Source organism: Musca domestica, unplaced genomic scaffold (assembly GCF_030504385.1).
Source record: "Musca domestica strain aabys unplaced genomic scaffold, Musca_domestica.polishedcontigs.V.1.1 1, whole genome shotgun sequence".
In the NCBI taxonomy this organism is placed as follows: domain Eukaryota; kingdom Metazoa; phylum Arthropoda; class Insecta; order Diptera; family Muscidae; genus Musca; species Musca domestica.
Window position 1 is genome coordinate 37,949,816 of NW_026712114.1, and position 72,089 is coordinate 38,021,904.

General features: G+C 35.9%; 1 long non-coding RNA gene and 1 other non-coding gene across 2 annotated transcripts; both read right to left on the reverse strand.

Annotated features, from left to right (window-relative positions):
* Positions 1-3,609: 3,609 nt before the first annotated feature.
* LOC109611744 (uncharacterized) lies at positions 3,610-4,045 on the reverse strand. Its single transcript, XR_002194081.1, has 2 exons — positions 3,958-4,045; positions 3,610-3,890 (listed from the first exon to the last, which is right to left on the reverse strand). It is a non-coding gene; the product is annotated as an uncharacterized LOC109611744 (long non-coding RNA).
* Positions 4,046-30,833: 26,788 nt separating this feature from the next.
* Positions 30,834-30,905, reverse strand: TRNAP-UGG (transfer RNA proline (anticodon UGG)). The gene has a single exon. It is a non-coding gene; the product is annotated as a tRNA-Pro (tRNA).
* Between the last annotated feature and the right edge of the window lie 41,184 nt (positions 30,906-72,089).

Below are 72,089 nucleotides of genomic sequence, written 5' to 3' on the forward strand. Positions count from 1 at the left end.
TCTTTGGGAAATATTGGTTCCAGATCTAGGAAGACCATTTAAGTGCAACATCTACCAATAAATTGGAAATGAGCAATTTAGTTTAAGTTGTTATTTTTCGAAAATTAGAGAACGAAATCTGATGGTTTTCTTTAATTATTTGTCACAATATCTTGTGGAATTCTGTCGAGTACTTCGCCTATATAAACTGTATGGTTTATTATAGTGTTGTAGGGTATTCAACGGTCGGCCCCGCTCGACTGTAGCCTTTGCATACTTGTTTAATAGTCATTTTGATCTAATTCCACTGAATTTTATATACTTATATAGGTGCCGGTTTCGGTGTGGAATTCCTTAATAATTGCCTCAAATCGGCTATGCTCACTTTGGTTTCTTTGGGGTTAGAAAAACTCATAACCTCACAGAAAACCTTAAGTATACGTATGTTAAAATTGTTCTGATATTGATGTGAAGGGAGCTTGTTCGATGAATTCCACGGTTCGATGTTCGATGAATTTCTCGCTAGTCCTCGAAATTTTGACACCGTCCTGTCTGTAGGTAACGTGTGTAACTGATTGATTAAAAGAAATACACAGTTTGCTTCATGATCCTATCCGCTCAGAATGAAAAATGCTTTGAGGGTGATATTGAAACATTTGGGAAAATGCATGTGTCCAGTATCCTTACTTATTTTAGAGATTTTCACATTACTTTGCTGCTGTGTCCTCCACCCAGGATAGTTGGGCTGATTTGTTACCATTGAAAGAAGTGGATACCTTCGAAACATATTCATGGCCTTAAAGTACTAGGAATGTTTCAATTCCGAAAATATATTTGGAATAACGCTTTTATTGAATCTCGAGCTATTGAAAGTAGTCTCATACTGAGTGGGGATTTGCAGCTTGAAATAAAGTCTAGTTACAGATCACCCTGTATCGATATTCCCTCCGTTAATAACTTCAACGCCAATGAAATAACAACGACGAATGGATGATATTGCCCAGGCGTTTCAATATTTGCTCTGCTTCATCTTCTTTTTTTTCTGAAGTAGTGTGTAACAGAATGAAAACAAAATTCAAACAATAACAGCAACACCAATAAAGACAGGCAATAAAACCGGGTGAAAAAATGGACTACGTTATAAAAAGGAACCGAAAAAATGCTTTCGTATATTTTTAAACATTTTTGGAAGAAAAAGAAAACAAAAAAGTGAAAAAAATAAGGGCACGTGTAGAGGTCTGTTTCGTTATTCGCATTTAACTGTGCGTATGTACAAAAGAATAACTGCCTCTGCTGCTGCCACGATATACTACAAGTTGTATACATAACTACCAAAGGATGTATTTATTATCTGTGTATATATTTGTGTAGCAGTATACATACATGGGTATTTATACAATGTATGAGTATATAATGTGGTTATGTGTTGAATTTATTGTATTTGTGTAGCATAACAAAGTAAATGGTTGGCATTGAATGTCAGGAACGTAATTATGGTGTCGTTCCAAAAGGAGAAACAAAAAACGAACCAGCAGAGAAACGAAAAGACTTTGCCATAATTTTTATGTTCTGCTTCGGCAGCCACTGCCGGAGTAGTTGTGTTTATTGTTGTTTTATATTTTTGCAAAATTTGCGAAAAAAAAAGAAAACGAAAACATCTCACAAAAAAGGCGATGACGGCGACGACGACTACGATGGTCGTCCCCCTTAGGGCCATGTTGGCGGTGTCGGCGGCATTCATGGTGTTATTGATGGTGGCTGTTGTACGGTTTTTATATTGTTCCCATCAGCTACTCGTTATGTATGTGACCGCTCTACAGCCAGACTTTCCATGTTGCGGTTTTTTTCTCGCTGTCAATTTTGTCGTTGCAACTTTAACATTAATTTGCTTAAATTATGTTGAGACATAAGTACGTATGTTGCACAAATTCCATGTTTCCCCATATGGGTCGATTTGCGCATTGACAACTTTAAACGACAGTTGGAATGGCACTGTAGTTCTGGAGGAGATCTAAGCCAATGCGGAAATGAAGGAAGTATCACATCTGAATAATCACATGTGAATAATGTTAATGTATTTTGTACAGGTCAATTATATTCAGATTCTGGGTTCCCGATCCAGTGTCGCAAAATTTCGCTGAAATCAAGATTATCAAATTTAAAATTTTTTTACAGAAAATAACCGTATGTCACAACGTTACAGGGTAAGATGAAAAAAACTGCGACCAATTTCAGACTGCTGTCATTTCTAAGCCACTCGTCCGACAGCTATTAAATTATTCCAGTGACATCTGATTATATTATTATTGTAAACAAGCCTACAAAAGCATTTTGGTGAGAATTTCCCAGAAAAAAAGTTATTCGTGATGGAATTCGAGCGCGATAGTGTGATTTCTTTATATTTGGCTGGAAAACCACACGTGGCTATCGTTAGAGCACTCTAGCATTAAAATTTGAATAAATCTTTTGTGTCTCGTACCATCACTCGTTACTGTGATACTGGTAGCGTAGCCTGACGTCAGGGAAGGGCACGGAAGAAAACACCAACATCAGCAGAAATGGTTCGAAAAGTAAAGACTTTATCTAACCTCGCGTCGCAGTGGCCAAAAAATGGCTCGTGAGCTGAAAATATCGCAACATTCCATTCGGCAAATATTGAAAAATGAGCTCGGGGTAAAGCCATTGAAAAGTGCAAGAACTTACACCGCAACAGAAAGAAAATAGACTCAAAAGAGCAAGAGAGTTGCTTCGCTTGGCCGAAAGTGGTAAATTGCCAATTTTGGTTTTCTCCGATGAGAAAACATTCGTTGTCCAGCAGTTTTTAAACAAACAAAATGATCGTGTTTACTTGAAAATGTGCACCTTGGTTGGCCACCATAACTCAAGAGCCGGCTATGATGATGGTGTTGGCAGCCATAACAGTCGATGGTAGCTCTCCACTCGTATTAATCGACCGTGTCTTCAGAATAAATGCTAAATATTATGGCGAAAATATTCTGGACCCTACGGCACGCAAACCTTCTGGTCGCAGACCTTGGACATTCCAATAGGACTCAGCACCAACGCATTCAGCTCGCGGCACCCAAGTATGGTTACAAAATGAGGCTCTTCGCTTCATTTCCAGCGCACAATGGCCACCAAAATCTCCGGATAGCAAACCGTTTGACTATTGTGTCTGCAGTATTTTGGAAAGCAAGGTTGACACAAAAAATACAAAAATGTCGATCACCTTAAGCTAGCGCTTCGACGGGAATTGGACAAAATACCGCAGAGCAACATTCGGGCAGCGTGTGACGATTTTATTGGCCGTTTGAAGGTTATAATTCGTGCCAAAGTTGGCCAATTCGAACAAGTCTAAACTTTTTCTATAATTTTATGCTAATTCCGACGTTGTTTGTTTTCATTCAATAAAATTAAAAAATGTAAAAATTAAGGCGTTTGACTTTTTTGTATTTTTTATCTCACCCTTATTTTTATAGAAAAGTCGATGTTTGGGAAAATTTTTAAGGTTTCCTGAAAAAAATCGTCTGTTTGATTTTATTCAAGAATTGTCTGGCCCAAAAATCGAGTTATTTACTCTATGCTGTAAAGCATTTTTCCACTAATCCGAAAGTAACAAGTTCCACGGTGCACTGTTGTTCGAATTTATTTATGTAAATGAAATGAAAGTAAATGTTTACCACCATATACATATACGAAACGAACTTCTCGCCAGGCAAACACAAACACACAACAATATTCCATTACAAATGAGCGAAATGTCGAAAAAAATCGAAAAATAAAACCAAACGAGAAATGTTCAGAAAAAGTGTTATAATGTCACTTTTACAATGTTTGTTAAAAATGTTACCAGCGGCGGCGCTGCTTTAATGATTGTCCGACAGTCGGAGGATCACAGGATGAGTTGGGACCTTGAAACAAACGATAAGCATTTATTTAAATTAAAATACATTTTGTTACATATTAACATTTTGCCACCTTTTTTGTTATTCGCTGAAACACAATGATCCATCGACAGACCGAATTTATGGCGTATAATTTGTATAAAATGTAATGGCACAGAAACAATATCGATTAATTGACATTTTATAGTGCAAACAAAAAAAAAAAAAAAAAAAAAAAAACAAAATTGAACAGGATAAGTGTATACATGGTAAAATTAAGAAGCTAAAGTCATTTCAAATAACGATACCCACCCTTCTAATTTACCATTTCAATATTACTGCATGAAAAGCGATTCACTTCAATTTATAAGTATTAATTTTAAGAATGAGATGTTGAGATTGAGTGCTATATGAACACGTGGACCTGCACAGACAATTTTCTGTCTTATGCTGTAGTATTCATTACGAACTTCAAATACCAAATTTGAAACAATTCCGGGGAATAATATCGTTAAAATCATCAAAATACCGAATATCGGGAGGTACCGCTATATGGGGGCTATACGAAGATGAGGACCTGCACAGACACTTTTCTGTCTTATGCTGTAGTATTTATAACGAACTTCAAATACTAAATTGTGCCAAACAGGAGTGAAAAATTAAAATTTCGATGCCCTCCTTTTCAAAATTATGTCAAAATTTTCAATAAGTACAGGGTTGCCCATATTCGACTTGTCCGGAGTCTTGTCCGCAGGCAACATTCTTTGCGTCAATTGAATTTTGTACGGGAACAAATGCAAATCAATGCGAATAATCCGTTGTAAAGTGGACCGAGCCATGCCCAACTGCTGAGAACGGCGTTTTTGGGATGTTCTTGGAGACCTCTCAACACTGGCTCGTACGGCAGCGATATTCTCGGCCGATCACCTTGGTCGACATTTATATGGCCTCTCCGAATTAGAAAGAGCCTTAGCAGTCGAAAATTTTTCGTATGAACGCTTAATTCTTAGAAGGCGCACTTCTCACATTTTTTAATGTTTTAAAAGCACGTTGAGTTTTCACTATTGATTTCTTGTAAATTTCAACTATTTCAGAGCGCTCGCGTGGCGTGTATTGGTTCATGGTAAAAATCTGCTTGGACTGACGCTTCAAACGCGGTATGTCATTAAGCGGTGTGACATCTCTGTCAAAAGTTATGGCGATGCCAGATGGGTCCGTCAAATATGGGCAACCCTGTATCAACATAAAATCTACATATCGCAATAGTTGTGCCTAGGACAACCGCTACTACGTCGCCGAAAAGCCCACCTTAGATTCCTTCTAACAGTTCGTGTTAGGCCTTTTTAGTACTCAAAATGCACAACTTGTTTTGTTTGACAAAATGTTTTGATCAAAACTTCAAACATCGTTCTAAGTTTTCAAGGTTTTATTTATTATTCAAGTTTTTTCTTTTTCGGAAAGAATAATAGGAAAACGTTTAAACTTTACCCCAAAAAAAGTTTATCGAAGAGGATATTAGTAAAACCATTGCACAATGGACCTACATACAATTTTTCTGTCTAATAAACCAACAGTTACATCAATATCAAATTTCAAATATATCCCTTAATCCAATACCAAATTTAGTAACATTTAGTTCTCAAATCCCAACCAATCTGCATCTCTCAATTCTAGATAAACGTGATTAGTACTAAAAGTGATTCAAAATTAGTACTATGTAGTACTTGTATTTAGTACTCGTCGAAATAGTACGAATTTGCGAAACCACTACAAGATCTCAACACCAGCTACCAACACAGACCTCAATAACAAATTTTAGGATTCCAGATCTATCTCTTCACGCAATACTAAATTTGGTAGCATTTAGTACCTTTCGAACAATTATAGTAAGAAGTTTCTAAACAATATTTATACCCTACAACACTATGTGTTGGGGGTATTATAAGTTTGATTGGGCCAAAAATTATGTAACACCTCGAAATATTGGTTTCCCATATAGGAAAGTATATATGGCTCTTCCTAGCTCGCCGAGCTGAGTCGATCTAGCTATGTATGTCCGTCCGTCCGTCTGTCCGTCTGTCCGTCTGACCATGTTAATTTGTAATCACTCTACAGGTCGCAATTATGGCCCGATCTTCACGAAATTTAGAATGTAGGTGGGGTTAAAGTCAGAATAGAACCCTATTTCTTTTGGAGATGATCGCCAAATGTTTAGGGGTTGAAATGGACCAAATACTGAAAAAATGTCGGATTTTGCAGTAGCTATACAGGTTGCAATTATAGACCAATCGCATGTAGCTAGAGTTTAGGGCGAGGAAGAAGCCTACCAATTTGGGTGGTCATCGGATAATATTTAGCGGGTAAAATAGACCATATCTTTTGTGTTGAAAGAATTCAAAATTTTTCATTAAACCGTGAATATTTTAAATCCCGTCGAAACCACAAAGCCATGACAAGGTTACTTCTGACCTTTACATTGATGTTAACATTCAACAAATCGGATATATAGCAAAATATGTGCGATATATATGTCTATCAAAGAAGATATGCTTGAAAGATCTCTTATATGTCGAGAACGGCTGAACTGATTACGACAGTTCTCATTAATTCAGAATGGCCTCTTGGCAGGAAAGAAAAAACGTCTAAAAAATCGCATAAAAATGTCTCTCTAAAGATGAAAATATTGGATTTGTAATATTTTCTCATATTTTTTCAATTTTGTCATATTTTTGGCATATTTTCATTTTGAATTAAACATTTGGTAATATTTCTACAGCTAACAAAACTAAGTAGTTAGGATATCAGGATATCATATACAGATCGCATTTATGGCCCGATCCTTCCTAAATTTTGCATGGGGATAAGATGAGGGTCAGAATAGATGCCTACTCTTTTTGGAGATGATCGTTATATATTTAGGGGTTGAAATGGAACAAAAAACTGCAAAATTGTCAGCAGGTCATAATTATCGCCCGATCCTCACGCACATTTGAATGGGGGTTACCGCACATTGCAAAAGCCAAGCAGTTTCAGATGGCCATCCAAAAATATTCAATGTGTGAAATAGTTTACCAACGTTTGTAGACTAAATACGAAAATGTCCATTCCTGCGACTTTTTGGAGACGCACTTCTGACTATTTCGTAAACGCTGATTTTGTTGAAGAATATAGTCAAATGTCTGTATCTCATATAGATGCGTTTCAGTCAAAAACCAATAATAAATGTTAATCTTTTGCCACTTCTGAGAAATTATAGGTCTTTGGGAAATATGGGTTCCAGATCTAGGAAGACCATTTACGTGCAACATCTACCAATAAATTGGAAATGAGCAAATTCGTTTAAGTTGCTTTTTTCGAAAATTAGAGAACGAAACGTGATGGTTTCTTTTATTATTTGTCACAATACCTTGTGGAATTCTTTCGAGTATCTCGCCTATATAAACTGTATGGTTTATTATAGTGTTGTAGGGTATTCAACGGTCGGCCCCGCTCGACTGTAGCCTTTGCTTACTTGTCATACCTGAAACAGTCACACGCTGAACGAATGTTGCTCTGCGGTATTTTGGCCCATTCCCGGCCAAGTGGTTGCTTAAGGTAATCGACATTTTGGTAGTTTTAGTGCCAACATTGCTTTCCAAAATACTCCAGACACAATGTTATGAGATCCAGCCGAAGGTGCACATTACTCTATTCTAAAAGTACTCTAACGATAGCCACTTGTGGATTTCCAGCCAAATATAAAGAAATCACACTATCACTATTGAATTCCATCACGAATAACTTTTTTTCTGGAAAATGTTCACCAATGCTCTTTTACGCTTGTAAACAATATATTGAGCTGTAACTGGAATAATTTTAACTGTGGAATAATTTAACTGTTGTCGGAAGAGTGGCTTAGAAAGAAAGACTGCAGTCTGAAATTGGTTGGTTTTGGTTTTTTATCTCACCCTGTATATCTCACAGCTCTTCGATATTCCCCATTACCAATTTTAGTATTATTTAGTACAATTGTAGTACGAATATTCAAAACCAACACCTTCTCTACACCACATGCAACACCAAATTTAGTACTTTTCGTACAATTATAGTACACATTTCCAAGCCCACTTCAATACCAAATTTGAGGATTCCAGCCCTATTCCTTTACTCAATACCAAATTTACTACCATTTAATACTTTTGGAACTATTATAGTACATATGGCTCAATAAGAAAGGATTCTCAACGTGAAGGAAACCAGGAAAATGCAACTCTCCACTGGAGTCTTATTATGTCAAGTACACAAAAACTTGTATGGAATATTGGGGTAAAATTATACATTTAGTTGCTCGTTAACGTCTAAAATGCATTTCTGTTGTCTCTAAATTTTAAATATATCCAAACTGAGTATATGTTTTGACAAAATAGGGGCACTAAAAGAAAACAAGTTAAAAAGCAGTAAGTTCGGCCGGGCCGAACTTTGAATACCCTCAATCATTTGGAACGAATTTGGAAATTTTCAAAAAATAAAGTCCTTAAAAAATTCTGTTAAAGTTTTAAAAATACCGAATATAGCCGTTATATTGGGGTCTATACGACATGGTCCTACATAGTCCTTGTTTGTCATAAGCCATTACCATATTGAAATTCGAAACTTGAAATAAATGGTGAATAATGTGGCTAAAATCATTAAAAATATCGTATATAGGGAGGTTCTGTTATATCGGAGCTGTACGAATACCTGGACCAGCATAGACAATTTTCTTTCGCAGGCTATAGCATCCATTACGAACGTCAAATACGAAATTTCAAAAAATGTCGGTGGGTATTGTACCTACAGAATATAGGGAGGTACTGATATATGGGGCCTATACGAAGACCTGTACCTGCATAGAAAATTTTCTGTCACAGACTGTAGTTTCCATTACGAACTCTAAATACGTAATTTGAAACAATTCCGTTAAATAATGACGCTAAAAACATCAAAATACCGAATATCGGGAGGTACCGTTGTATGGGGGCTATACGAAGACGTGGACCTGCACAAATAATATTCTGTCATAGGCAGTAGTATCCATTTCGAACTTCAAATACCAAATTTGAATCAATTCCGATGAATAATGTCGCTAAAATCATCAACATACCAAATATCGGGAGGTACCGTTGTATGTGAGCTATACGAAGACGTGGACCTGCACCGATAATATTCTGCCATAGGCTGTAGTATTCATTTCGAACTTCAAATACCAAAGTTGAAACAATTCCGGTGAATAATGTCGCTAAAATCATCAAAATACCGAATATCGGGATGTACTTATATATGGGGGCTATATGAAAACGTGGACCTACATGGCCCATTTACGAACTTATCCTGCCTACTGGAAAAATAAACACATATGCAAAATTTTAGCCTTCTATCTCAATTCGTTCGAAAGATAGCGTGATTACAACAGACAGACGGACATGGCTAAATCGACTTAGAATTTTACGCTGATCAAGAATATATATATTGGGGTCTGACATGAGTGTTTCGAGGAGTTACAAACGGAATGACAAAGTAAATATACCCTCCATAGTATGGCGGAGGGTATAAAATTGTATTTAGGGGGTAGAGTCTGTAATTGTGCAATGATAGTACACATTACCAAAACCACCTCCATATCATGACCACAGACACAAATTTCGGGATACAAGCTCCATTCCATCATCAAATACCAAATTTAATACTATTTAGTACTTTTCGTACAATTATAGTATATATTTGTAAGACCACCTCCATATTCTATCTCAAATTTGATACAAAATTTAGTACCAGATAACCAGATCACCGCCGATAACATACATAACCTGAATATCAATTTTAAGAATTTTATCTCTATCCCTCCACTCAATGCCAAATATAGTATCGTTGAGTATTTTGCGTACAATTATAAAACGCATATCCTAAAAAACCACCTTATACCAAATTCCAGCACTTTCTGTTCACCCATTAAAAAAATTTTGCAAAATGCAGTACTATTTAGTACTTTTTGTGCATTTGCAGAACATATTTCCAAAACCACCTCTTTATCAAAAACTTACCACGATAAAAATTTTAGCTTCATCCGTTCAACCTAAACCAAATTTTGTACCATTTATTACAGTTTGCTCACTTAGTATATCTTCAAAACTACTTTCATATATTAAACTTTCTTTCAGTCTTGATTCTGATACGAAATTTCAAGTTTATACCTCTATCCGTTCACAAAATAACAAATGATACCAGTTTAAAAGTTTAGTACTATATTAGAAATTTCCGTAACCTTAATGTCCAAGACTAAAGGAACCCTTGCTGCACTCCATTATTGACTCTTATTCCAAATTTCAAAATTGTTACTACTTTTCTACCCGATTTATCAATTACATTTCATTACAATTTGTATTGTCATTTTTTTATTTCTTTAAATTTTCGATATAAGGAAAATTATAAATTACAACGCAAAATATCACACATTTGAAACGATCACTTAATTGACATTGTTACTTTTTATATTACTCTATTATGATTTGAAGACATGTTTTTAACATTTTTTACGAAACGTAAAACGTCTAAACACGTGTGTAATATTCTGAGTACTAAGCAATTAAACAGTCATGTTAAAATTTTATTGTTCAAATTAAATGATCCTTGTTGGAAGCTAATTACCCAAGCGCCAGGGAACACCCATGACTGATCCTGAAGAAAACAAATTCCTCTCTTACATATTTGACTTTTTCCTTTTTTTATTAACTCACAAGGATCTTTATTTTTATTCAAACAAGTCTTAAGATACTGCGCAATAACAAGAACAATCCCGACACACACACACACACACATTTTAATCATGAATATCATAAACATGGAGTGAGGAATCTCGAATGGATGGCCATCATGAAGAAAGGAGTCCTCAATTGTGTGAGGCAAGGAAACAAAACCTGTTCTCTATAATTCTAAACAAAACGATTATTGGGGTTAGCGTTTTATTGTTTTCTCCTCTTCTCTACAAGAATTAAGTCAGGTAAGAAGGTTACGAAAGATACGATAGCTAGATAGCTGGGTAGCATGTGTAGAAGTAAGAAACGATGAAATGTCAGAGGAATGAAAATTGCGTAATATTTTAATTCTTTTCGACTTCATACGAAACGCAAAAAAAAAAAAAAAAAAAACAACAACTCATTTGCGACGTTGTTTAGTAGAAGATTGTTTTTGTTACGAAGGTCTAGAAAATGGGAGAATTTCTTATAAAATACATGCTATAAGGTAGAGTATCAAAAAGGATTATTAGTTGATGAAACCCAAGCCGAAGGGAGAAAAATGAGAACATTTATTAAAAAAAGAACGAAACTATGTGATCAACATATGTTATGATCAACACGACACAAGGGCGGCAGTTAATAATTTTGTGACAATTTTGCGTCGTTTTGTGATTTGTACACCTTATAACATAGTAAGAAGAGCATAAAAAATTGTTAAGTTTATATAAGATCCTGATCAGCGAAAAATGCAGTGTCGATAGTTTTGTTGAACATTCAAAGGTAACGTTTTTAATAGGTGGTCTGCTAAGTGGTTTTGTTGTCGCCTGAGGAAAGGTGAGATTGCCTAATTATCGTTTGAATTCCTGTCATTTTCAGATTTGGGATATTGACGAAACATTCATTGCGAAAACATTTATTTTTTAAAAATCGCAGGTAAAATCCAGTGGTCTATGTAAGACTTTGTCGAAATAACGTAAATCAGGGAGTATCTTCATATGGAGGCTGTTCCAAAACGTGGACCTGTATTGATAATTTTTGGCTAGTTTCTACTTGAAATCGGCGTTTACCTTTATAAAGGGAATGTATTAAAAAGGATGACAGATGCAATAGATATTTTCAATGGTTTATTTGTAAAGTGTGAGCGTTTCTTCGAAACGAGACTTTACCTTTGCGTGTGATTTCAACGAGAGCGAAAAGACAAGTGTAGTTGCAGATGAGCACAATAGCGGAACAAGGTCGTGACCAGCAACGACAACCGCAGCATTGGAAAGTGTCTCTCTGCATCCGAACTGAACGAATATGACTTTTAGGAGAAAGTGCAGAAGAGAGCGTAAGCTCTCCCCCACAATCCGAACTAGGCGAATGTGACTCCTAAAAGAGAGGCAGAGAAGATTTCCCCATTGATCTCGACTGAGAGGCCAATTAATGTGATTAATTGGAATGCTGGGGAAGGGGGGACAATGTATCGAACATATACCTTAGCGTAACCAAAGTATCAAACTTATACAGTGTGATTTCTTTATATTTTGCTGGAAATCCACAAGTGGCTATCGTTAGAGCACTCCAGCATTTAAATGTGAATAAATCTTTTGTGTCTCGTACGATCGCTCGTTACCGTGATACTGGTAGCGTAGCCCGACGTCAAGGAAGTGGTTCGAAAAGTATGTAAAGAAGCGACTTGATCGAAACTCGCGTTGCAGTGGCCGAAAAAATGGCTTGTGAGCAGAACATATCGCAATATTCCATTCGGCAAATATTGAAAAATGAGTTCGGGTTAAGCCATTGAAATTCCAAAAAGTGCAAGAATTTTCTCCGATGAGAAATTATTCGTTGTGCAGCAGTTTGTAAACAAACAAAATGAACGTGTTTACTTGCCAAGGAGGTCAGCTGGAAATGTGCAACTTCGGTTGGCCACCAGAACTTAAGCGCCAGCCATGGTGATGGTGTGGGCCGCCATAACAGCCGATGGTCGCTCTCTGCTCGTATTAATCGATCGTTGCATCAGAATAAATGCCGAATATTATCGCGAAAATATTCTGGAGGGTGTATTAAAGCCTTGGACACATAAATATTTTGGCCGCAGACCTTGGACATTCCAACAGGACTCAGCACGCGCCACCCAAGAAATGTTACAAAATAAGGTTCCTCGCTTCATTTCCAGCGCACAATGGCCACCAAAATCTCGGGATACCAATCCGTTGGACTATTGTGTCTGGAGTATTTTGGAAAGCAAGGTTGTCACTAAAAGATAACAAAGTGTCGATCCTCTCAAGCAAGCGCTTCGCCGGGAATGGGCCAAAATACCACAGAGCAACTTTCTGGCAGCGTGGTACGGTTTCATTGGCCGTTTGAAGGCCATAATTCATGCCAAAGATGACCAATTCGAACAAATCTAAACTTATTCTAAAATTTGATGCTACTTCCGAATTTTTTTGCTTTCATTCAATAAAATTATAAAAATTATGGCACTTAACTTTTTTGCAGTTTTTATACCTTCACCTTGGAAAGGAGGGTATATTAACTTTGTCATTCCGTTTGTGACATCCCTAAATATTCGTAATAGACCCCATAATGTATATATATATTCAAAATCAGCATAATTGTCCGTCTGTCTGTTCAAATCGCGATATAGCCCATATTATTTGACGTTGAGTGTCAAAATTTAGCAGAATAATTTTTGATATAGTCCCCATATAGCGGTACCTCCCGATATTTGATATTTTGATGATGTTTGCCACATTTTCCCACGAATATGTCTAAAAATTGGTATTTGAGGGTCATATTGGGTTCTAATGTTTCCTGTACCCTAAGGTGGAGGGTATTAAAAGTTCGACCCGGCCGAACTTAATGTTTTTTCACTTGTTTTAATTTACTCTGTATATGGCCATAATAGATTGGTTTTGCCAAATACGGCCGGAATCAAATTTGAGAGAAGTAGTAGACGGATTTTATTTTTATTGTACCCATAATGTGTAATATATACCCCAGATAGAATGAATTCTCTCATATACGACCGTATTTAGCGTATAGGAAAATATGTCGAATTTGGTGAGAGTAATTTCTTTACTGGTTTTATATTTAAGCCAAATATTAATACTGTGTGGTAGGAGAGATCACATTCAGCATCAAAATATATCTTTCAAAATTTAGTGAAAATCCATTTAGCTTTAGCTCCATCCGATTTCAAATTTACAAACCTATAACCGTAAATCAATAACGATCATAAATTCCGACAATAAGGAATATATTTTAATTAATGTGTTTTCCTAATGCCTTTAAGTTAGACCAAGAAAGAGTAAACCAAAAAATTCTCGAGACGGACATCGTTGGATTGACTTCAAATTCCCTAAAACTCATTTCGTCCAAACAAACATTGGGTCTAAATCCTTTATTTTGAAGACACATATTTAGGGCGTATCATTGTCATTAGGATGAAGGTATTATATGTGGAATTTATTGTCATAATAAAACGTCTGGACATACGAACTTTTGAGTACAAAATAATTTCAGATACTTGTCCACATGTTGTGTTGGGTAACTTTTGCATATATGACATACGACATTGAAACGAAAAAACTTCAGAAAGAGAGAGAACGATAAATATGTTAGTAAGAACTTAGCTCAGCTACGATCAAGGATACATACTTGCAACCCATATTCTGGCATTCTTTATAATGACCTAATTATAGATCAAAGAGGAGAACAAAAAAAGGAAAACAAAAGAATACGACACAATTCGTAGAAATGAATAAAAAAAACAAGAGCTGGTGAAGGAACATCCCCTGAATGACATCATGCATGCCAAAACAACAATGTGCACACATATGCATACATAACTTACATATGCACATATATATGCATATACATTGTTGCATGACGATTGTAGATGCACCTGCACCCTAGCATTCTTGAGAACCACATACACACACATATGCATAAACAGGAAATAAAAATAAAGCAGCCAAGAAGCAGGACGTGAATTAAAAAAAAAAAACTTTTATGATAAAGGGTTGATGGTGAATTTCGAAAGTGAGCTAAAGAAACATTTTGCAATTCAAACATTAATTTTCACACATGTTCATCATTCCTTGCCATACCACCATTCCACATGCATATTAATAATAACAACCATGTTCATCATGGCGTCGGTGTGTGCGTGATAAATGTAATAATTCTTTTTTTTATTATTATAATTATGAGTCATCCAGTTATTGGTGCATCCGCCAAGAGTTGACAATATGGGCCACCACTCCAGGGTTTTTTTCTTTCGCTCAGCAAATGAATCACAATCTAACTTAGTTGACCTTCAAAACAAATGGCTTCCCCTGCAACATTGCTACATTGGAAAATCTACATAGACTACTCCTTCCCTGCCATCAAAGTTGTTGTGCACTGACTTCGGGCAAAAATCGCCAATAGATGGGTTGGGAATTTCATGCAAAAATTCAAAAACAAAAACAACAAATTGCTGAACAATATTGTACAAAGTATGTCTCTGGCGTTTACATAAATTATGCACCCCTGTTTCTGGCCATGTAACAAATTTTTAAATCACATAAAATGTATATGTATATATGTCTATGTGTGCATATTGCATTACGGGTTTCCCTTACATCTAAAGTTGGCTGTTATGTAATACGTTATTTTGAAGTGAAGTAGCGTTTCATGTTGCTTATCGCAAAATAACGCAAGAAAACGATGTTAAAGTAACACCATTTACACCCAAAACCGATGGATTTTTGCATGAATGGATGGCGCGGCATATTCCCGGAGGATAGAAGTGATACAACAATCGATAAAAACACGCAGACTTTGATAGTAAATTAGGTTATTCCGAAAGAAAAGCTGAAGTATTCCGTATTTTGTCACAAAAAATGTGTGTCCTGCACCACTATAATTTGGGGTTAAGTTCCCGAAATCTGAAACCATTAACTATAATGAACAAATTCCTCAAGATATGTTCATACATAAAAAGATAACTTTAAAAATTATTCGAAACACCGAGATTAGATCTCTTAATTGCTATTGTTCGAAGTTATATGTAATGTGTTCATTTTTATACCCTCAGCCATATGGCTACAGAGGGTATATATCATTTGATACGGCCAAAACGTGCCTAGTCTAAATAACGGTTTTAGACCCTAGATCTCTTTCGACCAAATCCGTTTCAGAACATTTGGCGTCGATCTAGCGATGTCCGTCCGTCCGTCTGTTTGTCTGTCTGTCTGGTTGGCTGGTGCGCACAATAACTTCAAAGGGAGTATCCGATTTGGTCCAAATTGACTACAACGTAATATTTTTGTCAAACTTAGATCGGGTTCGGAGATGGGCAATATCGGTTCACTCCTTCTGGTACCTCCCCCACAAAAGGTAGAAATTTTCAAAAAATATATTTTTTGCACAGAAAGAGAAAGGATAATCCGATTCTGCTCCAACTTTGCACATCCTAATATTTGCGTCAATGCTAGGTCAGGTGCTAAAATGGACAATATCGGACCACTCTATCAAGTACCTTCTCCACAATGGGTCAAAATTTTGAATAATTACAACTCTCGTAAAATGTGATATAAGAGTCCGATTGTCTTCAAATTTCACACATCCCAATATTTATGTTAACCCAAGGTCTGGTGTTAAGATGAACAATATCGGTCCACTCCTTCAGGTACCTCCCCCACAAAAGGTCGAAATGTTCAAAAAATATATTTTTTGCACAGAAAGAGAAAGGATAATCCGATTCTGCTCCAACTTTGCATATCCTAAAATTTGCGTCAGTACTAGGTCAGGTGTGGAAATGGACAATATCGGTCCACTCCATCAAGGACCTCCCCCACAAATGGTCAAAATTTTGAATAATTACAATCTCATTAAATGTGATGTAAAAGTCCGATTGTCTTCAAATTTCGCACATCCCAATATTTATGTTAACCCAAGGTCTGGTGTTAAGATGAACAATATCGGTCCACTCCTTCTTGTACCTCCCCCACAAAAGGTCGAAATGTTCAAAAAATATATTTTTTGCACAGAAAGAGAAAGGATAATCCGATTCTGCTCCAACTTTGCATATTCTAAAATTTGCGTCAGTACTAGGTCAGGTGTGGAAATGGACAATATCGGTCCACTCCATCAAGTACCTCCCCCACAAATGGTCAAAATTTTGAATAATTACAATCTCATTAAATGTGATGTAAAAGTCCGATTGTCTTCAAATTTCACACATCCTAATATTTGTATTAACCCGTGGTCTGGTGTGAAGGGGGAATACATCTGTCCACTCCTTCTGGTACCTCCCCCACAAAATATTGAAATTTTGAGTACTGATGAAGCTCATAAAACGCCAAATTAACATCCGATTCCATTTAGACTTGGCACATCTGTCGAAATATTTATTTCATATTTTTGGGTCCGATAGGAAATGGGCAATATTGGCCCATTCCTTCGGGATCTGCTCCATAGAGAATCAAACGTTAAAATAATCTTAACACTAGTCAAAATATTTTTAGATAATCGAACATAGGCTGAGGGTATACAACTGGCGGCAATACTGATACTTTTTAACTTGTTTTTTTTTTAATCTTCTATCCAGCTTCAAATATTAAATTTAAAATAATTTGGTTAAAAAAATTGGCTAAAATCATCAAAATACTGAATATTGAGCGGTAACGTCATATGGGACTACAAGAAGCCGTGGATGAATATAGGCAATGTAAAGTTCGATTCTCGCTGTGTTCCGGTACAGTATTACTAAAATATTTATAAGGGTTATGTTTCGAAACGGTACATTTTCTTAGTGTACCACTCCACCTCGGAACGGTACAGAACACTACGGTGCAGTACCATACTGTTTATTTCCGAACGCTGTCCTAGACGCACTATTATGTCAATTCTCTAAATTTCACATCATTGCACGAATCTTTCAAAAGAAAGACGGTCATAGTTAAATCGATGTTACATTAATCACAAATATGTATACTTTATAGGGTCTACTACGAATATTTGGAGGTGTTACAAATTGATGGGATATGTGATAATTTTTAGAAATATTTAATAAGAGTGAATTAATAAAAACTTTAAAATGGCCATAACTCCTTAAATATTGAGTTTTCGGCGTTTTTAGCTATTATTTGTGATCACTTTTTAAGAGTGAATTAATAAAACCTTTAAAATGACCATAACTCCTTAAATTTTAAGGTACCAGATATAGTCGACCGAAGTATTCCATTTTTAAGCTTCATCTAATACAGATAAAAATATTGGTACGACCAAGATTATTTACAAAGATACACTCCATCTTAACACCAGACCTTGGGCTAATAAAAATATTGGGATATGTGAAGACAATCGTCTCTTACATCACATTTTATAAGAGTTGTAATTATTCAAAAATTTGACCCATTGTGGAGGAGGTACTTGATAGAGTGGACCGATATTGTCCATTTTAGCACCTGACCTAGCACTGACGCAAATATTAAGATTTACAAAGTGAGGGCAAAATATATTTTTTTTTAAATGTCGACCATTTGTGGGGGAGGTACCAAAAGGAGTGGAGCGGTATTTTCCATCTAAACACCAGACCTTGGGTTAATATAAATATTAGGATGTGTGAAATTTGAAGACAATCGGTGTCTTACATCACATTTCAAAAGAGTTGTAATTATTCAAAATTTTAACCCTTTGTGTGGGATGCACTTGATGGAGTGGACCGATATTGTCCATTTTCGCACCTGACGCAAATATTAAGATATGCAAAATTGAAGCAAAATCGGATTATATTTTCTCTTTCTGTGCAGAAAAGATATTTTTTGAAAATTTCGACCTTTTGTGCGAGAAGTATCAGAAGGAATGCACCGATATTGCCCACCTTCGAACTCGATCTAAGTTTGTATATACCAAGTTTGGACCAAATCGGATGCTCCCTTCGAGAATTATCGTGCGCACCAGCCAGACAGACGGACGGACATCGCTAGATCGTCTCCAAATGTTCTGAAACGGATTTGGTCCAAAGAGACCTAGGGTCTAAAAACCTTATTTCGTTGTGACCGTATCAAATGATATATATCCTCTCTTTCAAGTAAAGCGTAATATTGTAACAGCTGTAGAAAAACTTAAAAATAATAAATAAAATAAAATCAGAAAAATTCAGTAAATATTTGTTTTAATTTTCATGCAAATGTCGACCGTGACTTTGCCTCAAGTGGCTCATCCGCTTTGTCCAATTTTGGCATACTCTTTCCAAAATTTCGGCAGTCATCTCACGAATAAATTCAGTGGACCTGCTTATGGGGGCTTTTCTAATACCATTTTCAATACCAAAAGTCCTGCAGACATATATAGACATAGCTAGAGTGATTTCCACAGACGGACAGATCGACGGACGGATATTGCTAAATCGACATAGAATTTTATGCTGATCAAGAATACATATACTTTGTGGGGTCTAAAACGTATATTTCGAGGTGTTACACACGGAATGACAAACTTAATATACCCTCCATACTATGGTGGAGGGTATAAAAATGATGCATAGTGAGAGAATCTGGAAAATGGTAAGAGTATTTGTCGAAGGTTGGTTAACAGTTAAGAAAAAAGACCTGTCTAAAAGAACTGTCTAAGACACAACAGCGAAGCCTGTACGCAGATGTAAAATGATGAAAAGAGTGAGCTACACTAAATAAGGGAACCATCTCGAAGTAATGCGAAAGCGGGGCAGAGGTGGAGTACTTCCGAGGTCGGTAGGAAGTGGGTTTTTGAATTTTGTAACGAAACCGTCTAATGCGTAAAGCAGTCTCCCATGCCAACCCGCAAAAAAATGCGAAATATATACGAAAATATTGGAGTCCCTTTGTATATGATCAAGGATATACCCGCACAAAGGCTTTCGTGGTTTTGATCTACAAACAAATAGTACCAAATCAACTTTTAATTTTCCACAACCAAGTTTTCGTATTTTGATGATCATTTTTGCGGAATATCCTTTGGCATACATTTGAAATTGGAAATAGTCCACGTTTCCTTTTAGTCCCTTTATCATGGTACCTCCCGATATTCGGTATTTAAAATTGGATATTTCAAACTTGCAACAAGCCTCTCTTGCAGAAAATGTATGGCATTTTGAACTACAAGTTGATATTTGAACAAGGACATGTAACACGAAATAAGCACTTAATAAGTAATGTTTAGTGACCAAAGTCGATTAAAAAGACTTTGGTTTGTTCATTAAATTATTTGATAGGTTTTTAACATCTTTCCTTAAATAATTCCTTAAATATCTGTTACTTTCCTATTTCGAACGAAAAGATCCAGCTCTTTCTAACTTGTTCTTTTTTTTTCTTTGTAATAATAATTAATTCTCTTTCCAAAATTTGGATTGGTTGGCCTCTCCCCTTGCAAACGTTTTCATTCTGACTTGATCTCTTTTAAGGCTTTCTGGCGTGAACAAAGTTAAATATTTACAAAAGTTACCACGACTTTAACACCCAGCCATCCTGTTAGCGAACCAGCCAGCATATTTATGTCAACGCTATTGGCATAGAAACTGGCAAAGTCAGGCACATATAATTTTATTTGACAAGAATTCCCTCTCTCCTTCTCTATTTACTTCGGCAAAAAGAAATGGTATTGGTTGTTGCGTGGTGGGCTTACTAAGACTTCCTGTTCGTTTGTGTCTGTTCACCAAGGAGATTTGAGTGCGTGTTACAGCCTCTTTTATCTTCTTTTATGTTTCATGTTAGCTCGGTAAATGGTAAAGTTTTAAGGGTTTTATGACTGCGACTTAAACAAATTTGCATAAATTCACGCAAAAACCTGACGCTTAGATACCCAAATGCGTTGTGATGCGTAATTAAGAAAGTTGTATTTTTGTGCTAAGGACACCCCTTTTTTGGAAAATTTAATCATCCTAAGACACAATTTTACTATGAGGTGTTGTTGAAGAAAATATTTGATATGTCAGGAATGAGAGATATTGTCAGCAAAAATTATGATAGTGAAGAAGACATTAGGAATAGGTCGGTATGCTGATAGAAATATACCCTCAGCCAATTATATACCTATATAATGATCTATATCTTCGATCGGATTGTAATAACGATCGGATTTAACAACCTTACCTTAAAATTTAAGATTCGTTCCAACAGTTCATGTTAGGCCCTTTTATAAGTATGTCTATCTCTTCACTCTTTGGTAACATTTGGTACGCATATCAAAAACAATGTACATCTCTCCATTCTAGACACAAACAGTGATTTAAAATTAGTACCATTAGTACATTTCTAAAACCACGTCCATATTTTAATTCCAGATACCAAAAGAGACCTCAATATCAAAATTCTGGATTTTGAAATTTATATTTTGAAATTTAGTACCATTTAATACTTTACAAATACAGTACGTATTTCCAAACCACCACCAATTCTCAAACAAATGTGCCATCAGTAATCTATATATCAAATTTCAGAATTTTATCACTTCTTACAACTGCAGTACACATTTGCGAAGCCACCGCATCGCCAGACCTCAGTATCAAATTCAGGGATTGCAACTCTATCCTTCCACTAATTACCAATTTCAGTAACATTTAGTACTTTTTTTCATTTGCAAAACCACATACATATCTTAATTCCAGACACTAACAGAGAGGTCTCTGATTTTCTCTCAAATTTTAGAAATGAAATTTTACCAAATTTCAGATTTCAAACCTATCTGATCATTCAATACCAAATATAGTGCTATGACGTACTTTTCATGCACTTGAAGCACACATTTCCAAAACCATCTCTTTAACCTAATCTAATTAAAAATTCAAAATTTTAGGTTCATCCGTTAACCTTAAACCATTATGTACTTTTCGTACACTTATTACTCATTTCTAAAACCACCTTTACTTCCCAATCTTCATTTTAATATCATATTTTTATACCCTCCGCCATATATAGTATGTAGGTACATTAAGTTCGCCATTCCGTTTGTAACTCATCGAAATAATCATTTTGGACCCAACAAATATATTCTTGATCAGCGTAAAATTCTAAGACGATTTAGCCATCTCCATCCGACAGTCAAAACGAATTAATATAGGAACCTAAAATTTTGCACAGATCTGTCTTTTGTCTGCAGGCAGATCAAGTTCGAAGATGGGCTATATCGGTCCACGATATCGTATAGCTCCCATATAACGGTACCCCCGATATTCGGTATTTTGATGATTTTAGCCACATTTTTTAAGGAAATTGTCTGAAATTCTACGCAAAAAATTCCTTGTGAGCACTCTACCCCCTGAAAGAGAATTGTCTACATAGGTCCTCCCGATATTCGGTATTTTGATGATTTTAGCCACATTTTTCAACGGAATTGTCAAAAATTCCACACAAGAAGTTCTTTGTGAGCACTTTACACCCTGAAGGAGAATTGCCTATATAGGTCCACGATGTCGTATAGCCCCCATATAATGGTACCCCCGATATTCGGTATTTTGATGATTTTAGCCACAACTACACAAGAATTTCTTTGTGAGCATTTTGCACCCTGAAAGAGAATTGCCTATATAGGTCCACGATGTCGTATAGCCCCCATATAACGGTACCCCCGATATTCGGTATTTTGATGATTTTAGAAACATTTTTTAAGGATATTGTCTGAAATTCTACACAAAAAGTTCCTTGTGAGCACTTTACCCCCTGAAAGAGAATTGCCTATATAGGTCCACAATGTCGTATAGCCCCCATATAACAGTATCCCCGATATTCGATATTTTGATGATTTTAACCACATTTCTCAACAGAATTGTCTACAATTCCACACAAGAAGTTGTGAGTACTTTACCCACAGACATAGATTTGTCTGTATAGGTCCACAATATCGTATATCCCCCCAATATATCGGTACCTTACGATATTCGGTTTTTTAAGATTTTAACTGAATTTTATATGGTTTTTTTTTTTTGAAAATTTCTCAATTCGTTCCAGATGGTGGAGGGTATTCAAAGTTCGGCCCGGCCGAACTTACTGATTTTTTACTTGTTTTATTTAATTTTAGCTCTATTCATTCACATAATACCAAATGGTACCATTTTATATGTTTAGTGCAATTTTAGAACTTTTCGTAACCTTAAATTCATAATTCCAAAGACCCCTTTGGTACATTTATCCTGCACTCCATCAGTGATTCCAAATTGAAAATTCCGTTTGTCCGTCATGTCCTTTATATCATTTATGTTAAAGGTAAAGTACATACAAAAAATTCATCCCGATAGCTATACACCAAGGCGTTCATGTTGAACTATTTTTGGTACTCTTTAGTACGGACTGTTTTCTGCATTCATTGGAAAATCACATACAAAACTTTCGAGCTCTTAGGCACTTAATAACAAATTACAATATATTGTACCTTCTACGAGGCTTTTTGGGAATGCGTACTAAAACTACGGGACTTTGTAGGAGTTGTGAAGAACCCCTGTTGGAGACTTCACCACATACAATGCAAATGACACAATATATTTATACCCTACACCACAAGGTGGTCAGAGTATTATGTCTTTGTGCATTTGTTTGTAACAGGCAAAAGGAAATGAGATAGACCCATAGTTCCTTTTGATGATCTGCATAGAAACACACTCTGAGTCGATTTATGCATGTCCGTCCGTCCGTCCGTCTGTTCATGTATTTTTGTAAACAAAGTACAGGTCGCATTTATTGCCCGATCCAGATGCACAGATCATTTGTTTGGCCCTTTTGATGATCTGCATAGAAACACACTCTGAGTCGATTTATGCATGTCCGTCCGTCCGTCCGTCTGTTCATGTATTTTTGTAAACAAAGTACAGGTCGCATTTATTGCCCGATCCAGATGCACAGATCATTTGTTTGGCCCAAGGGTTCGTCCCCCTATAGAAATTGGAGATAATCGGTCAAAATTTAGATATAGCTCCCATATATATCTTCGTCCGATTTGCTTTTTATTGTGCACCAAATGTGTAATATCAGCCCGAATTGTATGGAATTTTGCATATACACCCAAATTAGGCCTGAAAATATGTATACCAAATTTGATCGAAATCGGTTCAGATATAGCTATAGCTCCCATATATATTGTTCATCCGATTTGTTATTTTTGTCCACCGCCGCCGTAATATGCAGTCTGCAACAACAATATTTGGGGAAATATATCAAATACAGCTCAGAAATACATTTGTTAAATTTTATCGAGATCGGTTCAGATTTGGATATAGCTCCCATATATAACTTCGTCCGATTTACCTTTGATGGTGCACCAAACGTCTAATATTTGCCCAAATTGGATGACATTTGGCACTTACGACCGAAGCTAGTATGTCAAATTTGGTGAAGATCGGTTCAGATATAGGTATAGCTCCCATATATACAGTTCATCCGATTTGTCATATTTTTTACCCACAGCCGTAATATGCACTCCGTAACAACGATATTCAGGGAAATATATCAAATACAGCTCAGAAATACCTTTGCTAAATTTTATCGAGATCGGTTCCGATTTGGATATAGCTCCCATATATATTTTTATCCGATTTCAAATTAATTGTGCACCAAATGGGCAAAACAAGTCCGAATTTAAAAGATACAAATGCTTCGTCATATTTAGTCCTTTGAACTTTAAAAAACCCATAAAAACTTTTGATTGTTATGTGGAGCTCTACTAAATTAGCAAAGTGGTGTAGGGTATCATAAAGTCGGCCCCGCCCGACTTTAAGACTTTCTTTACTGGTTATATGTTGTTTTAGTACAAAATTACTTAGGCAAAGCCACATACTAAATTTAAGAATATTGATTTTACAATTCTGCTGTATTTGATACTTTATATTGCGATATAGTATGCACAAAAATCGTATTCAATGTTTTACGAGCACATTTTATCACCTCTAGGCTTATTAAAGAGAAATTCTCTTAATTCCTAATTACTCATCCTCATGCGCATTGCCGTGGAATCTGGAATCTGCTCAAGGTGGTAAACACAGGACAGGGATAGGAGATTTTGCAACTTTTGTTGTTTTATTTTGCAAACACGTGTGTCATAATTAAATACTGAGATACACAATGACACATCCTGTACAAACCATTTGTATATACAGCGTTATGTAAAACACCCTCCTGGTAAATGGTCCATGTATCTGTCATGCTTAGATAGCTATGTAGTTCAAAAAAGTACACGATGCGTAAAAAAAGTAAATAGACCTTTATAAACATTTTTTAATTTCCCTTTCCACCCGTGAACATCCAATCACAAAAGAGCTTTTGAACCGCTGGGTTTTTGGTGGAAGGAGCATAATGGCATACATTGCTGTTAATGCCCAAGATTTTAGCTTCCAGAGTGTTGGGAGGAAATTACTTTTACTGCTGTTGCTGTGGAACATAACAAAAAGTTGGCAATGGGATTGGTAAGAAGCTTAAAAGTGCTGTATAATATTATTTCAAAAAAAAGTTGTTTCCAACCTAGAAAAAGAGGGAAGAAAGGAAGTCCAAAACAGATCTATTTATCAAAAACCCAAATGACTGGCCTACCAAGTATTGCGTCTATTTGAAAATTTGCTGATAAACATTGGGGTCTTTTGTGGGCCATAACGGGGGTAACGTAAAGAGTGGAAAGTTTGGCAATGAAATTGACATTCTGATATATATTTTGTGTGCGTGTGTGTCTGTTCGTTTGCGGTGTTCACGAGCACATAGCATGATATCAGGTTGTACCATTTGTTTAAATTCTCCATTTCAAATGTACAAATTCCATAGATACACACATCCTGGAACAATGCCTGCAAAGCCAGAGGGAGAGAAAGAGAGTGAGCGAGAGTTTGAGGGACGGCGTCACACCCTATTCCCGTTTTGGCACGCACATTGCCAAACACCTCTCTCCCTCCCCAGCTGTTCAAAAATTACTTTCACTCTCGTTTAGTTGCCACAGTGAAAAAGAGACGGAAAACCAGCCATGCCTTCAAAGGTATTCGAATGGAAATTTTTCTATAAACTTCGGCAAATACTTTGTGGAAAGATTCCTTCGACAGCAATAACAAACAGGCATACACACACACACTTACTCTCAATTTACAATACTTGTAAAGAAATAAACATTGGAATAAGAATACGGTCTTAGATTGTGTTTGTATGTAGTAGTGTGTGATGTTATGTATCCTTGGTTGCCTTTTGTCGGAGTCCTGTTTCTTTTCTTTCATTGGCATTTTCGTTTGCTGTTGTTGTTGCCTTTTGTACAACATAATCAACCATTTTGAATTTTGTCCCTCTTACATTGTTTATTTACTTTCCCGATGTAGTGAAAGCATTACAGCAACGAAACAAAAAAGGACCTTCTTTCTTTTGTTATCGTGTGTATTGTTGTTGCCTTTTTTCTACAAATGTCCTGATATTGAAGGGTACGTTTTGTTTTTTTACTGGTGCACGCATATTTTTCCATGTGGTACATAAAAACATAAGCACATAGGTATATACATATGTATGAAATATAAGGTAGGGATATACGAGGCAAGTAGGGAAAGGCACTGCACAAAGGTAAACTAAGAGTAACATTAAACCCGTTAAAAGTATATACGAAACATGGATCTAAAAGAAGTAGGACTATAGGTCCCACATTCAAACCTGAATGTAGACGAAAGCGCTGTATTATTCAAAGTGTAAATGATCATTTATTTTGCATTTTAGGAGAGTTGAAATTACACTGTGTGACAAAATTCACGCTTTTAATATTTACAGTATAAGTCAAGTAGATTATAATCTTTTTTCAAAATATGGTTAAAACCCCACTTTAACCGTGATCGTAGCAATTCAAAATATTCTACAAATTATTTGTTATGTGATGCTACTATAGATCACGGACTATAGCTAAATTCTATATCTAACCTTAACGCCAGGAATTTATAAACATTAAAAAAAAAACAAGTAAGCAAAGGCTACAGTCGAGCGGGGCCGACCGTTGAATACCCTACAACACTATAATAAACGATACAGTTTATATAGGCGAGATACTCGAAAGAATTCCACAAGATATTGTGACAAATAATAAAAGAAAGCCATCAGGATTCGTTCTCTAATTTTCGAATAATAGCAACTTTAACTAATTTACTCATTTCCAATTTATTAGTAGATGTTGCACGTAAATGGTCTTCCTAGATCTGGAACCAATATTTCCCAAAGACCTATTATCTCTCAGAAGTGGCAAAAGATTAACATTTATTATTGGTTTTTGACTGAAACGCATCTATATGAGATACAGACATTTGACTATAATCTTCAACGAAATCAGCGTTAGGAAATAGTCAGAAGTGCGTCTTTCCTGTATTTGTGAATTCTCCAAAAAGTCACTGCAATGTACATTTTCGTATTTTGTCTACAAAAGTTGGCAAACTATTTCACACATTGAATATTTTTGGGTGGCCATCCAAAACTGCTTGGCTTTTGCAATGTCCGGTAACCCCCATTCAAATGTGCGTGAGAATCGGGCGATAATTTCGACCTGCTGACAATTTTGCATTTTTTTTTGGTCCATTTCAACCCCTAAATATATGGCGATTATCTCCAAAAAGAGAAGGCTTCTATTCTGACCCTCATCTGATCCCCATGCAAAATTTTGTTAGGATCGGGCCATAAATGCGATCTGTATATGATATCCTGATATCCTAACTACTTAGTTTTGTTAGCTGTAGAAATATTACCAAATGTTTAATTCAAAATGAAAATATGCCAAAAATGTGACAAAATTGAAAAAAATATGAGAAATTTTTACAAAATCAATATTTTCATCTTTAGAAAGATATTTTTATGCGATTTTTTTATATGTTTTTTCTTTCCTGACAAGAGGCCATTCTGAATTAATGAGAACTGTCGAAATCAGTTCAGCCGTTCTCGACATATAAGAGATCTTTCAAGCATATCTCCTTTGATAGACATATATATCGCACATATTTTGCTATATATCCGATTTGTTGGATAATAACATCAATGTAAAGGTCAGAAGTAACCTTGTGATGGCTATGTGATTTCTCCGGGATTTAAAATATTTACGGTTTAATGAAAAATTTTGATTTTTTTCCACACAAGAGATATGGAATATTTTACCCGCTAAATATTATCCGATGACCACCCAAATTAGTAGGCTTCCTCCCCGCCCTAAACTCTATCTACATGCGAAATTTCGCGTCGATTGGTCTATAATTACGACCTGTATAGCTACTGCAAAATCCGACATTTTTTCAGTATTTGGTCCATTTCAACCCCTAAACATTTGGCGATCATTTCCAAAAGCAATAGGGTTCTATTCTGGTCCAAGCCCCACCTACATTCTAAATTTCGTGAAGATCGGGCCACAATTGCGACCTGTAGAGTGATTACAAATTAACATGGACAGACGGACCGACTCAGTTCGGCGAGCTAGGAAGATCCATATATACTTTCCTATGTGGGAAACCAATATTTCGAGGTGTTACACAATTTTGTGGCCCAATCAAATTTATAATACCCCCAACACATAGTGTTGTAGGGTATAATTAAGTTATTCGTATAAATTTATGCAAAATTCTCATACAAAGCTTTCTTTTAGTAGAATGACGTCGAAGAGAAGAAAATCTTTATCAATTTTTTTAAAATAAATCACTAAGTAAAAGAATTCTGTATTTTCATTACATATAAACAAATTTATGCACCAAATTTGCAAGAAATGTGAGATAATAGTTCCTATTTTTTGAAAAAAAAATTTCCTCATCGTTTTTGAATAGATATATAAAAGTAATATATAATTTCCTTTTAGGCGGAAAGTGTCTAAGGAAGGAATATTCTACATAAAGTTTCGCTATTAATCTCGGAATGAACTGTATATCTAAGTGTTATAGTTTTTATACCTTACAACACTGTGTGTTGGGTGTATAATAAGTTTGAGTGGGCCAACAATTATGTAACACCTCGAATTATTGGTCCCCGACATAAGAAACTATGTGTGGATCTTCCTATCTTGCCGAGCTGAGTCGATCTAGCTATGTATGTCCGTCTGTCCATGTTCATTTGTAATCGCAATAATGGCCTGATCCTGGAGGTCAGAATAGAAGCCTATTGTTTTTGGAGATGATCGCAAAATATTTAGAGGTTGAAATGAAAACAGAAAAAATTGCTTTTGCTCTACAGGCCACAATTATAAACCAATTGACGCAGAATTTATTTTTATTAATCGACCGTGGATGGAGGGTGTATTAAAGCCTTGGGCACGCAAACATTTTGGCCGCAGACCTTGGACATTCCAACAGGACTCAGCACCATCGCACTCAGCAACCGCCACCCAAGAATAGTTACAAAATGAGGTTCACGCTTCATTTTCAACGCACAATGGCCACCAAAACCTCCGGATACCAATCCGTTGATCTATTGTATTTTGGAATGCAAGGTCGGCACTGAAGTGTCGATCACCTCGAGCAAACCCTTCGCCAGGAATGGACAAAAATACCGCAAAGCAATATTCGGGCAGCGTGTGACGGTTTCATTTGCCGTTTGAAGGCCTTAATTCGTGCCAAAGGTGACCGATTCGAACAAATCTAAACTGATTCTAAAATTTGATCCTATTTTCGATATTTTTGCTTTCATACAATAAAATTTAAAACAAGTAAAAAAGCATAAAGTTCGGCCAGGCCGAACTTTGAATTCCCTCCACCATTGGTACAAATTTAACACTTTTCAAAAAAAAAAAAAAAAAAATAATAATAAATAAATCCGTTGAAAATTCTGTTAAAATCTTAAAAATACCGAATGTAGCCATATATTAGGATCTACGACGACGTAGACCTGCATAGGCAACTTTTGTCATATACTATTACAATATTCAAAAGCTAAATTTGAAAAAAAAAAACCTGTTTATAATGTAGCTAAAATAATCAATATACTGAATATAAGGAAGTACCATGGGGATTACAAAACGTGGACCTGTACAGATAATTTTCTGTCATAGGTTGTAGTATCCATTACAAACTTCAAATACAAAATTTGAAATAATTCCGGTAAATAATGTCGCTAAAATCATGAAAATACCGAATATCGAGAGGTACCATTATATGGGGGCTATACGAAGACGTAGATCTACATGGTCCATTTTCTGTCTTATGCTGTAGTATCCACTACAAACATCAAATACCAAATTTGAAAGAATTCCAGTAAATAATCTCGTTAAAATCATCAAAATACCGAATATCGGGAGATACCGTTATATGGGGGCTATACGAAGACGTGGACTTGCACAGACAATTTTTTGTCATAGGCTGTAGTATTCATTACAAACTTCAAATACTAAAGTTGACATAGTTCCGGTAAATAATATCGCTACAATCATCAAAATAACGAATATCGGGTGGTACCGTTATATGGGGTCTATACGAAGAAGTGGACCTGCATGACCCATTTTCTGTTTTATGCTGTAATATCTATTGCGAACTTCAAATACCAAATTTGAAACAATTCCGGTAAATAATGTCGCTATAATCATCAGAATACCGAATATCGGGGGGTACCGTTTTAATGGGGGCTATACGAAGAAGTGAACCTGCATGACCCATTTTCTGTTTTATGCTGTAATATCTATTGCGAACTTCAGACCTGTAGACATAATACACATTTGAGTAAAATTTTATCAACCTACTTCATTTCGTTCTGAAGCTAGAGTGATTTCCACAGACGGACAGACGGGTAGACGGAAGGATAAATTGATAAATCGACATAGAATTTTATGCTGATCAAGAATATATATATATATACTTTTTGGGGTCTAAAATATATATTTCGAGGTGTTACGGAATGACAAACTTAATATACTATACTATACTGGAGGGTATAAAAAATGCAAAAATTATGGAGTTTGACTTTGTTACAGTTTCCAAATATTTCACGTAAATATTGGACATTTGCCATGAAATTTTGCAATGTCTCAAGGCTCGGGCGGAAACCGGGTCGAAAATCTTTTGCACGACCATATGACATTATTTTAAAAAAGAAATTAACCAAAAACGTACATTTGCACATATGCAAAAGGGGTCGATGCAATTTGAGAATTATTGTCAGTCGTGTCCGGTCGTATCTTTTCTTTACTAAATTAGTATACCAATTCTTCTTTCCAATCATCTGTGTGACAGAACTAAAAACTATAAGTGTCTGGAAGTGTTTTTCCACATACATAACCTAACAGTAAAATATATCAAATATAAAAACAATTCGGGCTCAACCGGGATTTGAACCCGGGACCTCTCGCACCCAAAGCGAGAATCATACCCCTAGACCATTGAGCCTTATAAATATCGCAAAAAATATAAGAATTTTAATGGCGAAATAAGTCAACGTATGCACTTCAGTTTTACGCGTCTATAGAAAAATATCTTCGGCATCCAGATAAGATACAACATTTTGAAACATTAGAAATTTGTAGTTTTTGTAAGGAAAGAAAACTTGACACTTTACTGTTTAAAATACACAAAAATTAGATAATTCTTGTGAATACAAATTTTATTTACAATGATAACCCAACAATTTCAGAAATAATGTTATGTCATTAAATGGATGTTTTAAAGTGGGATATTAAATATTCTTTGAATCTCGCAATACCGAATTTTAGGTATATTTTTATTTTAGCTTTTTAGCACCATGCTACCTCGATGTTATAAATGTCCTTCAGACCTTCTCTAACAGCCACATAATTATTTGCTCTGTCAAATTGAGACAGTCTGCATAAATTCAAATGACTTATTTGAAAATTAATGTATTTTCTGTGTTCTGTTCAAAGCAAAAATGTATATGAGTATCATTAACGATACTTAAGAATAATTTTTTGGGGTATGGAAAAACATAAAATAATTATAAAATAACATCACCAACTTAAAAATTCTTTGGGACGTCGCACAGTCATTTGAAAAATCTCTTCAAATGTTTCAGAGACCGAGATGATTGGTTTTGCCTTGGCTGCAGGAGAACATTTTTTGCATGTGCCATTAATTAAAAGAAACGATGGACGGCTCCAGAAATTATTTGCCTGAATATGCATGGATAAATGTATGTGGTTTGATGGCGAAAAGCGAAAATTTCAACGAAAATTTATAAATAAATATTCACCTGCCTTTTTTCGTTTCTTTTTGCAAGAAAAATTACTCCTTAAAGTTTGTTTATTTGTTTGCCATGTTGTCTGCCAGCAAGTTCTGATCCTTAGTTAGTTAACGACGTCAACATTTAATGACGATGATGATGCTGCTGATGAATATGATGTCTGGTCTGTTCAAACTTTGGAAGGAACCACAGAGTGTTGGCATCCACGATGATAATGCCATATAAAGTACTCGACATGTTTATTTTGCTGATGTGAAATGCTTGACTTGTACCGAGAAGCGTTTTCTCTCCATATGTTTTATGTTTGTTTTTAATATTTGTTAATGTTGTAGCTGGTCCGTGGACATCCTTTTTGTTGTTGTTGATGTTGCGGGGCTTTGTGTCATTATCTAGAAAATAACACCGCCCACATTGTTAGCTTATCGTTAAAACAGAAAACATGGATGGACCCGAAGACAAGGGTAAACAATTTTGAAGTAGAAGTAAAAAAATCATTTAGCATATGGAATTGTGTAAAATGTATTTGTTTGCAACATGTCAGGATATTTATTCAAATGGCTGAAAATCGAAGAAAAATAGTCATAGAAACCATAACTATGGTCCAAATTGGAAATTCCGTTGGCTAGTATGGGATATAAAATAAAAAAACAACCATTTGGCAAGCGAAGTCTTTGTACTGAAATAATTCTCATTCACTTCGTAGAACAACCTAAATATAATATTTTTTGTTTTCTTAACCCAAATATAAACCAAAACATTCCTTTTGAAAAGCATAGGCCTTGATGAGTATGTTAATATTCAAGAAGGCCAGTTTCGCCGTGACCAGAATTTGCGAGTTATATCGTGATGAATTTTTCATTTGTGATCCTGAGGTGCATCAAGAAATCGACTTATATATCTGTTGTAATAATGCGTAGTTTATTTTTGAGATGTCATATTTAAAAAAAAAAAAGTAAGCAAAGGCTATAGTCGTGCGGGGCCGACCATGTGATACCCTACAACACTACAATATGTTAGAAGCACCCTTATTTCCAAGTCCATTTTGGAAGATTTCCCTTTTGAAATTTTGTCATGGAGCACTGCCCAGATATTGCCCTTTCCATTTTGACCAGGGACATTTGAGCCCCTTAATATTTTGCGATCATCTCCAAAAGCAAGAAGCCGCTCTGCATCTACAAATTAATTTGCTTAATTAATTAATTTGATTTGCTTGTCTACGATATTTGACTATATTCGTTAACGAAATCAGCAAAAAAAAAAACCAGAAGTTCGCCTTTTGTGTATTTCGGATATCGCCTGTAAGTAATGTTGGTATTTTTTTCAAACAAAAGTAGTGGTCCATTCTACCCGCTGTCCTAAACCCTAACTACATGCGAGATTTCGTGTCCTTTGGTTTCTATTTGCGACCTTATAACGGCTGCAAAATCAGGAACAGTTTTAGTTGTTGGTGCATTTCAACCCTAAATATATTGCGGTCATCTTTGAAAACAATAGCTGAGCCTAACCCTATCCTTGTCAAAATTTTCGTGAAGATCGGACAATAATTTCAATCTGTATATAATAACCCCAACCCGTGTTGTAAGATGCAAAAATTTTACAAAATGTACATTTCAATATTATAAGTTAAATTGAAAAAATCGCATGCGATAAAAAATATGAAATAATAAAAAAATGTCACAAAATGCTACAAAATCTATTATAACACCATTATTGGCACATTTTTGTGATTTTTTTAGATTTTATTCTCTTATGCCAAGAATGCATTCTGAATTGACAAAATTTGTCAAAATCGGTAAAGCCATTCTTGAGATATATGCATTCTAGCTAACATCCCCTTCCATTGTATATTTACATTGTATATATTTCCCGATATATATCAGATATATTTACTATCGGCATCTACGTAACGGTCAGAATTAACCTCTTCATCTATTTGTGATTTCGCTGGGATTAAAAATATTCGCGGTTTAATGAAAAATTTGACTTTTATTTAAAACAAATGCTATGGTCTATTTCATCCACTAGATATTACCCGATGACCATCAAAATTCGAAGACTTCTGCCCAGCCCTAAGTTCTAGCCCCATGCTAACTTCCGCGTCGATTGGTCTATAACTGCGACATGTAGAGCAACTGAAAAATCAGGAAATGTTTCAGTATTTGGTCCATTTCAACCCCTAAATATTATGCGATCATCTCCAAAAGAAATAGGGTTCTAATCTGACCCAAACCCCATAATTCGGACTATAATTGCGACCTTTAGAGTGATTACAAATTAACATGGACAGACGGACAGACGGACATACATAGCTAGATCGACTCAGCTCGGCGAGATAGGAAGATCCATATATACTTTCCTATGTGGGAAACCAATATTTCGAGGTGTTACATAATTTTTGGCCCAATCAAACTTATAATACCCCCAACACATAGTGTTGTAGGGTATAATAATAATTTTACATACGGTTTCGACAGACTAAATTTATTACTAAGAGCAGGGGGTAATATATATAAATCCAAGCTGATTTGACTCTAATTCCATTTCTTGGTATACTATCGATATAAATTTTTGCCTAACAATAGAAAAATTCGCTATCCAAAATACTCCAGACATAAAATAGTCCAACGGATTGGTATCCGGAGATTTTGGTGGCCATTGTGGGCTGGAAATGAAGCGAGGAACCTCATTTTGTAACCACTATTGGGTGGCGCGTGCTGAGCGCGATAGTGCTGAGTCCTGTTGGAATGTCCGAGGTCTGCGGCCAAAATGTTTGCCTGCCTCAGGCTTTAATACACCCTCCAGAATATTTTCGCGATAATATTCGGCAATTATTCTGATGCCACGGTCGATTAATACGAGCGGAGAGCGACCATCGGCTGTTATGGCGTCCCACACCATCACAATGGCCGGCGCTTGACTTCTGGTGGCCAACCGAAGGTGCACATTTTCAGTTTTTACACATTTTGAAATTTCAATGACTTTAACCGAGCTCGTTTTTCAATATTTGCCGAATGGAATATGCGATATGTTCTGCTCACGAGCAATCGCTCAAGTCGCTTCTTTACTTTTCGAACCATTTCAGCTTATGTTGCTGTTTTCTTCCGTCCACTTCCTTGACGTCGGGCTACGCTACCAGTATCACGGATATCACATTTAAATGCTGTAGTGCTCTAACGATAGCCACTGGTGGTTTTCCAGCCAAACATAAAGAAATCACTCTTGAATTCCATCACGAATAACTTTTTTTTCAGGGAAATTCTCCCCAAATTGCTTTTGTACGCTTGTAAATGACAACAGTCTGAAGTTGGTTGCAGTTTATATACCCTCCACCATACATAGTATGGAGGTTATGTTAAGTTCGTCATTCCGTTTGTAACTCATCGAAATAATCATTTTATACCCAACAAAGTTATATTTTGTAATCACGCTACAGTCTAAACGAATTAAGATAGGAAGCTAAACTTTTGCACAGATCCCTCTTTTGTCTGCAGGCAGGTCAAGTTCGAAGATGGGCTATATCGATCCACGATATCGTATATCCCCAATATAACGGTACCCCCCGATATTCGGTATTTTGATGATTTTAGCCACATTTTTCAACGGAATTGTCTGAAATTGTACACAAGAGGTTCTTTGTGAGCACTTTACCCCCTGACAGAGAATTCTCTATATAGGTTAACGATATCGTATATCCCCCATATAACGGTACCCCCCCGATATTCGGTATTTTGATGATTTTAGCCATATTTTCCTATGGTATTGTCTGAAAATCCACACAAGGAGTTCTTTGTGAGCACTTTAACCCCTGAAAGGTAATTGTCTATATATGTCAACAATATCGTATATCCCCATATATATCGGCACCTTCCGATGTTAGATATTTTAAATATTTGAACAGAATTTTTAATGGATTTTATTTTTTGAAAATTTTCTAATTCGTTCCAAATGGTGGAGGGTATTCAAAGTTCGGCCCGGCCGAACTTACTGCTTTTTTACTTGTTTCATTTCACAATGTATACCCATGGTTACTTTTGAGGATCCTTTGCAGAATCACGATCTGGGTCGATTTATGGATGTTCCTCCGTCCGTCGATCTGCCTGCCTGTTCTTGTATATTTATGAACAAAGTACAGGTCGCATTTATAGCCTGATCGCGATGAAATATTGTCCCTCACAGCCGTAATATGATCTCAATACAACGATTATTGTGCATCAAATGGTTAATATCATATACACATATTGCCGAATTCGGACTTGAAGAAAGTGTGGGATCCTCTGATTGGTGGTCGTTTAATCTATTACAGTTAATTGTTGAGTTAATTTTTTTCTAACGATTCGTGGGGATTCGAATAAGTGATATAAGGTTTTTTTTAGTCGGATGTGCTCACTCTGTCCTGCCTCTTTTATGAGGCTTAAGTTTTTTGACTTGTCAATTTTTATACCCTCCACCATAGTATGGAGGGTATATTAAGTTTGTCATTCCGTTTGTAACACCTCGAAATATACATTTTATTCTTGATCAGCATAAAATTCTATGTCGATTTAGTGATGTCCGTCCGTCTGTGAAAATCACTATAGCTTCCGAAGGAAATGAATCAGGTTGATAAAATTTTACTCAAATGTATATTATGTCTGCAGAACTTTTGGTATTGAAAATGTAGGTCCACGTTTTGGTATAGCCCCCATATAATCGTACCTCCAGGTATTTGGTATTTTGATGATTTTAGCGACATTATTCGTCGGAATTGTTTTAAAATTGTTATTTGAAGTTCATAATGGCAGCCCATGACAGAAAATTGTGTGTGCAGGTCCAAATCTTCGTATAGACCCCATATAACGGTACCTCCAGATATTCGGTATTTTGATGATTTTAGCTACATTGTTACCGATTTTTTGAAGTTTCGCATTTGAACATTGTAATGGCTTATGACAAATGTTACCTATGCAGGTCCATGTTGTCGTATAGACTCTAATATAAGGGCTACATTCGGTATTTTTAAGATTTTAACCTAATTTTTAACGGATTTAATTTTCTTGAAAATTGCGTTCTAAATGGTGGAGGGTATTCAAAGATCGGCCCGGCCGAACTTACAGCTTTTTTGCTTGTTTAAGAATAATTCATTACCATCTCCCATACTGGTAATGTATAAGATGTTCAGGCTGGTATTGTACAGTTTTGCACTTAAAGTTCCATGTCGTTTTAAGGGTTTTGGCTTTTGTACACGACACTCTAATATACATATCTGTACATGAAATAAAGCGATTATTTTAATAACAGGCATAATGAAGTGAGTCTTTGTGATTTTTATTGCAACTTAAATCAAACCATTGCATAACATTTCATTAATTCAATATTTTCAATGCAAATATAAATCTAGTTATGCTTTTTTTTGAAAATCAAATATTATTGTTCGCTAAGTGAACGCATCAATATTTTAACACCTAAAATGCAATAGCACACAAAAGCTTGAATAGAATGTGAACGTGAAAAAAAAAAAAAAAACACTGTCTATGGTTATATCCTTCCTGTCTGTCTGGCCAGAATAAATACCCCAGTGAATAAATATGAATTTCAATAAATGTAAATTGTATTGGAAAAATCCACACCAGCAGGAAACTTCTCCATACACTCAGAATAATGTATTATTGTCCTTTTTTACATTGACGGCAGTAGGGTATCATGCCAATGAATTTATAGAATTTAACAAAACAATTTTGCAATTTCGTATGGGAATACACATGGGTAAATAGTCAGACTGACCAGGGAACGGCTGGACACACAGACGGACATACATATGTACGGAAATCCTGATTTGTATTGCCGTAATCGGTTTTGTGAATGAATCGAATGCAGATAGATATAAATAAATACCTCTGAGCTTGTCTACAACAACTACAACTGCTGCCACACTACAATACAGGTTATGTTGCATCATTATCACGATGCATCATCTGCTGCATTCAACTTATTATTTTTGTTTTTTATTTCGGTACACGAAAACAAAACAATTTAATTAAATTTCCGTACACGAATGGCATCAGGAGATGACAATTTCAATGTCGGACATGGCATGCAATTTTTACATACACACACATACATGTGTATGCGTGTTTCTACATACCAATGCATTTGGATAACTGTTGTGACAACAACACAGAACACCAATTTAAGCTGTAAGGATAATAAATGTAATATAATAAACAAGTAAGCAAAGCCTATAGTCGTGCAGGGCCGACCATGTAATACCCTATAACACTACAATATGTTGGATCCCCCCTCATGTCCAAATCCAATCTTCTCAGGCGTGTCGATTGTCCTCAATTGTGTGATCAGGAAATTTTTTTCTGTTATTGGTTCATTTGAACCCCTAAATATTTTGCGATCATCTCCAAAAGCAAGAGGCCCCTCTGTGTCTCCAAATTTAGAATCATATATATGATTTGCTTGTCTACAATATTTGGCTATATTCGTCGAAATCAGCATAAAAAGCCAGAAGTTCGCCTATTGTGTATTTCGGATATCGCCTGTAAGTAATGTTGGTACTTTTTCACAAAAAAGTAGTGGTCAATTCTACCCGCTGTCTTAAATTCTAACTTAATGCGAGGTTTCGTGTCCTTAGGTTTCTATTTGTGACCTTTATAACGGCTGCAAAATCAGGAACATTTTTAGTTGTTGGTCCATTTCAACCCCTAAATAGATTGCCGACATCTTTGAAAACAATAGGCTTAGCTATTCTGAGCCTAATCCTACCTTTGTGAAAATTTTCGTGAGGATCGGACGATAATTGCAATCTGTATATAATAGCCCCAACCTGTGTTGTAAGGTGAAAAAATATTACAAAATATACGCTTCAATATTATAAGTCAAATTGAAAAAATCGCATGCGATAAAAAATATGAAAAAATAAAAAAAAATCACAAAATACTACAAAATCTATATGAGCATCATTATTGGCATCTTTTTATGCGCTTTTTTTAGATTTTAAACTTTTATGCCAAGAGGGCATTTTAAATTGACAAATTTGTCAAAATCGCTCCAGCCATTCTGGAGATATAAGCATTTTAGCTAACATCCCATTCCTTTGAATATATACATTGTATATATTTCGCTATATATATCCGATATTTTTATTATCAGCATTTACGTAACGGTCGGAATTGACCTGCTCGTATATTTGTGATTTCGCCGACATTAAAAATATTCGCGGTTCAATGGAAAATTTGACTTTTATTTATCACAAATGCTATGGTCAATGTAAACCACTAAATATTACCCGATGACCATCAAAATTGGAAGCCTTCTGCCCAGCCCAAAGCTCTATCCCCATGCTTCGATTGGTCTATAATTGTGACCTGTAGAGCAACTGCAAAATCAGGAAATGTTTCAGTTTTTGGTCCATTTCAACCCCCCTATTCTGACCTTAACCCCACCTACATTCAAAATTTCGTGAAGATCGGACCATAATTGCGACGTGTAGAGTGATTACAAATTAACATGGACAGACGGACGGACGGACATACATAGCTAGATCGACTCAGCTCGGCGTAATAGGAAGATCCATATATACGTTCCTATGTGGGAAAACAATATTTCGAGGTGTTACATAATTTTTGGCCCAATCAAACTTATAATACCCCCAACACATAGTGTTGTAGGGTATAAAAATTCAAAATAACATCAGTCGGTTTTCCGACAGATGTATACCCCCAGCCTTGAGTTATGATTATTCGAACTTTTGACCCTTTATGGGAGAGGTTCCAAAGCATTTGGCTAATATTGACCAAGATAAGACCATGTTTGGACTATTGCGACTACTTCTTATACTTTAGATGAGATATGGTTAAGGTGCCAGATATAGCGAACCGAAGTTCTCCATGAAATTGGAGTATGTGCAAAACAAAAAAAGAAAAAAAAAAACAAATCGAACTTTTATGCGAAATTATAAATTCCGATAAATTACATATTCCTATCAAATTTCTGGCTAAAAGAAATATTTAGAAATGCAAGTTGTAAAGAATCGGCAAGTTATGACAGGTATAAATATTGGAAATTGTGACCCTTTATGGGTGAGGTACCAGAAGGGCTTGACAGATATATATCATTTTCACAACACATCTTGCGTAATCGAAAATATTTGGATGTGTGAAATTTGAAGACAGTTGGATGTCTATTTCGGTTTCTTTGAGCGTTTTGTTTTTCAAAATCTTGAACCCTATGTGGGAGAGTTACCAGAAGAAATGGTCCGATCTCCATCATTTTTATAACAAACCTTGTGTTTATGGAAATATTGAGATGTGCCAAGTCTGAATGAAATCGGATGTTAATTTCGTGTTTTATGAGCTTCATGGATATTCAAAATTTTGACCCTTTGTGGGGGAGGTACCAGAAGGAGTGGGCCGATATATTCCATCTTAACATCAGACGTTGGTTTAGTATAAATATTGGGATGTGTGAAATTTGAAGAAAATTGGACTCTTACATTATATTTTATAAGAGTTATAATTATTCAAAATTTTGACCCTCTGCGGGAGAGGCTATTGATGGAGCGGACCGATATTGTCCATTTTCGCACTTGACCTGAGACTGACGCAGATATTAGGATTTGCAAAGTTGGAGCAAAATCGGATTATCCTTTCTCTTTCTGTGTAATAAATTATTTTCTTTGAAAAATTTCACATTTTATGTGGGTTGTACCAGAAGGAGTGGACCGATATTGTCCATTTCCGAACCCGATCTAAGTTTGACAATAATATTACGATATACCAACTTTGGATCAAATCGGATACTCCCTTCGTGCGCACCAGCCAGACACACGGATGGACGGACATCGCTAGATCGACTTAAAACGGATTTGGTCCAAAGAGACCTAGGGTCTAAAACCTTATTTCGATGAGACATGGTTTGGCCTTATCAAATGATATATACCCTCTGTAGCTATATGGCTCTGGGTATAAAAAGGGAATTTCAAAAGGGACGACAGTAATAGGCCTGCTTTATGGTATATGTCTTATAAAACGGTACCTTGTGAAATTCAGAGTTTTAAAAAATTCTAAAATAAGTAACCAAATGCTATAGTCGGGTCGGGGGCTTACAATTAGAAACCCTTTTGACGAGAATGAAGATTCCACTAAGAAACATCTCCATATCTACAAAGAGGTCAGCTGACAATGTGCACTATCGGTTGGCCATCATAGCTCAAGCGCCGGCCATGGTGATGGTGTGGGCCACCATAACAGCCGTTGGTCGCTCTATGCTCGTATTAATCGACCGTGGGGTCAAAATAAATGCCGAATATTATCGCGAAAATATTCTGGAGGGTGTATTAAAGCCACAATTTGGCCGCAGACCTTTGACATTCCATCAGAACTCAGCACCATCGCACTAAGCACGTGCTACCCAGGAACTGGCCAAAATACCGCAGAGCAACATTCGGACAGCGTGTGACGGTTTCATTGGCCGTTTTAAGGCCATTATTCGTGCCAAAGGTGACCAATTCGATCAAATCTAAACTTATGTTGATGATCATTTTCCAAAAAAAAAAAAAAAAATGTTGATGATCATTTTCCATTCTAATTTGAAGATTTTTTTAATTATTAACATAAGTCGAATTCGATTTAGGTTAAATCAAAAAAAAAAAAGTCTCTGAAAATCCTCCTTTTATAAGAACTTTAAAAACTGTCAAAGTCTAAAAGATCAACAAAGTTTCGAATCGAAAAATTTTATGTCATTACATGATTTCCTTTCATTTATTCGATTACCTGACTCACTGAATAAGTGTGAATAATTCTAATGCATGATGGTGGAACATAAAATAAATTTTCGAAACAAATGCCCAGGTGAATCTTGGTATTGGTGTACTCACTCAACCAGATATAAAGGTCTCTCATAATAAATATACAATTTTATACAGATAAACTTCAAAAAAACGAAGCCACATCACGAAAAACGAATAAACGAAATGGCAACGTTGTCAAACAACCAACAAACCAACCATCCATCCATCCAGACAGGCAGCCAACAAAAGTGAAAAATTTTCAAGTCCAAGTCCAAGGGCACCACCATCATGGCTGGTGGTAGAGCAAATTTTATGCAGACTGCAAAGAATATCAACTGAAACTGCAACAACAACAACTTCTTCTACAACTATAACAAGAACCACAAACCGGGTAACTACTTCATTGGAGTAAACGTCATACATCGGACACAGCAGGAATGTTGTAAAGTTTCAAATGCTCTTGGAGCAAGAGCAGGAGCTGCTGCTGCCGCTGCACGGACGGCGAACAATATTAGTTGGATTCTCAACATCATAAAATCTGCAATTTGCAGCATGTTGCAACATCGTTCTGTGGCTTCCTCGCTGCTGCTGCTGCAGTATTTTACCATAGCTTTGACTGTGCATGCACAGTCGAAGTTTACAGCACGGTTGGCATGCTTTGTGGCGGCGTTGTCATTGATGTGAAAAGATTACGTGGCAAGTTGTTTCTCTCCCTATGTATGTGTGCTGTGATGTTGCAGGAAACAACCATTCAGACATGCACGTAACGTAACGTAATCACAAAGCTGCAGAGGCGGCAACAGCAACATTAAAAGAAACCTGTGCTGTGCCACTGAATTTGTTAAATTCTCTGCTGCCTTCTTAGTGTCTACCGTCTCTGTCTGTCCGTCCGTCCGTCCATCCATTTGCCATGTCTGTCCATAATCCCAAACCAGACCCAGACCTTGAAAACAACTTCTACTTGTTATGTACTCGTTCTATATACCAAACAAACAGGCATGTTGTATGTGTTTCTGGTATATGGTGCGATGTTGGTATACATAGGTGGTATATAACTCATTGGATAGACGACGGTCTGTTGGTTGGTCGGCCAAACGGTTCGGTATGGGATGGTATGAGATGTACATTTTAATTCCCACTTTTTGCTTTATTTTATTTATTGGATGAGTAGTTTTGTGTGAGTGTGTGTGTGTATTCTGCAAGAGTTTTATAGGCATGTCTGTTGTTTTGCGAAATGAATGGATGACTGGATGGTTTTATACAATATAGAAATATTAGGGTGTATAATTAATTGATAGATAGATTGATAGTAATTATATATGTACATATATATATTTTTTACACAAGGTCAGATTTATGGAAAGGGTTAGCAGCTAGCGAGGCGATACCAAATTTACGAAGCGATCAAATAAGCGTATAATCCAGATGTGGTCTGACCGTTCAATTCAGATCATAAACGAATCAGGAAACTTACATAGGAGATCAACTGATTGCTCAATGTTCGGAAACGTGAATAGACAATTTTTGTAGACCAATGTTGTAACTTTGGATGTGACATGAGTTAGTACAATTAATTAATTAAAAAATGTATCTCCAATTTCAATAACCAAATTTGGCACAAAGATAAATTTGCCAAATTGTATAGAAGTCGGTTCTGATTTGGATATAAGTCCCACATATATTTTTTTTGCGTCCGATTTCGTGTATTTGACCAAAAACAGTATGTATCTACAGTTTCAATGGTTGTCCGTCTGTCTGTCCATTTATTTTTGTGAACATAGTACAGGTCGCATTTATTGCCCGCTCAAAATTAAATTTTGAGCAAATCATTTGTTTGCCCCATGGACGAACCCTTTTGAAATTGGAGATGATCGGTCAATATTTAGATATAACTGCTGTGTATAACTTCATCCGATTTGTTGTTTATTGTGCATCAAATACGGAACGATTTTCGCAATTTTCAAAAAAAAAAAAAAATAATAATTAAATAAAAAAATAAATAAAATTCGTTTAAAATTCTATTAAAATCTTGAAAGTACCGAATGTAGCTGTTATATTAGGGTATATACGACGACATGGACCTGCATAGGCAATTTTTGTCATAAGCCATTATAATACTCAAATCCGAATATCGGGATGTGCCGTTAAATGGGGGCTATACGAAAACGTGGACCTGCTCCTACACGTTTCCGTCTTAAAATGTAGTGACCATTACGAACTTTAAATAGCAAATTTGAAACAATTCCGGTGAATAATGTCGCTAAAATCATCAAAATATCAAATATCTGGAGGTACCGTTATATGGCGACTATACGAAGACGTGGATCTGCACAGACAATTTTATGTCTTAGACTGTAGCATCCATTTCGAACTTCAAATACCAAATTTGAAACAAATCCGCTGAATAACGTCGCTAAAATCATCAAAATTCCGAATATCGGGAGGACAGACAATTTTCTGTATTAGGCTGCACAGACAATTTTCTGTATTAGGCTGTAGCATCCATTTCGAACTTCAAATACCAAATTGTTTTAAATTCTGGTGAAAAATGTCGCTAAATTCATTAAAATATCGAAAATGGGGAGGTATCATATTCAATGCCCAAAGTCCTGCAGTCATAATATGTACTTGAGTAAAATTTTAAAAACCTACTTCATTTCGTTCAGAAGCGAGAGTGATTTCCACAGACGAAAGGACATGGCTAAATCGATATAGACTTTTATGCAGATCAAGAATATATGTACTTTGTGTGGTCTAAAATGTATATTGTGAGGTTTTACAAACGGAATGACAGAGTTAATATACTTAATTCAATCATCGAAAATGTTCAATATCAGTCTTTCAAGATCCAGGTCATATCTTCCAATCGAAGTGGCCGAAATTTGATAATTTGAAATATTTATGGATAAAAAATGTCTTTGCAAAAATTGGTTGTAGTAGTTTCAGGTTTTAGATTGACAATAATCCAATTATTGATATTTTGAAGGTCCTAGTAACCAGTGAATGGGTTTCAATGTGCTATTTTGGGCTCGTTGCTGTTGTTTTAGGCCTGGGCTCATTAATCCGTTATACTCAAATGTCTGAGGAACTTTGAGGAAGGACTACCGATTTGCTTAGAATTAAAGTTTTCACATCGAGAAGGGGGAAAGAGGTCTGTTCAGTTAATAAACGCCAATTTTACTTGTTTTCTCACCAAATTGCAACTTTCAACTCATCTATCCATCTACCCCAATGTTCGTCAGTCCTATCGTGCAAAATATTCTGTCTGCTTCTCCTGTCGTTGTTAGTCGTTGAATGGTGGATGCATTGTTATTGTTGCCATGGCTGATATATAGAACCCGTATTCTCTGTAAGTCGTTGCGTCGCCAAACAGGCAACTCTCGAAGCAGAAACACATCAAAAACGAGATTCGACACAAACAGGCAACCAACCATCCCGGCAGCCAGTCATCCCGTCGGTAAGGCAAATAGTCTGCCTGTCAGACAAACGTTCATCCATCCATCCATTTCGTTTTTCGTAAATGTGCAATTTTTTTCTTCTATCTAACCACTCTCGTTTTTGTTTTCTGCTGGCAGAATTTTAAGCAACGCCGATTTGCAGAACCAACAACGCACACACATAACTAGAGACTGATTGATGTACGTATGTATATATGAATTGTTCCTTGTTTCGCATGTTGTTTTTTGCAGTTTGTTTCTGCAGTTCTACTGCATTCTCTCGTTTGGTTCGTTTGATTTTTTGCTGTGCTCTTAGCCCAGAGACTTGCGGCATTTGCTGCAAACATTGAAATTTTACTTTTGTTTGTGTCATCGCAAAACACAATCTGACACACATGCATACTTTCAGTTAGTTGTACAGACAATCGATTTTCTCTGGATGGATCTGGGTACCATACAAAACGGGTTGTATTACCGCATCCCTTGCGTAAACCACAGCTCTCTGCTCTTCAGTCCTGTGGAAGCTTTTGAATTTATCTTGTTTTCGTTTTTTGCAGTCCTTGCATCATGTTCGCCCACTTTTAGTTGTTGTTGCTGTTTTTTTTAATTCATCCTGTTTTTATGTTTTATCCTTCTTTTTTGTTTTTGCTTTTGTTTTTTTGTCTTTGGCAATAGTTAAGCTCTGAAACTCTCTCCCGGGGCTTATGTAATTTTTGCCAAATCCCATGTCTTTTCGTTGCCGCCACACGTCTGTCGCCCATCATCCGCGTTGTTTTGGCCAGGAAGGCCAGGGACATGGCCATGAAGAACTTGTTATTCCATGATTTTTTTCTGGTTAATTTTTTTTTGTTATTCTTGTTTGCTTTTTGGCAGCGAATTTTAATTTGGAACATTTGCCAAGTTTTGAAAGTCTTCCTGAATGGCATGGCCAACCACGGAGAGGGAGGAGAGGTGAGCTGTTGGAACATCGTTTACCATCATGCTGCAATTGTTAACATTTCATAGAACTTTAATGAATCTACTGCGACAATTGATTTGATTATTTTGGTTGGGTGTGTAAGCCCTGAATTGATGATAATAAAACCCTCGTAATGAATGCAATTATTTTATGGATTAGTCTGCAAATGGTGCACTATAGTTAAGACTGTGCTTTGTTGGAATTAGCATGTTAAAGTTGAGGGAATGTTTAAATATGAATGATTCGATAACATTTTTAGGAATTTTTTAAAGGAAAAAAAAAACAAAAAAAAAAAAAAAAACTATTTCAAACGGGTCGGACTCTACACAATGGGAATTCCTAAATTATAGCCAAATCGGTTGTATTCAATATCAGAAAAAATGTGGGTCTTTGTAATGTAAAGTGATCTCCAAAAAATAAAGGTCTGCTTATGTGTGAGGTCTGTTCTAAAGAGCTATCGGCTTTTTGAAAGTTTACATCGCTAAGTAACCTCAATAAAGAAGACAAGTTCCCCTTCATGCAAATTTTTTGAAATTTTAAATTTGAAGTGGAAATGTTTAAAGTTTGTACATCTCTACGTAAAACAAATCAAAATTGTCCATAAAATTTAATTGTTGTTCTAAAATTACATTGTGAACCAGCTGATGTGGGTCATGGAAAATTACAAGTGAGTTCGGTTTGCCGAAAATTATCAATATAGTTCCACGTTTGAGTATAGCCCTCATATTAGGAACCCCTGTTAGTTATTTCGTGAGTCTTCTCGGCCTCCTCGGGGAAGACCGTAGAGTGTAGATGTCAATCGACATTGACTGTTGAGTTTGCTCTCCTTGATATACCTTTTTTCTTATTGGGACATTTGGTTGTAGTAGTAATCGATAAAGATCCTAGGCGATTACTGCGATCCTCTTACCCATTCGTATCGCTATTATACTAACCAGGCTTCTGACTCCACCTCAAATTACTAAGGTCTATTTGTTGTTTAATAGAAAAGAGCAATACGCCAATAAGGAACGAAACTTCTTACAATTTACTTTTTATACCCTACAACACTATGAGTCGATCTAGCTATGTCTGTCCGTCTGTCCATGTTAATTTGTAATCACTCTATAGCTCGCAATTATGACCCGATTCTCATGAAATTGAAAATGTAGGTGGGGTTTTGATCAGAATAGAAGCCTATTGCTTTTGGAGATGATAGCTTTATATTTAGGGTTTAAAATAAAAAAAAACTGAAAAATTTCCTGATTTTGCAGTTGCCCTACAGGTCGCAATTATGAACCAATCGACGCGGGAATTAGCGTGAGGCTACAGCTTAGACCTGGGCAAAAGCCTTCCAATTTTGGTGGCCATCGGGTAATATTAAGTGGGTGAAATATACCACAACATTTGTGTTAAATGAAATTCCAAATTTCCATTAAACAGAGAATATTTTTAATCCCGGCGAATGCCGATAGTAAATATATTGGATGCATATAGCGAAATATATACAATGTGTATATACAAAGGAAAGGGATGTTAGCTAGAATGCTTATATCTCAAGAACGGCTGGACCGATTTTGACAAATTTTGTCTATTCCTATAGCATACCCTCATAGCATATAAGAATATAATCCAAAAAAATCGCATTAAAAGGTGACAATAAGGATGTTAATATAGATTTTGTAGTATTTTGTGATGTTTTTTTTTCATATTACAATATTGAAGGGTACATTTTGTAATATTTTTTCACCTTACAACACAGGGCGGGGTTGCAATTATCGTCCGATCCTCACGAAAATTTTCATAAGGCTAGGGATAGGACTATTGCTCTTTTTTTAAAGATATCCGCAATATATTTAGGGGTTGAAATGGACCAACAACTAGCAATGTTCAAGCCGTTATAAAGGTCACAAATAAAAACCAAAGTACACGAAATCGCGCATGAAGTTAGATTTTAGCACAGCGGGTATAATGCAGCACTTCTTTTACATGAAAGAAAAAAAAAAAAAATAGGAACAGTTCCATTCTACCGAAACGCTGAAAATAACTTACAGGCGAAATCCAAAATACACAAAAGGCGGACTTCTAGCAACAAATTATATAGATGAGTCTAAATTTAGAGATATATTTGGGGATGATCGGTTCTAATTAGGGGTTTAAATGAACCAAAACTAGAACATTTTCCTGATCGCACAATTGAAACCAGTGGACATGGAGTTTTGCATGAGAATAGAAATCTAGAATTTTGGATGACATTTGGATTATATATAGCTGTAAAATGGACCACAACAACTAACCACAGGACGGATTGCGTAAATATTGGGCAAGTGCTGCTGTTCAAAAATCTAAGGGAAATATTTGGGCAGTACCCTATGTTACAAATTCAAAAGAGAAATCTTGGCAAATGGGTTGTATTGTAGTGTTGTAGGGTATAAAATGATCGGCCCCGCACAACTATAGCCTTTGCTTACTTGCAATCTCTTGTGTTTAATTTCTTAAAAACCCCTTCCTCACACACACGCGGATCATCTTTATAATAATTCTGGGGAGCTATTGTTGTTGTCACTGTCGAACGGCTAAGACGCCAGACTTAAGGTGTATTGACTGCTTAAGTCACAATTTTAACCTGAATTTGCTGTAAATCGGCAGTGTGTATTCCAAGTATGTAGGAAATATCCTTGAATAGAGTTGTCTATGTAGGTCCATATTGTAGATATTCGGAGTTTTAAGTATTTTAGCTAATTTTTTCGACAGAATTATCACAAACTTGGTATTTGGGGTTCGTAATAGGCTCCGCTTTCTCTGGCAGGAAATTGGCTGTAGAGGTTCACGTTTTCGTAAAGGCTCTATATAAATGTACCTCCAGATTTTGGGTATTTTGATATTTATGTCATTCATACCTTTCACCGGAATTGCTTTAAATTTGGTATTTGGGGTCTGTAATGGGTACAACCTGCCAGAAAATTACCAAATTTATGCCTTCGTATAGGCCCTATATAATGGAACCTTTCAATATTCACATGGTGGAATTTCGGCTCTACCAAACTTTTTACTTGTTTGTTTTTCTTCGCTCTACATTAATTATATTCTATGTATTTCTTGTGATAATTTCTTATGTTGCAATGTGTAATCAGGCAGTTTGTATAAGTCCGAAACATCTAACAAGCCTAACAATCTAAAACACTACATTTTATGGTAAAGATTCAGTAGATATGATACCCTCGGAACAGAATAAAGGAATTTCTCAAGATATTGGGATACATAATTGAAAAAAATAATTTGAAGGTCCTTCTTTCAACTTTCGATTTATGAGTTACTAGCTGGCACGGTCCGCGTTTCCGGCCCTTACTTTTAGTCTTTAATGCATATTTTTCACAGTGACATATAAATAGAAATAAAATTTCATGACAAAGATGACAAAAGGTAGGTTTTAAACTTTCAAATTCAAGCCTATGGCTGAAAAATAGGTACAAATTCTACTAAATTTTGTATCTTTCCTATTAGCGCTTGTATTGCCCATTTGGTGCACAATTAACTTTAAATCGGATATATATGGGAGCTATATCCAAATCTAAACCGATCTTGATAAAATTTGGCAAAGATATTTCTATATATATATATTACACGTTTGGTGCACAATAAAAGGCGATGTTATGTATGGGAGATATATCCAAATCTGATAATCCCGAAGTCGATAAAATTTAGCAAAGGTATTTCTGAGTTGTATTTGCTAAAGGCAAAAATAATAAATCGGACAAAGATATATATGGAAGCTTTATCAAATTATCTAATTAGGGTTCGTCCTTGGGCCAAAGAAATGATATGTGCAAAATTTCATCTGGATCGGGTAATAAGTGCGACCTACACTGTGTTTACAAAAATACTTGGACAGACGGACGGACATAAATCAACTCAGAATGTGATCCTATGCAGATCACCAAAAGTAACTATGGGTCTATATCGTTAACTTTTGCCTGTTACAAATAAATGCACAAAGACAACTTACCACCTTGTGGTGTAGGGTATAACTATGACTCATTTATCTCTGTTAATATTATTCGATTGCCATTCAATGGTAATACTGTACCGAACCCTTATTCTATGCTAAATTTCGTGAGGGCCGGTGATTACAAATTAACATGGACAAACACAAGCTCAACAGAGTCTACTGTCCCCGCTAATTATTCCAAGCTCGTTCCCATGGATGTAGTTTCACTAGATATTTTGTTGTTGCAAAATGGTCAGGCTTTATCCCTTTATTGTTGTTTTTATAAAAACAACGTTTGTTTATTAGTGGAGAACGATGGTAATGTTTACCAGGGGGTAAGGCAGGGAATACCTAAGTTTCGGAAAGAGCCACCAATCCTCATCAGTTCCCTTGTTTTTTGTCTGGGACATTCTCCCCAGAAGTTATTTTAAAAATAACTTCTATGACGAGTGACGAGATCGTAAGCTCAATAGAAGAGGAACCAAAGAATTAAATAAAACTAAAATTCTTTTGGAAAGCTTTCTTAATCTTACAACCGCACTTATAAACATTTACATCTTTCTCAACTTGTTACGCTTTCGTTCAACCTGAACGACAATAATAACCATGTAAGTTGATTTTGTCTGTTACAACAAAAACTCCTTCGTCGACCGTGCCTTGTCTATTAAACAAGCCAACACTGTTTCACTAGATAGGTAAATCGTCAAAACAACAATATTCCAAAAATCCGATTCTAAATGGGTTTAGAATAAATCTTTACATATATTTTATAACAGCATTTATATCAAATAATAAATCTTTTAAGTAAAATATTTATTTTTAATATATTTATTTTCTATTCTCTCGAGTTATCACAAAGTCCAGATTCCTCAGTGATTCCGTTCAAATCAACCGACTACAGCACCCACAGCAGCTCCACTACCTGCGACCACGGCAACATCCTGGGCTACGTGAGCTGTTTCCTTAATGGTATGCTTAATTTTTTTCTGACCATTAAAAAAAGCAAAAACAAATTCCCACATTATTACCGCATATCTGATATCGTCAATTAGAAGCTAAACAATTAGAAACATCGGACTTACCACAACTTTGTTGAATTTCTTACGGAAACTTTTTGCCTCAGTTTGGGTGGCCGACAAGCACAATACCAAAACCAACAAAACAACGAAATATTTATAGAAATTCATTTTATTTGTCTTGACGAAAACAACGATTTGCTGCGAACACTTGTTAATTGCGAATGATGCCTACTTGGATGTAAGTGAGTGGTTTTATAGGTCCGTATCTAATTTCTGATGATGGTTAAACGCTACCGCTAGCTGTTATTGTTCATGTAGGTGCGTAAACCTTATCATTTTGGAGTGACAATTGAGTGAAGTGCCAATTTGAAGGGGATTTTTTTCGTTCAATTTAAAAATTCATCAAAAAATGCACAGCGTCAATTGAATTTTAGAATTATGAGGGCAATGAATGAATATATTGCACATAGTCGACAGTAAAAGGGATTTTTTTGCAAAACCTTTTGATAATTAAAAAAAAAAACACCTTACATTTTTATATAAGCCCCGTCCATGAACTGTGGCAAAATTAAACCTTGTAATTAAATGTAAATTATTGTCTCTTTATCTGCTTTTAAAATATAAGATTATGTGATGTGTATTGAAGGGAATTATTGACAACAATGAAATTGAGATTTCAAGTTGAAATACTTAAAGAAATAAATTTAACTTGAAAATTTCTATCAGAGAAATAAAGCGCTTAACATGCGGTATTCTTAGTAATCGTATCCAATTTTAATTGCCTGATACTCATGTACTTCGGAGAAATGCTTCCGTTTGTTGTAATAATAAAATTTTCATAATAGTTATTGAGAAAACTTTTGAGTTTTTACTACGAGTATTGAGTATTGGACTAAAGCACAAGGTTATAGAAGTTAAAATAAAATTACTTAAAATACGTCGTAGTGGATGGACGTTTCTTGACACAATAATTAATTAACAACGAGATATATATAGGGTCCACCAATTTTTTTTGCGTCGTCCTGTTGATCAAATATTTCCTGTTTGATTTTTGGGGTAAGAAACGCCTTCCTGGGTTCACTCCAGGCCGCTATTATGGCCTTTATTTGTACTTGATATATATCGGATATATATAGTATCCGGAGTTCTGCGGAGAATATTGCTGTTGAAGCCGAGGATATTATTAATGATTTTTGATATCAAATTTGAAGATGTTTCCGTACAAAGGCCAATTTTACTCAAATGTATATTATGTCTGCAGGATTTCTGGTAATGAAAATGGGTCATGCAGGTCCACATTTTGTTAACCTTCCTATATTCGGTATTTTGATGATTTTAGCGCATTATTTACCGCAATTGTTTCAAATTTGGTATCTGAAGTTCGTAATGAATACTACAGCCTATGACATAATTGTCTGTACAGGTCTTGGTATATCCCCCATATAATGATACCTTCCTATATTCGGTATTTCGATGAATTTAGCTACATTATCCACCCATTTTTTCAAGTTTCGCATTTGAGTATTGTAATGGCTTATGACAAAATTGCCTATGCAGGTCCACGTCGTCGTATAGACCCTATTGCAACGGCTACATTCGGTATTTTTAAAATGTCAACAGATTTTTTAACGAATTTAATTTTTTGAAAATAGCCAAATTCGTTCCAAATGGTGGAGGGTATTCAAAGTTCGGTCCGGCCCAACTTACATCATTTTTACTTGTTTTTATTGAAGACGTCAAATGGTCAAACGGTTACTGTGAATGGTTAGCGCTACAAAGCAAAGATCAACGACTTCTTTTTGCCACAACTTGATTAGTTGGGATTGGAAAATATGTGGTTTCAACAGAATGTGCCACAATCGATATGCTGAAGGATGCATTTCCCGGGCGACTAATCTCTCTTTTTGGTGATTTGCACTGGCCAGCAAGATCGCCTGATTTGACTGCTCCTGACTTCTTTGTCTGGGTTTTTTGTCGCGGTTTTTTGTCAACAAGCCTCAGACTCTTTCAGCTCTTAAAGCCAATATCCGTCAAGAATCTGAGGACCTATCGCCGGAAGTTTTGGCCCAAGTGATGGAAAATGCCAAAATAGGGCTCAAATTAAAAAAATAACTGTGGCGGCGGCCAATTACATTACATCATATTCTCGACTTGATTTAAAAACAAGTAAGCAAAGGCTACAGTCATGCGGGGCCGACCATGTGATACCCTACAACACTACAATATGCTAGAAGCCCCCTTATTTCCAAAACAATTTTGGAAGATTTCGCTTTTGAAATTATGTCACGGAGCACTGCCCAGATATTACCCTTAGCATTTTGACCATGAACATTTGCCCAATATTTACGCACTCCGTCGTGTTGTTAGTTATTGTGGTCCTAATCCATCCTAATATAATCCAATGGTCACCCAAAATGCTAGAATTCTCCCCTATCCTTAACTCTCGTCTCTGGCGTGTCGATTGGCTTCAATTGTGTGATCAGGATTTTTTTTCAGTTTTTGGTTCATTCGAATCCCTAAATATTTTGCGATCATCTCCAAAAGCAAGAGAGTCCTCTGTACCTCTGAATTTAGATTCATCTATATGATTTTCTTGTCTGCAATATTTGGTTATATTCGTCAACCAAATCAGCATAAAAAGCCAGAAGTTCGCCATTTGTGTATTTTGGATTTCGCCTATAAGTTATTTTCAGCGTTTCGAAGGATTGGACATGTTTATATATTTTCACACAAAAGTAGTGGTCCATTCAACCCGCTGTCCTAAACTGAGGATCGGACGATAATTGCAATCTGTATATCATAACCCTAACCTGTGTTGTAAGGTGAAAAAATATTACAAAATGTATACTTCAATATTATAAGTCAATTTGAACAAAAATCTCATTCGATAAAAAATATGAAAAAAATAGAACAGTGTTGGCTTGTTTGTTCGGGATACCATAGTATTTTGTTGTTGCAAAATGGTTTTATAAAAACAACGTTTGTTTATTAGTGGAGAACGATGGTAATGTTTACCAAGGGGTAAGGCAGGGAATACCTAGGTTTCGGAAAGAGCCACCAATCCTCATCAGTTACCTTGTTTTTTGTCTGGGATATTCTCCCCAGAAGTTATTTTAAAAACAAGTAAGCAAAGGCTACAGTCGAGCGGGGCCGACCGTTGAATACCCTACAACACTGTAATAAATGATACAGTTTGTATAGGCGAGATACTCGAAAGAATTCCACAAGATATTGTGACAAATAATAAATTTTTGGATGGCCATCCAAAACTATTTGGCTTTTGCATTGTCCGGTAACCTCCATTCAAATGCGCGTGAGGATCGGGCGATAATTACGACTTGCTGACAATTTTGCAGTTTTTTTGTCCATTTCAACCCCTAAATATATGGCGATTATCTCCAAAAAGAGTAGGCTTCTATTCTGACCCTCATCTTATCCCCATGCAAAATTTCATAAGGATCGGGCCATAAATGCGATCTGTATATGATATTCTGATGTCATAACTACTTAGTTTTGTTAGCTGTAGAAATATTACCAAATGTTTAATTCAAAATGAAAATATGCCAAAAATATGACACAATTGAAAAAATTTGAGAAAATTTTACAAAATCAATATTTTCATCTTTAGAAATATATTTTATGCGATTTTTTAAGACGTTTTTTCTTTCCTGCCAAGAGGCCATTCTGAATTAATGAGAACTGTCGAAATCAGTTCAGCCGTTCTCGACATATAAGGGATCTTTCAAGCATATCTTCTTTGATAGACATATATATCGCACATATTTTGCTATATATCCGATTTGTTGGATGTTAACATCAATGTAAAGGTTAGAAGTAACCTTGTCATGGCTTTGTGATTTCGCCGGGATTTAAAATATTCGCGGTTTAATGAAAAATTTTGAATTTTTTCAACACAAAATATATGGTCTATTTTACCCGCTAAATATTATCCGATGACCACCCAAATTGGTAGGCTTCTTCTCCGTCCTAAACTCTAGTTACATGCGAAATTCCGCGTCGATTGGTCTATAATTGCGACCTGTATAGCTACTGCAAAATCCGACATTTTTTCAGTATTTGGTCCATTTCAACCCCTAAACATTTGGCGATCATCTCAAAAAGAAATAGGGTTCTATTCTGGCCCAATCCCGACCTCCATTCCAAATTTCGTGAAGATCGGGCCATAATTGCGACCTGTAGAGTGATTACAAATTAACATGGACAGACGGACAGACGGACAGACGGACGGACGGACATACATAGCTAGATCGACTCAGCTCGGCGAGCTAGGATGATCCATATATACTTTCCTATGTGGGAAGCCAATATTTCGTGGTGTTACATAATTTTTGGCCCAATCAAACTTATAATACCCCCAACACATAGTGTTGTAGGGTATAATAACTTCTATGACAAAATACATTTTTTACCCGAGGGACGAGATCGTAAGCTCAATAGAAGAGCAATCAAAGAATTAAATAAAACTAAAATTCTGTTGGAAAGTCTTCCAAATCTTACAACACTTATAAACATTTAGAGAATTGAAGAGAATAGAAAACGTCCAAAATGTGTCTCATAGAAATAATTGTTTTAGAGCAGAGGTCTCTTTGTAGAAAATTCGTTTCAGGATATTTAAAGTGGATGTAGCAGGTCGGTCTACTCGTCTTTATGTTGTTGTTGTTGTAGCAGCTCATTCATCCGTGTTCGTTCGGTTTCCATTTTCTGACTCCGTTCAATCAGGTTCTGCCTCTAAGTCCAGTCTCAAAAAGGATGCAACCTGTATGGGTTGTGTCCATAACGAGACTGAAGTTAGGTGAGTAAGTTTGGCTGGGCAGCGAAATAGGTGCAGCGTGTCATGTGCGCCTGTGCCACATGCTGGGCAGATGTTCTGTACGTCGCCGTTAATCCGGGCCCAGTAGGAATTTAGGCGGCTGCACCATCCGGATCGTAATTGAGCCAAGACTACTCGGGTTTGTCGGGGCAGCTCTCGTTCTTCAGCTGCGACGGGAGGGGGATGGTCTCCTAGCACTGTATTCACCCTATATACTTCAATGGCTTCAGAGACCGCATTAGAGTGAATACTATTCAGTCCCGCTTGATAGGCCTGTTGATCTAGATGTCGCTTTTGCTTTGGCTGCTGCGCACGATAAGTCTATAAAGGTATTTCAAAGGGAATGTCGTAATATTTTTACCAAACTAAGTTTGAGTTTGGAGTTATGCAATACCGGTCCAATATCGATGGTGAGCAACATCGTACAATATCGGTGGTACCTCCCACACAAACGATCAAAATGTTTATCGAAGATAATTTACCTCATAATCATATTTCTTATAAAATGTAAAATGAGAGTTCCTCATCTCATCCCAAGAGGAAACTAAATAAGTTTCCTCTTCCCTAAAACCCTTAGCAAATAATGTACCTAAATCAAGATGTGAAGGTGCAATTTCGTATTTAGTACTGCCAGTTGTTACGAAGTTATTAACTAAGGTTTATAATAAGCATAAATAAATGACTGAATATCTATCTACATACTCCATAGTAGGTATATTTGGAAGACTATCCTCTCCGAAAGAAGCAACGAATATAAAACCACATGCTACCCGTATTTTTCAAATTAATTTTTAATATCCCAGCTGCTGTTTGTCAACGTTCACAACGAGACGCAATAAAAGCTGCGTTCCTGTGGTTCTCATTTTTTGTTTTTTGCTTTTGTTCTTGTCATAAAATCAACAACGCATTAATGATGTCTCCAAAATGAAAATGATGGTAATGGTCTTTGCCTAAGAATTAAAGGAGGGAGAAAAACAAAATACGCCAGCTTAACCTGGGTTTCCTTTGTGCAACTCACCGAATTGACGAATACAAAAGCATCAAGTCATAGTGAAATATAAAGTGGATATTCAAGATGTGACAAAACTACAAAATAAAGTGAGAAATTCAGAAAACAGAAAAGTCAATGCTTAAGGCCCGAGTACAGCTAGAAAAAAAGACTGAACGGAATTCCTTAAAAATTAATTTTAAGTTCCCTTAGCAATTTTTTTTTCCACAGAAAATTTTGGCAAAGTAAAACGCAAAAACTCTGTTAGAACTCTATTTTACTATTCTATGAAGAGAATTTTATGTCTTGTATTTTTTTAACTTAGATCCTCAAGCAACTTCATATCGAAAAAAATAAAAAAACGAAGCCATACAAACAGAAAAGAAAATAATGCCAAACAAGAATAATGCCATAAACCGTATACATAGCGACTTAAGAGACCAGCAAGCCTAAAACGAAAAGAAAATGAAGACAAAATGCCCATAGACAGGAAAAGCTAGACAAGCTGCCACATCATCAATTTAAGTGGAAAGAACAAAAAAAAAAAAAAAAGACACCAACTTCCATTTCATTTCACCTATTCTCTGGAATGCCAACATAAAGAATAACAACACAAAACAAAAAATATGAAGAACCATAAACCCAGAGAATAGACAAGTTTTCCAACTTTCATACCAAGGCGTCTGAGTGTATGTGTGTCTGTGGAAAACTTGTCGTGATTCAAACTCTTCCGTTTCTCGGTATTTCTATTTGTTCTATTTCCTTTTCATCTTCACCATATAAAGATAGATAGGTATATAGAGAACAGAATATATAGGAAATACTGGGCAATGTAAGACCAGAAAAAATCCCTTTTACTTTTACCCGCCAACATTCCCGAACAAGCAATTGAAGAATGGCAAAAAGAAAAACTAGAAATGTTCGAGTTGTTCTACCAGTCTGACGTAATCCCAAACAACATTCTCCAACATTATTTATTTTATTTTCCATGTTTACCCCCCCATTAAATAACTCTTTTTTTTTTGGTACCAAGTCTTCTTACCATCTACCACTTTTGGCATTCGGATGCGATAATACATGGCGTGTTTCTTGCAACCATATACATACTTAATTGCACAGTGTTTGAAATTGGTTAGGAGAGAGTGCATCCAGACTACGACAAAATAGTAAATTCTTTAGAAAATTAAAGAAAGTACTGAGTGAGTATTTTATTACAAATGGTTAAGAATTACACTGTGCAACACAGAAAATTAAGAAATAAAATAAAAAATAAAATAAAATTCAAAACAAGTTCCGATTTTATATCCCAATCTTTATTGGCAAAGCAGGCAATATCTCGATACTTTTGAAATTTGGAAATTTTATTTTATCAAAATTGTAGCTGTTCTTTAATTTCGAAGTACCGACAGATTTTCAAGGTAAACAACTTCTCAATTGGTCAAAATACAAACTCTTATTTAATCTGTTTGTATTTTAAGCAATTTGGTTGACACGCCATCATTATGACACGTTTTTGGACAATATAATGGACATGATGACGCTTCTATTACAAGTAAATAATACATTTCCGAAGGCTTAAAAAATCATGAAAAAACAAGTAAGCAAAGGCTATAGCCGTGCGGGGCTGACCATGTGATACCCTACAACACTACAATATGTGAGAAGCCCCCAAATTCAAATCCATTTTGGAAGATTTCTCTTTTGAAATTATGTCACGGAGCACTGCCCAGATATTATCCTTAGCATTTTGACCAGGGACATTTTCCTGATATTTATGCACTCCGTCGTGCACTTAGTTTTTGTGGTCCATTTTACGGCTAAATATAATCCACTTGTCATCCAAACTGCTAGAATTCTTCACTGTGCTTAACTATCTTCTCAGGCGTGTCGATTGGCTTCAATTGTGTGATCAAGATTTTTTTCTGTTTTTGGTTCATTTGAACCCCTAAATATTTTGCGATCATCTCCAAAAGCAATTTGGCTATATTCGTCAACGAAATCAGCATAAAAAAGCTAGAAGTTCGCTTATTGTGTATTTCGGATATCACATGTAAGTAATGTTGGTATTTTTTCACACAAAAGTAGTGGTCCATTCTACCCGCTGTCTTAAATTCCAACTTCATGCAATATTTCGTGTCCATTGTTATCTATTTGTGACCTTTATAATGGCTGCAAAATCAGGAACATTTTGAGTTGCTGGTCCATTTCAACCCCTAAATATATTGCGGACATCTTTGAAGTCCTTCTGAGCCTAACCCTACCTTTGTCAGAAATTTCGTGAGGATTGAACGATAATTGCAATCTGTATAAAAATAATAGCCCCAACCTGTGTTGTAAAGTGCAAAAATATTACAAAATATACACTTCAATATTATAAGTCAAATTGAAAAAATCGCATGCGATAAAAAGTTAACATCCCCTTCCATTGTATATGTACATTGTATATATTTCGCTATATATATCCAATATTTTTACTATCGGCATCTACGTAACGGTCAGAATTGACCTGTTCGTCTATTTGTGATTTAATTAAAAATATTTGCGGTTTAATGGAAAATTTGACTTTTATTTATCGCAAATTCTATGGTCTATTTCAACCACTATATATAACCCGATGACCATCAAAATTGGAAGACTCCTGCCCAGCCCAAAGCTCTAGCCCCATGCTAACTTTCGCTTCGATTGGTCTATAATTGTGACCTGTAGAGCAATTGCAAATATTATGCGATCATCTCCAAAAGAAATAGGGTTCTATTCTGACCTTAACCTCACCTACATTTAAAATTGCGTGAAGATCGGGCCATAATTGCGACCTGTAGAGACGGACATACATAGCTAGATCGACTCAGCTCGGCGAGCTAGGAAGATCCATATATACTTTCCTATGTGGGAAACCAATATTTCGAGGTGTTACATAATTTTTGGCCCAATCAAACTTATAATACCCCCAACACATAGTGTTGTAGGGTATAACAATAAAATAAAATTCAAAACAAGTTCCGATTTTATATCCCAATCTTTGTTGGCAAAGCAGGCAATATCACGTTTGTCACTCCGTTTGTAACACCTCGAAATATGTCACTCCGACCCCACAAAGTATATATATTCTTGATCAGCATAAAATTCTATATCGATTTAGCGATATCCGCCCGCCTGTGGAAATCGCCCTGGCTTCTGAAAGAAATTAAGTAGGTTAATAACATTTTACTCAAATGTATATTATGTCTGCAGGAATTTTTGGCTTTTAAAATGGGCCATGTGGGTCCACGTTTTGGTATAGTCCCATATAACGATACCTCCCGATATTCGGTACTTTGATGATTTTAGCGATATTATTTACCGGTTTTTTTCATATATATAAAATATATATATATTTCGCAGAGGCATTTTCTAGCAGGATCTGATGCCCGATATCAAATATTATATATACGCATTATGATACGCATGTGAAGTTTTTAACTGCAAATCAGATGAAACATATTTATGGGAGCTATAGCTATATTTTAAGCACTTGCGTTTAAGATGAATCCCGCCAGAAGTCCAAAAAGTCAATCCGTTTGCGCTGATATTAGTCATTTGGTGCACAATAAACACGATATCGGATAAATATGTATATTGGAGGTATATCCCAATTTGATTCGATCTTAAAAAAAATTTAGGCACCTATTCTGAGCTGTGCCATAATTTAGTCCATTTGGACAGATATTAGCCATTTGATGCAAAAAAAAAAAAAAAAACTGAATGTCTGGTTAACACCAAATCTAATAAAATATATATATGGGAGCTATATCTGAAGCGATTTTCACCAAAATTTGAAGTATTTTTTTTTAGGATAAATTCCGTCCGACAGTCCGTCCGACAGTAAATTGACAGTCCATTCAGTCCATTTGGTGCACAATAAACCTGATATCGGATAAAAATGTGGATGGGAGCTAAATTCTAATCTGATTTGATCTTGAAAAATTTGAGGCACTTATTTCTGAGCTGTGCCAAAATTCAGTCCATTTGGGCTGATTTGGCCATTCGGCGCACCTAAAATCGAATAAAGATATATATGAGAGCTATATCCAAATCAAAACCGATCTTGACAACATTTTAGGCTCTTATCTGAGCTTTATCTGATATCTGGTACAAAAAATCATTGCAGTGTACTTGCTTCTAGACTGAAATTAATCGGATGTGCCAAAATTCGGGTCATTTGGACTGATATTGGCCATTTGGTGCACAATTAATCAAAATCTGATCCTATTATCACCAAATTCAATAGAGTTCGTCCTTGGGCCAAACAAATATTATTTGCAAAATTTCATCTCAATCGGATAATAAATGCGACCTGCACTTTGTTCACAAGAATACATAGACTGATGGACGGACTCAGAAAGTGATTCTATGAAGATCCTGATTCTATGAAGATCCAACTCGTTTCCTTCTGCATGTTAAAAACAAATGTACAAAGACATTAAATCCTGTACCGCAGTGTGGTGTAGGGTATAAAAACGCACAAACATTTTGTCATAAACGATAGGAAATGAATGAAATTAATTGAAAATTACATCAACCAGTCATAATCTCCACCTCATGCGACTCTCTATATTTACAGATTTACAAGAGTTGAAGCGACTATCTAGGGTAAGCTATAAACACCATAAGATTCCGGACTCCATTCAGATGTAAAATCTTTTGCATTAAACCAGTACCAAAACTGACATATAAAGCTGGGTTATTAGAGAGATACAAGCCATGAGAATAGTTTGCCTTTCAGAAATTGTAACGTATGTGACATAATTTTCCAATGTATAAAACATGCGTCAAAAAAGTCGTAAGCATAGGAAAACAATAAGAGTACACTATTTTGCAACATCAAAACACAATTCTCGTTCTATGAAAAAATTAAAATGAGAACTTTAATAAAGACGACATACATATGTCAAATGAAAAATGTTATTTTATTTCAAATTTTCATAGAACAACAATCCAGCCTCAGTTTCAAGTTCCTTGATGTCATTTGACAGATTTCGAAGATTTACTCAAGGAAACTATTACCATTTTTATCAGCGAGGTATCAATAATACAACTTAAGCGTTTATCAACCAACTTGGGCTGTTTATACAGGTATATGATGGTTTCGACGTTTCCAATCTTCCGACAGTCGAAACACCAACAAACTTTCAAACAGATCATCTCTGTCCATGAGAGAGTTTTTTTTTTCATTATATTTTCATTCATTCTTGGGGCGTATGAGTTCTATACAATTTTGTTAACAGGCATACGCCATGTTCAAAATTGTCATACAAAATTTATACAATTCTTTTCGGTTCTCTCTAATCCTATTATATGAATTATAATTCGTTTTATAATATATAGTATATATAGTGCCTTCCAGTTTCAATTGATAAAATTTCCCGCCTTTCAGTTCCAGTATTTTCATACCAAATACAGATATATATATTTTTTTTTTAAGTAAATAGTTCAACTAAAAATTAAATACTGTTTATATTACAAACATTTTCATTTCCAAACACTGTCTATGCACTTTTCCAGCATTTTCTGTAGCAACGAAAACATTTTCAAGGCCCAGTAGCATAGAAATTTCATGATCAAGAACATGGAAAGTTTTTCTTTTTCATTCGACCATTTGCGCCATAACAGAAAAAAGACAACACCGTTGTATGGTTGTATAATTCCAAGAGGAATCACGTAACATTGCGCCGTACAAACACAGATACGAATACAAATAGCATAGATATAACCGCAGCGACTCCAACCTAGACTATAGACCATGAAATCACATCACCCAGACTGGGAGCAGCAGCAGCGGCAGACTGAAAGCCACATGTAAACATTAAGGCAGTGGCTGCAACTGGAAGAGGGCGTAGAAACGAGGCATGAACTAAAGTTATGTTGGATGGATGGTTGGATTGTCGGTATGAGAATTATAAATAGGTGGGATAATAACAGCAAGGGGAGTTCGGGCGAACCTCTTCTCTCCTTTTATACTCCCCCACTGAACACTGTAATGTTTAGACGTTTCCTGCGTCTGCACCGTTCCCTTGGCATGCGGAGGAAAATCGTGGTCATGACCATGATTTTATAGCATAATGACGCCAATGTTGGTGAAGAGATTCCACCAAACTCCATCTCATTGGAATGGTATAGACGAGAGGAATTATGGTTTTGCAGAGGTATGTTCTTTGAAAATTTTGTGATATATACTCAGTTTTGGGCTCCATTCTTTGGGTGTGTTTGCTGCAGACTTACATGCGAGTATATAGATGAATATAGGAGCGACCATAGCAAGACAGGCATATAGGTGGACAGACCGACCGCAACTGCTTATGCGCAGTGAGCATAATTTGTGGCTGTTTTCTGTTTATCTTGTGGTAGTAGGGATAGTTGGTTGGTGGTATAGATTGATGATTGGGATGGTTTGTTGGTTGGTTGGCTGGCCGGATGGCTGGCTGGCGGCCTGGATGCACGACTGCCTGAATGAATGGTTGTGTAAAAGCCATTATGGAGTGGGTGTTGTAGTAGGAGTAGTTTGGAATTTAATTGGATTGAATAGGGTAGGGTAGCGGTGTCATATATATGTATGTATATACATACAATTTTCAATTTCCTTTTTTGCCAAATTCAAAACGAAGTTTTGCAACATATTGCTCTATATACAAGCATTGCTGCCCTTGGTGCTGCTCCTGCTCTTGTAATTCGAAGTTTTATATAACTGAATGTTTTGATGTTGTAGTTGGTCGACGGCGGCAGTAGTAGTACATGTCAGTTTTGCCATCGTTTGAGTTTCGGTGTTAAAAAGTAAAAGCTTTAGATTTGCTCCTTTTTTTGTGCTGATTCTGATTTTGTGTAACTATGGTAATCTCGTTGTAAGTGAAAGTGGGCTAAACCACTCCCACTCTGTTTGTATGTTTCTAGAATTATATTTTGTAAATAAGAATTTTTGTAACATATATTTCTGAAATAAAATGGAAATTTTATAGTAATTACAATATTTAAATTATCAAAAAATTTTTTTGTTACAAATGCAATTTTAATTGTCACAATTTCGAGGAAAAAATGTTATTCATGTTATTAAACAATTAGTGTTGATTATATGATATAAAATTCAGAATATTATTCATCTGTAAGTCTTAATATCAGTTCTATCGACGAGAAAAAAAATGCTCCAGATGCCTACAAGATTATACTGTTTTTATACCCTACACAACACTGTGTTCAAGGTATTACGACTTTCTGCATTTGTTTGTAACATGGAGAAGGAAGTGAGATAGGCCCATAGTTCCTTTTGATGATCTACCTAGAATAACATTCTGAGTCTGTCTGTCTGTCTGTCCGTCCGTCTATTCGTCTGTCCATGTATTTTTGTAAGCAAATTATAGGTCCATTTATTGCCCGATCGAGATGGAATTTTGCACACATTTTTTGCTTGGCCCAAGGGCGAACCTTATTGAAATTGGAGAAAATCGGTCAAAATTTAGATAGACCTCGCATATATAACTTCCAATATGCCTTTTATTGTGAACCAAATGGGTAATATTAGTTTAAACGGGATAACATTTGGCATATACGACCAAATAAGAAACAAGTAAGGCTATATTTCATGCAAAATTTCTTATTTCAAATCTTCCCCTTTTCCTAATACTAATGATATCATTATTATATCCTTTAATATTTTTCATAGGCTTATTGTACACTAGTATTTTTATCAGAGGCAAACCTCAAACCTTTTTGCATTCATTCAATATCTACAGGCTGAGATGAAAAAACTGCAGCCAATTTCAGACTGCTCTCATTTCCAAGCCACTTGTCCGACAGCTGTTGAAATTATTCCAGTGACAGCTCATGATATTTTTTACTAGCGTATAAAAGCATTTTGGTGAGGAAAAAAAGTTACTCGTGATGAAATTCAAGCGTGATAGTTTGATTCCTTTATATTTGGGACTCCAGCATTTAAATGTGAATAAATCTCTTGTGTCTCGTACCATCGCTCGTTACCGTGATACTGGTAGCGTAGCCCGATGTCAAGGAAGTGGACGGAAGTAAACAATACCATCAGTAGAAATGGTTCGAAAAGTAAAGAAGCGACCTGATCGAAACCCACGTCGCAGTGGCCGAAAAATGGCTCGTGAGCTGAACATATCGCAATATTCCATTCGGCAAATCTTGAAAAATGAGCTCGGGGTAATTCCATTGAAATTTCAAAAATGCAAGAACTTACACCGCAACAGAAAGAGAATTAACTCAAGCACCGGGCATGATGATTGTGTGGGCCGCCATAACAGCCAAAGGTCGCTCTCCGCTTGTATAAATCGACCGTGGCATCAGAATAAATGCCGAATATTATCGCGAAAATATTCTGGAGGGGTGTATTAAAGCCTTGGGCACGCAAACATTTTATCCGCAGATCTTGAACATTCCAATATGACTCAGGACAGTCGCACTCAGCCCGCGCCACTTAAAATGGTTACAAAATGAGGTTCCTCGGAGTAATTTGGCAAGCAAGGTTGGCACTAAAAAATACCAAAGTGTCGATCACCTCAAGCAAACGCTTCGCCGGGAATGGGTCAAAATATCGCAGAGCAATATTCGGGCAGCGTGTGACGGTTTTATTCGCCGTTTGAAGGCCACAGTTCGTGCCAAAGGTGACCAATTCGGACAAATCTAAACTTATTCTAAAATTTGATGCTATTTCCGACATTTTTTGCTTTCATTCAAACTAATTAAAAAAAAAAATGTTAAAATAATGCGTTTGACTTTGTTGCTGTTTTTATACCCTCCACCTTGGAAAGGAGGGTATATGATTCCGTTTGTAACATACCTAAATATTCGTCGTAGACCCCATAATGTATATATATCTATAATCAGCATAAAATTCTAAGACGACTTAACGATGTCCGTCTGTCTATCTCTCTGTTCGTCTGTATGTCTGTTGAAATCACGATGCAGCCCACATTATTTGACGTAGAATTTCGAAATTTAGCAGAATAATTTGCATTATGTCTAGGATCGTTGGTATTGAAAATGAGATGTATCGGTCCACGTTTTGGTATAGTCCCCATATAACGGTACCTCCCGATATTCGGTATTTGGATGATTTTTGCCACATTTTTTCATGGATTTGTCTAAAAATTGGTATTTTTTGGTCATAATGGGTTCTAGCTCCGGTGGCGAAACTTTGCATGTTAGGTCCACGTTTTGGTATAGCCCCAAATAACGGTACCTCCCGATATTCGGTATTTTGATGATTTTTACCACATTTTTCAAGGATTTGTCTGAAAATTGGTATTTGTAGATCATAATGGGTCCTAGTTCGTACGCCGAAACATTGTAAGTATAGGTCCCCGCTTTGGTATAGCCCTATATAGCGGTACCTCCCGATATTCGGTATTTTGATGATTTTTGCCACATTTTCCCACGAATGTGTCAAAAAATTGGTATTTGTGGGTCATAATTGTTTCTAGTGTTTCCGTAACCCTAAGGTGGAGGGTATTAACTAATGTTTTTTACTTGTTTTATCTCACCCGGTATTACTTATAATTGGCGATCTATCAGTTCCATAAGAAAAATGTTACGTAGCTTTTTTACTTTTCATATTCTTCTACTTCTTCTTCCAAAAATTGTATCTCATTAAACGACAAAGCAGAACAACTACCCATAATTTCAACCTTCCCTCGTAGCTATCGTAGCTTGAAAAACTATTAAGCACCACCTTTGCAATTGGTCAATTCTAATCAAATGCAAATTAAAAGCTTAATTCCTCCGATCCTAGATAATCTCACAAGTCCAAAAGATAGATCGCTCAGTTCCATAGAAAAAATATTACGTAGCTATTTTACTTTTCATTTTCTTCTACTTCTTCTTCTAAAAATTGTTTCTCATTAAACGACAAAGCAGAACAACTACCCATACCCTGAATTTCAAGTTCCCATAATTTCAATCTTCCCTCGTAACTGTCGGATCAAAGTAGGTCGGGAAAATGTTAAGCACCACCTTCGCATTTGGTCTATACCAGTCAAATATAGATTTAAAGCTTAATTCTTCCGATCCTTGATAATCTCACAAAGCCAATAAATGTGTAAGATCATGTTCAATTTATTAACGTATCCCGATGGATATAAAAGAGAAGTAATAATAAAACGATATTACACAAGTTGTGGGAGTTTCATACTGATGGGATGATCTTAAAAATGCGAAAGTAGCGACCTTGAAACCACAATATTATGAGATACAAATTATGAAATATTTTTTATGATTCAAAAAAAAAAATTATTTATTACAATAAACTGAACAGATTGTGTATTTTTCTAAGTCTATCATATTTATATTTGAATTCAAAACTTTGATGTTTACCGCTACTTCCTTTTAATCTGCACCACTTAAATGTGGATGATATTTATTTATTGTTTGAACATGGACAACAACTACAACAACAACTCCACATGTCAAATATTGAGCTTAATTTTAATTAATAACATTTATAGTAAGGGGAGAATTTCAAAGAATTCCTCAACACAAAATCTTCTAAATTGCTAGATTTCTAATAGCAATAATACTCATATAGCTGGATGATGATTTGTTCGCCTTTTGATTGTGGTTTGTTTTTAGCTCCGAAGCATAGTTGAGCCAGTCAATTGATTCGTTGTGTATGACATGTGAAAAAAGGGAATTTTTAATTCCAAGAATGGAAGGCGGAAATCTTTTTCAATTGTTGTTGTTATACAATAGAATGAATAAATATTGTGGTATGGTCGAAATCACATAGCATGGCAAATGGAATTCCAAAGAAATTCTCAAGAACTCGGCTGGTTGTAGGCGAATTCTAGTAGTTGAAAGAAATTAAGCAAAGTTAATTGGTAGCTGAAATAAAATATGAATACTAAAAGAAAAATAATACAAAGTATTAGTCGCTTTATATATCTTCAGCCCATGATATATTAATCATATTCAAGTTGATGTAGAGTACTTACAAAGTACATAAATGAAAAATTTTAAATGTTTGGTCTGAACTGACATTATAACATCAGAATGTCGCTTTCCCTAGAACATCTAAGGAAATGATGTTGCGCAAGTACCAGTAAGACCGTTTGGATAATGCGGTTAAACTTAAAAAAAAAACCATAAAGTGGGTGAGGCCTTATATGGGGCTATACCAAAACGGGAACCTCTACAGACAATTTTATACTTCAAGGATTTTCATCTACCAAGTCTTCTAAAATTGCACATTTGAAACAATTTCGTGGGTAAATGTGACTAGGAGTATCAAACTACCGAATATTGGTGGGTATAGTTATATGTGCGATATATAAAAAAGTGGAGCTAGACTGGCTATTGTATAGTGAAATTATAAAAAAAATTGCAGCAAATTTCTTCGTTTGACACCTTCTGCCTAAAACAATTCTATGTCACTGTCATGCGTCAACTCGAAAAAAGTCCGAGGAAACACTGAACGAAAAAATTATCAAATATTATCTGCTTTTACACCCTATACTTCATAGTGGTAAGGGTATTATGTCTTTGTGCATTTGTTTGTAACATGGAGAAGGAAGCGAGATATACCCATAGTTACTTTTGAAGATAGTCATAGAATCACTTTCTGAGTCGAGTTATGCATGTCAGTCCGTCCGTCACTGTATTCTTGTGAACAAAATGCACAATGCAAATGATTTTGCAAACCATATTTGTTTGGCTCAAGGACGAACCCTATTAAAATTGGTTTATAATCGGATCAGATGTATGTATAGCTCCCATATATCTCCAACCTATTTCGAGTTAATTGTGTTCAGATTTGGATATAGCTCCCATAAATATCTTTATCCAAATAGCCAAAATCAGTCCAAATAACCTGAATTTTGGCAAATACGACCGAATTCAGTCTAGAAAGTAGCACTTCAAATTTGGTGTAAGTCGTTTCAGATATAGCTATAGCTCCCATATATATGTTTCATCCGATTTGGTGTTTTAGTCCCTCATATTCGTAAAAGGCATTCGACAACAATGATATTTGGTATCAAATATCTTATAGAGCTTAGAAACACCTTTCCCAAATTTTTTTATCGAGAACGGCTAATATTTGGATAAAGCTCCCACATATATCCTTAATCCGATTTCAAGTTTATTGTGCTATTAATGACTAATATCAGCCCACATGGATCGAATTTCGGGACGTACGTTTCCATTTGGTGCAACTCCGCTCCGATAACTATTTATTTAATATAATCCTTCCCCAAGTGATATCATGCACTCGATAGCAATGTTATGTGGCATAAAAGATTGAAATGTCTTTGTCAAATTTAGTGAAAATCGATTCAGAATTGGATATACCTCCTAAATATTAGTCCCCTCTGAAACCAAACTATAACTGCTCTAAAGCTAAATGTAATATGTGGTATGATCTACTTCAAATAATTTTTTTAAGGGTGCTCTTTTACAAAGGCATAGTGGTGTAGGGCATCATATAGCCGGCCCCTGCCGACTTTTGATATATTTTGATATTTTTATACCCTACAACACTATGTGTTGGGGGTATTATAAGTTCGATTGGGCCAAAAATTATGTAACACCACGAAATATTGGTTTCCCACATAGGAAAGTATATATGGATCCTCCTATCTCGCCGAGATGAGTCGATCTAGCTATGTATGTCCGTCCGTCCGTCTGTCCGTCTGTCCATGTTAATTTGTAATCACTCTACAGGTCGCAATTATTGCCCGATCTTCACGAAATTTAGAATGGAGGTGGGGCTAGGGTCGGAATAGAATCCTATTTCTTTTGGAGATGATCGCATAATATTTAGGGGTTGAAATGGACCAAAAACTGAAAAAAATCCTAATTTTGCAGTTGTTCTACAGGTCGAAATTATGGACCGATCAAAGCGGAAGTTAGCATGGGGCTAGAGCTTAGAGCTGGGCAGAAGCCCTCCAATTTTGATGGTCATCGGGTAATATTTAGTGGGTGAAATAGGCTACAACACTTGTGTTAAATAAAAGTCAAATTTGCTATTAAACCGCGAATATTTTTTATCCCGGCGAAATCACAAGTAGACGAACGGGTCAATTCTGACCGTTACGTAGTTCCCGATAGTAAATATATCAGATATATATAGCGAAATATATAAAATGTGTATGTACAAAGGAAGGGGATGTTAGTTAGAATGCTTATATCTCAAGAATGGCTGGACCGATTTTGACAAATTTTGTCAATTCACAATGCCCTCTTGACATAAAAGTATAAAATCTTAAAAAATCGCAGAAAAGTATGCCAATAATGACGTTAATATTGATTTTGTAGTATTTTGTGACATTTTTTTTATTTTTTCATATTTTTTATCGCATGCGATTTTTTCAATTTATATATTATATTTTGTAATATTTTTTTCACCTTACAACACAGGTTGGGGATATTATACAAGGATTGCAAATATCGTCCGATCCTCATGAAAATTTTCACAAGGGTAGGGTTGGGCTCAGAAGGGCTAGGCCTATTGTTTTCAAAGATGTCCGCAATATGTTAGAGGTTGAAATGGACCAACAACTAAAAATTTTCCTGATTTTGCAGCCGCTATAAAGGTTACAAATAGAAACCAGAGGAAATCTCGCATAAAGTTAGAGTTTAGGACAGTGGGTAATGGACCACTAATTTTGTGTGAAAAAAATCTCGCATAAAGTTAGAGATTAGGACAGTGGGTAATGGACCACTAATTTTGTGTGAAAAAAATACCAGCATTTCTTACAGGCGATATCCGAAATACACAAAAGGCGAACTTCTGGCTTTTTTATGCTGATTTCGTTGACGAATATAGCCAAATATCGTAATCAAGCAAATCATATAGATGAGTCTAAATTTGGAGATACAGAGGGGCTTCTTGCTTTTGGAGATGATTGCAGAATATTTAGATGTTCATATTATCCAAAAACAAATTATCCAATATTTTTCCGATCACACAATTGAAGCTAATCGACACGCCTGTGAAGAGAGTTAAGGACAGGGAATAATTCTAGCATTTTGGATGATCATTGGATTATATTTAGCTGTAAAATGGACTTAAACAACTAACAGCACGACGGAGTGCATAAATATTGGGCAAATGTCCCTAGTCAAAATCCTAATTTCAAAAGCGAAATCTTCCAATATGGATTTTTACATAAGGGGGCTTCTAACATACTGTAGTGTTGTAGGGTATAAAATAGTCGGGCCCGCACGACTATAGCCTTTGCTTACTTGTTTTTAATATAATCCTTCCCCAAGTGGTATCATTCACTCGATAGCAATGTTAATATGCACTCGATAGTCCCCTCTGAAACCAAACTATAACTGCTCTAAAGCTAAATGTTGATATGTGGTATGATCTACTTTTTTTGTTACGGGTGCTCGTTTAAAAAGGCATAGTGGTGTATGGGGATCATATAGCCGGCCCCGCCTGACTTTTGACTTTTCTATACTGGTTTTTAGCGAACATTCGTGCAAATATTTTTAAATAAGCAATGGAAAGGGTGATTTCTTTTCCTTGACGGCTTATAGTAAAATTTGTTGTTTTCGTTATTCTTCTAAAATAATGCTTTGTTGGATATTTTTGCACAAACTCACAAAAAGTACGGCTTTAACCCCTTAAATGTGTTTTTAATATATATGAATTTCTGTCATTTAGCTAAGTTGTACATTTTTTATATCTTCTAAAACCTACGATCCCGTTTAACCATATTTCAAAAAAAGCAATGAGACATTTTTTGGACTCACTTGAGGGTTAAGATTTCGTCCAAAATATGCATCGTATTTTTATCTGCAATATTGCCGAACAATCTATATTCCTAAACTGCATGGATTCAGAGGAAAAATAATTTGAAATTTTCCAAAAGTGTGGAAAACGGAGGGAACTTGCTCCTTCTATTTTGGATTCTTTTCGATGTAATTATTTCTTTGTTGCACAGTGTAATTAAATTAAGTACGCCTTTCTAAACGGGCAGCCAGTTATAATTTCGATGGCTGAAGGCTTTTTAATGTCCCATATAATAACTTCTAGATTCGGATTAAAATGAATAAAACTTCACAAAAATTTGGTAAGTTTGGGCGTGCCGAACTTTTTATACCCTCCACCATTTGGAACGAATTTTGCAATTTTTAAAAGGGGCTATAAGAAGACGTGGACACGTACAGACAATTTTTTGACATAAGCTGCAGTACCCAAATTTAAAACAATTCCGGTGAATAATGTCGCTTAAATCACCAAAATACCGAAAAACGGAGGTACCATCATATGTGGGCTATACGAAGAGGTGGGCCTGCACGGCTGTAGTATCAAATACCAAATTTGAAACATTTCCGGTGAATAATGTAGCTTAAATCACCAAAATACCGAATATAGGTATGTACCACTATATGGGGATTATACCAAAACG